This window comes from Larus michahellis, chromosome 4 (genome assembly GCF_964199755.1).
Source record: "Larus michahellis chromosome 4, bLarMic1.1, whole genome shotgun sequence".
NCBI lineage: Eukaryota > Metazoa > Chordata > Aves > Charadriiformes > Laridae > Larus > Larus michahellis.
Genome location: NC_133899.1, coordinates 80,299,930 through 80,372,018, shown reverse-complemented (window position 1 = coordinate 80,372,018; position 72,089 = coordinate 80,299,930). Strand labels below are relative to the sequence as shown.

Sequence of the window (72,089 nt, the reverse complement as noted above, 5' to 3'; positions counted from 1 at the left end):
AGCACTCAGAGTGTCACAGGGTCTCCTGAAGAACTTCAGTCCATGCTGAAGGATTTTCTGATGGCCCACTTGGCTGCTTTGAACACTTAAGGAGTGGGCACACAGTAAGTGCCCACCTGAAAGTGGTTTGGTTTCCTCTAGAAAGGATAAAGTCTGCATGCACCAAAACTGGTCTGTGGTCTAAACCAGTGGGCAGCAAGTGGGGACAACTGGGGGCATTCACTCTAGAGCCACATCAGCACTCCAAGCCAAACTGCACATATATCTGCAGCTGATGGCTGTCATTGCACAAAACACAAACGTAGCTGCTGCTGTAAGGAAGTTACAAACCAAGGACATGACAGAGATTACACAGAGCAACCAGACTCCTGACTACAGCTTGGCACCAGATCAGATCACAAGAAGGCCAAACCAAGTATTGCCAGGAGTATCAGCCATCCGCAAGGGGACTGGGAGACGATGAGACCGTGGCTTCAGCCGCAGCCCACAGCAGTGAGGATCGCTGGCTGGCCGTGGCCAAGGATCCTCCTCCATGGCAGCACTGTGCCCAAGGCAGGAGGAAGCAAGCCCAGCTTGCTCCTCAAGAGGGACATGAGAATCACATCACCAGAAGTCATTAGATGATGAAGCCAAAAGGTGTGGTTTGTTCGTTTTGTTTGCATTTACCTGATATTAGTGAAATAATAGAAAGTCACGTTAGTAATGGCATTGAGCTTTTTACACTTAGGCCCAAGGTGATAAAGAGACTTTGGCTTTCAAAGACTTTCATCAAGCTATGCCTTTGCAGTTGCTGAAAATGTTTCTCGGTTTGCTGAAAGCAAGATTTCACACTACGTGTTTGACCAAACTTCTTTATAATTCCTGCTGTCAGAAAAGTAAAGTCATTTCTTATTTCATTGTGGGAAATCATAAAAACAAACCTGTCATTCATCCATGCCCTACAGGCTTCTCAGACTCTTTTCTTTCGGCACTTGTCTTACTACTGGAGAACCTTTCTAGATAGTTGGGCAATGGAGTGTTAATGCTTTCTGGGGCAGAGATTGAGGAGCAGAATTGTTTCCAGAAAGAAACAGAACAATGTCTAATGCAGACAAAACTTCAGGTTTCTTCTTTGTTGACCTTTTAACGTGGTGTATATCTGAGCAGGGATTCACCCTCACCACTTCTTTCTTTCATGTCAGTCTGGATTTAATAACGAGAGGCACAGTGCAAAGACCATCATTTGGAAATGGATTGAACAAGGTTATAGTCATTACAACCACAAGCAGCATGATTGTATTATTTTTGTGTTTCAATATATAAAAAAAGCTGCCCTAGGGATAACAGGCAGATCTAAGTAACGTACACGTAACATATGGGCTCCTGCTGCGTATTTTTGACACTCCTTAACAGTGAGAATTAAGATCTATGGCTCTCATCTTTCAGCTGATAACATCAAGACAGGCTGCAGTGACTACACAGAGCCTTCCTGAAATCAAATTGGTCTCTGAACAAACACAGCAGTTCATGTGGGAACTACTAAATAAGAACAATTTAGAACTGCAGCTTAAACTGCAGCGTGTAGAGAAACAAGCACTATTTACTGCAGCAGGTGAAGCTGTAGCTGATAGTTGTCTCTGACTTGATTCTGTGATAAAGGGTCATGCTTTTATGAGGGGTATAGACAGGAACTACCAACAGCAGCTCATAGCTATGCAAAGAGGTAATCTCCGGTGGAAAAAAACCCAACCGTCACCAAATAATTAATCTTGCATTCCACTTGTGATCTCTCCCACACAAATGGGGGAAGGTGTGTCATGATTCAGATCACTGCCAAAATCGCACGACGTGGCATTTCTCAGTTTAATTGTTTCAACAGATCATTTATTTTTTTTTCCTGTAAGAATGAGTTTGATTTGAGCTCTCAGCCTTGAATACTAGGGTGAACTTCATTAAACGCAGTTGACCTTCACTGAATGAGTAACAAGACCCCCAGTGCTGCGGGAAGTACACCAGACTGCACGACTGCTCTCCGGGCAGCGAAGCCAACACCGCACGTTGCCAGTCACAGCCGTGCCCTCCCGTCTCCTTCAGCACGTGTCCAACACGGGACATCAATGGTCTGTGGCAAGTGGTAAGAAGAGAAGACTGTAAGCAAGACCCCCGAGAAAGCTGGATTTTGTGGGAGAAAGCCCAGGGGAAACAGGTTACCCACTATGGGGAATTTGAATCAGACAGACTTCTACCTTTTTAATCATGAACCATAAGAACAGCCATGAGGATGTTTTTATGTTCCGGGAGTCTCATGAGAACATCCACATGCAGCATCGAGAAGAAGCCCTTGCGTGCCTGCCACATACCTTACTCACATGTATAATTTACTCGTTTCTTCAGTCTTTTTCCCTTAGAAATGGCAGAAGTGGCTTCCTATGTCCCTAGTTTCAACTCAGCACTTACATATTAAGGATGCAGTAGGTATTTTAAAATAGGTCTGGCTTTCTCGACAGTGAAAATGAAGACAATGAATCCCTAGTTAGACAATTACCTGCTTAAAACACTGGATAGACATCCAAGGCACCGAAACGCTTTCTAGAGAAATAGACAAGTGTATGTGCGTGACTACTAACTATTGCGTTTTCTAACCTTGCAATTACCATATTAAAAGAAAAATACACGGCAATACAAAGTCAGTTATAGAAACAAATCAGTGTAATGGGCTACGGTTTCCCAGATTTTTCCCTACTGAGTGATAAACATGTATTTGTACCACTTACTGATACACTACATTGAGATTAAGGTGAATTTGATTCGGTTTCAGTACTGGGTTCCGGAGCTCAGAGTATCCATGGCAAGCACAACGAATGAGGAAGTTGGAAACTACAGCAAGGTAAGCAAAGTACTCAGCAATTCACCCCGAGAGTGCCATTTTATCTACCCCTTAGTTAAAGCATTAATGCAACACTGATTGAAATTGGTGAGGATTTTACTGCAGAGTTAATAAGAATTGCGAGCTATAATTTATGGCAGAAAAAAGGGCTCCCGCAATCACTGTGGAGGTCACGGGAAGAAATAGAAGATAAATTTACCTTTTAAGTGTCCTACTGTTTATCTGAAAGTAATCTGTAAGTTCACACAAAATGCATTAGTTCTCTGTAACTGATAAAAAGAGGCAATTCCCTTTCACCTTTACACTGAGATAGCCTTCCACTGCAGGGCAAGCCGCAGGTCACATGCAAAAGAAGATTTCTTCTAGGCAACACGGTGCCACTCACCTTATCTTAGTCGTCAAAAATGGAACCTGCACTGTCAGAGAGTCCCCAGGACTTTCCTTTGACATTGCCACAGAGGTTGGGTTCCAGCTTTTAGAAGCAACATCCACACTTCACCGTTGCAATGAAATGTTTGGATTTATTTCAATAAAAATAATAAAATAATAAAATCATACTGATAAATATAAGTACACAAGATAGGAAGTATTCTGTGGTCCAGAAACCATTATCTATATTTATTTAACATTTTAAAATGCCAAGCCTAGGAGAAGTGAAGCACAAGGACTGAGATTCAATCCATACTTCCTTACAGGACAAAACCTCCTGTTTTAATTCCAGACAGAACTTCCGCGAAGGTAGTTCGCACTAGTTACTAGTGAACTTGGACTTTGCCCTTCCTTAAATAATACATGTAAAAAACATGAACAACACAAATAAGAACCCTCCCTCACCCCCGACAGTAGCTGAAACAGAAATAAGCAGATTTCTGTAGAATGAGTAGAATGAGAAAAGCAAATAATAAACCCAGGGCACATATGACAACGCTGAACAAATGTGGAAGCAGAGCTGCAGTCTGGTTTACGGTAGCCTTTCACCTCCACTTGAAATCCTGGAAGAGACAGCCATGACTTAGCTAATAGACATGTTAGGGATAAAGAATGGATTCACTTACACAGTATTTGCAGTGACAGTAATTTATTCAATAAAAAGCAGCTCATGCCTACCCTGTCACAAATCTCTGGTAAACAGATTCTATTTATCTCTCCACCTACTTCTTATTCTTTGCCATTCATTATTCTCTCCACAGTCAAGAGTCACAGCATCTGATGCATCGCTTCACTAGCACTCGTTTCTTCAGTTAAAATCTCACCAGAGACATCCCTCCCTGCGAAAGCTCAATCACCACTCAATAGGATTACCGCTGACCTCCCTTCACGGCCTCCCAAACCCCTCACAGCTCTCCCTTACTTCGCCCTAGGCTGGTGACAGTAGAGGTCTAATAGCAAGTCATCTTCCCCTTCACACTGTCTTGGAGTCCACTTCTTTCAAGGAATTCCTTTGCTGGCCTCCTGCCTTTATGTTCGTGTGTCCCAGCTTCAGTGACTGGCACAATCTCAGTTCCATCATCGCTGTCATTTCTCCCTTTCTTTACTTAAAGCTTTCCTAAGCATCTCTTCTTGCTGAAACCCCTCACCTTTGCCATCGTCTCCTGTCTTCAGCTGCAACATGCTACAAATGAGATTTTGTTCAAGCGCTTTGGAGACAGAATTACAGTTCATGGAAGGTTTTTGAGATCATAAATGTTTAAGATCAGAGATCATGTATCAATCTAATACAGTGTCTATTAAAATATGTCCTCAAGATATGTTTGATGCATCTGTAAAACTGGAAATAGCAATAATACTAAGGAAAGGGGTAATTGCTGAGAATTTCCAAGAGCTGTAGCACATGCCAGGGATAAAAGATAGAGATGACAGTAATCAAGGTTAGACTCGTCTGTCTGCCCCTCATAGTGAGATTTTGCATTCAGCTCTCCTGACGCTCACCACCACCAAGAGGACAAAATGGGAACCCGTAAGTTAGGGTGAATAGCTAATAGGAGTGATGGGAACATCATTTGAGGCGTGTAGTAGCTCGTTTTCCTTAAGCAAAGAGAAGAAAAAGGTATTGTGTATTAGAAAACTATGGAAGTGTCCTGGGGCTTCTCCTTGTACACTGTTACTCAAACATAATCTGTACCCCAGGGTCTTTCCTTAGGCATTGTCAAACCTAGAGAGAGAGGACAAGATGTAAAAGTTTGGGATGTCACTAAAACCATGGTTAAGGGCCAAATGAAGGAGAAGAGCAATGGAGGAAAGGACTGGAAGGTGGGAAATAGTGTCATATGTTAAAATAATTTTAAATTAAAAAATACCCCAAACAACAGAGAGTGGGAAGCTAGTGAACATGAATAGAGTTGAAATGTAAAAAATGAACTCTGAACATCAAAATACTCCAACATATAATAATGATCACTCCAATGTGTACATAGGAGAAACAAAGCGAAGACATCAGAGCAAAAGAAATGGAAGAATGTAAAGGAGGCAAGAAAGTCTAAATGAAGTGTCCATTTCCATACTGAACTGTTTCACAATTTTCCCACTTTCACTAAAATAGATCATTACAAGCAAGTAATATTTTCCAGAGGGAAGCTGGTTAGTTTTTTAAAAAATAAAATATTATCAGCTCTTACTATAAACAATATCTGTCTCTGTGCCCAGATATTTTGCCTTTGGGAGCAAAGCAGGTTTTCTCCCCACATCTGCTGTTCTTGGAGAGATTTTACAGCATTCCCTCATGGTGCCTCCCCACAGTTCCAGTGAAGAACTTGGTGTAGTCTGGGACTATGGGTAGGTCATGATAAATTTTACAGAGAGGAAAAAAAAGATGACAAATCTGATTCTAGAAAGTTAACTTTCAAGTCATCTACTGACAGTTCCCACACGACTGACAGACTACTGTTTTAATTAAGTTGCTGCCTAGGTACATCAGACAGAAATTAGGATTCTATTTCTGAACACAAAAAGGAGACAAATAACACAATTTTCATCACTTCTAATAAGAGAAGTAAAAAATCCTAGCCAAATCCTGTGCCCAGCTCAGACAGTTTCAGTGCAGAAGCTTATGGTCCAGGTTCTGAGGCAGTGGAGACACCAAACAGAAAAGGACAACAGGGACAGGCAAGAAAACAGGCAACAAAAAAGTGAACTGAATATAACAAGAAACCAGGACTTTGAAGACACAGCTCCTTGTTTGCTCACCCTCTGTCTTCTAAAAGCTTTGATAATGGTCCCCGAGTGTTCAGTTTGACATCGGGCCTTTTCATTCTTTCTGTTTGGTTTTATTCAGTGGGAGTCACTTAAGAGTTAGATAACAGAAAGTGATACTAAAGGTTATGAAAAAAGCACGAAAGCGCTCAAATTTTAAACAGACTTGCAAGTGAGCCTTGCCCATATCTCTTCACTGGAGGAGAAAGGTGGAAACCTGTGTTGTATATCACTGATAAATTCTCACCTGATGTAAAAATACCCGCACTAAATAAACTCTCAAGTCAATCACACTTAAGAAGTTCACTGGAATTTTCTTCTTTTCTGTTGAAGGGTCTTCTAACTTCTGCAGTTCATTCAGTATGAGGTCCTATAGATCTACAGACATTATATAGTCTTCCCTAATTACTATCAACCATTACTTCTTCACTATTCATCATTTTTTTTCATACTCTGGTAGATTACTTGTCCTCATTTTAATCAGTCAACTCATCCCATGAGTCAGATTGTGTATAAATGTCAAGTCAATACTTAATTCTGTTAAGGTTGAAATTGAAAACCTTATCTCATAACCCAAACTACATTTTACAGTCTGGGCTCTGAGTCAAAGTCAGGTGACATGAGGGAAAGCTCAGAGAATCGGAAGAAATTCCTGGAACATTTTGTAAGCGAGTGACAATAAATTGCGTGTCCCACCAAATTCCACCTCAGGTAGATCCCTGCCACCCTACACTAGGGAGTGCTGTCAAAGGCTTACCATTTCCAGTAAAGATTATTGTGTTTTAGTAGGGACTTAAGGGATATTCCGCATCCATTAGTGGCCTGCTCAGTGCTGAAAGGCTTAATGAATTGCTTGAGATATCTAGAATAGTATATTATCACTCACTTATTGGAAAAGTACCAGGCAGATTGTCAAATGATTCTTTTTTTATTATTTTTTTTTAATTAACAACTAAGGAGACACTGCTTTTAACTGCAGGAAAATTCAGAAACTTCAGTAATCATTAAATACATAGAGATCACAAGCCATAGAGAAATTAAAAGGAAACATATGAAGGTGCCTTCAGTAGGTCCTGAATCTATAAAGATTTTCTCATTTCAAAGCTTCAAGAGAACACCATTTTCATGGTTTGACAGGAAGAGAAGAGTGGAGACTTGTGCTCCTGCTTAGATGTTTGCTGGGAACTCAGTCTCCAGCGTGGTGACTCTTTTCTTGATGGTTTTGATAGATGTAAGATTGAATTTACAGCTAAATTAACTTCATAATATTAGTAAATGAGACTGCACTGTTCTATATTTATAGTCTTCTCGGAAATGTGAGATTCATCTGCCCTTTCTGAGACAGACATCAATGAACAAACTAAGAACTCCAAGCCAAACATTTTCCAGAAAAAATAATTTTCTTTTTTTAGGTCCATATTATTTTACTTATTTTAGACATAATCAAGTGGAGGTACTAAAAACATGGGCTTTTGAGCTGCTGAGTACCCTGCGTTTTCTGTGAAAGATATGCTGAAATAAGCCATGTAGGATGCATCCCTGGATGGGACCTGTTTAGCCTCGGAGAAGTAAGAACCATTTGATGACTCCTCACAATCCCCTAGGACTGCTTTACAGGCATGAGTAAGGAAAATGCAAATAAAACAAAACAAAACAAAACAAGCTGATCTGGAAACATAATAATTTCTCATTTGAACAGACCCTACAGCAGAACAAGTGCAACCTTTAGAAGCATCACCACCACACTTGGGCATCCACCTCTCTGGAAAGTGTCCCTTTTCTGGTGACCGTTGCGCCCCATAACTACTAACTCAGGTCATAATTATCTGGGGAAAGACTGCAGTTTTTAAAAAATTGCTGGTTTTAAACCAAAAGCTAAAACATTAAGAGAGATTCATAGACTTTTAAAAACCATAAAAAACATTTCTCAGATACAGGTCTTCAGGTTTTAGCATGGACTTCAATAACTGAATTCCTAAGAAGGCTTGAGGCATGACTGGAATGACTTTGGCAAGATTTCCCATCCTGAGCAATTGGATGTGAATTTTTACTCCTCAAACACACAAAAAACTCCGCTATTGACTAAAATTAAAACCAACCCCTCCCTCATTTTTTACCCATCACTAACTAAGAGAAACAGGGTGAGGTTGAAGTGTTCTTGCAGCATGGCAAGAGGGATACAGAGCAACAGAAAGGGGACAAAAGTCATCATTTTGTTATCCTCCACACTGGCAACCACACCCCTGGTGCCCAATATCCTGCCTTCAAACCCACATCCCACTAGGGGGGAGCACCTCCAGCTCAGACCAACCTGTGCTAGGGGGACTACAAGAACTCCTCTGCATCAGAGCATCATTAGGCGAGTTTGGGATTTGGGAGAGGGCAGAGACTGTTGGAAATCACAGTTGCCTCTCCTGAGCAGTGAGATTCAGAAGGCATTTTTTTCTCCTAAGTAGAATGCTTTAAGAGGATTTTTAAGACCTGTTTACGAAAAAGAGGAATGGTTCTCAACGTTCTCCTTTTCGTCTTGCTGTCCACCAAATGAAATACAAATTAACTCTAATCTGTAGCTTCCAATTTACACCTGCTTCTTTGATGTGCTTAGCACTGAGGAAGAGAAAGTCCAGGCTGCCACCACCCTATGGCCTGTGAGAAGGTCAGACGTGGAGCTCTGCCAAACTTGTGCCACCGTTCTGCCTGCTGAAACCAGCCGGCAAACTTGGAGTCACCAAGGGTTAAAGCACCCGCCGGGACACAGGCTTGACTAACTGCTGTTATCCAAACAAATTGGCAGCAACTCCCTTTTCCACTGAAAAGAAAGGCTCCTGTGTTAATTTTGATAACTTCACCTTTCATTTGACAAGTCTACTCAGTATGAAATGAACTGAAATGAGAATCCTGCATTATGGACTTAAAGCCGCCGGCTTTTTCATCAATTTTTTGTTTTTTAAATGATACAACTGGGCAGTACAGGGGTGCAGTACATTAGGCCTTAGGCAGCACCTAAGAAAGATGGGTTTCTAAGTCAGGCTCTCAGTTTGATCTGCTTCCTGCTTCCCAGCTGCTATATTCACTGTCTGTTTTGTTTAGCTTTCGTTGTAGTGTCTCCTCAAAGGGTGAATTCCTCCGCCCAGAGGTTGTCTCCCACTGTGTATGTGTGGAGCCCAGCAAGATAAACTTCCATCCAGGTCCTGCTGAAATACAAGGAATCTGCTAGTTTGATTGTAGCTGGGGATATACATCACGGAAACAATGGGATATAAACACTGACTTTCATTTAAAAGGGCTTGGAGAAATCAGTAAATTCCTCTTTGAGAACTGGTACTTGAAGTAAGAATTTCCAAAACATAGCACACAAACCCAAGGAGAAATGCAAGCCTAGCTAGAAACCTGAGCGTGGCAGGAGGTACTTGTCCGAGTCCTGCCTTGGGTAGGGTGGCGTGTCCCTGGGCCCTCCTGCACACGTAGGTGATGCCAGAGGGCCATGGAGCAAAGAGAGAAGGAAGCTCACCCTGAGCAAGCGTGGCAGCGTAATCATGAGAAACAACACCCCAGTGAGCAAAGGAGGGTGTTGGCTGTAGGAGCACGGGCTGACGGTTTCTGCTCCAGTGGTTCTCCTGTGCTCAAGGAAGGACAACCAGCTTCTCAAATAAACAAGATCTGTTCCTAGCAGTACCTCTCTCGTTCAGCAGTTTCTCTTAAGTGAGAAAATCAACAAGATCCTGATTATTTGGCTAGATACGCACATCAAAGAAGTATCAATATTAACATGTTAATATTAATATCAATATTAATAATTTTTTTAGTGTAGCAGAAAAAGAAATGTCAGGACAAATAAGCCAAGAAAGATAGACATGTGCTGTTTTTGTCCCTGAGTGACAGCAAAAAACAGGTGGCACAAATCCCAAACCCCCACTATTTAGAAAGCTTCTCTCCCTTGATTATCTGCTGCACTGTGACTTTTATTCTGCCTCTGCTGCATCAGCTCACACGTGATCAGTCAAAAAGAAACAACACTGATTTTCTGAATCTGTAAACACCAAAAGCTCTCCACGAGCACAAAGGAATGAAGAGCCACGGGTTCATGCGGCAATCCAGACCTGCAGAGACACCACGTAATTCTGCTTCTTTTTTCTCCCCTAGCAGGACGAAAACTAGACTTCCATCCTGAAAGAAGAGTCACCAAAGGGCGTGCTGGGAGACCCAACGGACCGTTGGCACCCAATGTCTGATTCAGTGCAAAGAATGCAGACCTGTGAATCACGACACCCAGCTGAACAAGCAGCGACACGGCAGGAGCCAGAAGATCTCCAAACATTTCCACTCTATCCGATGCCTTATCATTAGCATATAATGAACAGAAAAAGATGATGTGTTTGAGACAGAAACACAAACCAGAAGGTGTTGTGCCAGCCTGATGCCTCCAGCGCTATGTTTCCCCACCGAGGTAGCAGTCTTCAGGCTAAAGACTGCGTGGGCAGGGGACGGAAAAGAATCCCAACTGCGGTACCTTACAGGTAGGCGGAGGATCTGATTCACATTGCAATCATTTGTAATAGCCTGCAGCCACGAGGCCAAATACTTTCATCTCCTCGGATCTCATAAGCTAAGCAGTGTTAGCCAGATCACTGTTTGCAGTGGAAGGTCTCCAAGTGGCACCGGCGCAGGCAGGAAGCGATGCTGATGGGAGCTGGGCTCGACCCAGCGCTGGGCCAGAACCGCAGGACGAGGCTTGGAAGGAGTTACTCTGGCAGCGTCGCCACTTCTTACGCTGGGCTGTAAAGGGCAGCCCTGGTGATGTGCGGTCTATAAAGGCACCAGCCCACTTTCCCTCTGAATGGGGCTTCCTGATACCTTGGACAAAGTCCAGCCTATGCAATTGTGTCCTAACCCCCTGCCGCAGCTGCAGCTGGAGACAACACGGCTTCTCCCCGCTAGCAAACCCCATGCAGGTCCCTGGGCTTGCTTTATTTGATCTAATGCAGTCCAGAACCACAACGACCTGCCGTTCTAATTAACTTTACAGATTTAACAAGCTAAAGCTGCTAAACTTGGTCTGAAGTCTCAGACTGATTTCAAGAAAACACAAAGGATATGCTTAAGGAATGCGTTGGTTTTCTTGAGCTGTTGTTTCCAGTTGAAAATAATGTGTCAATAGATAATGCTAAGTTTGAAATAAGAATCTTTGCATATGCTTCAGCCTATTTTGTCTATTTCGGGAATAGCTAAAGAATTCAAGACTGAAAAAATAAATACAAGTAAAATACAGTTGTCTCCTTGTTACTGAAACAAACACCAAGTCATATATTATCATTGTCATAAAAAAGACTTCATCAGGACAAAGAGACTCAATGCTACAGCCTGCAGCAAAGATACCATTAATAAAATAAATCACATCATTCACAACTACAAGTGCTTCACTTTAAAGGCAAAAAATAGGGAGAATGGGACTGTGTGTACTTGGATGAAACAGTACAATCTGTATCAGTGTACTGCACACGTCAACACTGCTCATACAATGAATAAAGAGGAAATGCAACACAGCCAAATAACTTTATTAATCTTCTGCACAATGACCTTCTACTAAACTCATATAACCAAAAATCTACATACTATATAACCTATCAAATTGCTCCTCCGTGAATAAATAAAATTCCACATGAAAAAAAAAAAAGAGAATAAAAGCTCAATTACTGGTATTTTTTAAGGCTACTGGGCAAATAGTTCAATAAAATACAAGATGACTTGTGGCCAAATAGGAGCACACTGAAGTTTTTCAGCATAAGAAGCAAACTGATACCCCTCCTGTTAATACCAATTTCAGCCAAATTTGACATGCTGCTTCAGATCATTTTTTTCCCTTCATGCAAATCACCTGGGTGGAGGACAGAAACCCAAGCAAATAGTCACAGAGAGAGGAAAAAATGGATACAATGAAGGAGTAGCCAGCTGACTAACAAGCGCATCAATACTGACCTGCCACTCAGCCCATCCATAACTGTGAATCAGCCAAAACGCTGCTGCTTGCCCAGAGGCATACAGAAAGGGAACGAGAAAGTCTTATTAAAGCAGAAGGAAAAGCAGTGTGGATATGAGCAGGTGATGGAGATACAGAACACCAATACGTAGGAAAACTACACTAGCTCTGCTGTTAACAGAAAACTTGCTTTTCTCAAGGATTTTATGGTTATGCTTTTCAACTTGGAAACGAACAGGCCAAACCCCTCATCCTGCTAAGGAGATTTGGTGGCAATATAAAGTGCACTTTTAGATGAGACAGAGGTTTCCGCATAGAGCATCCAGTATCCAAGGAGACTTGGTGCCAGCCATCCTACAGCCCCCTCAAAGGAGGAAGATACGATGTGACAGGAGCAGGGGTGATGTGAAACATGGCCAGTCTTCCTTTAACACCAACAATTTGAAGTAGGTTAATTTTGGAGGCTGATTTTTTTGGACAGGAGAGGTTCTGAATTGCAGAAATACAATAATCTCCTTCCATTAGTTCTGAGGTATAGACTGGGACTTAGCAACATCGATTTTGTTACTTACATGCTGTCAACATGAAATGTGTAAACAAATACTTTTAAAATACTAACCAAACTCCCAGACTGTTCACAGGCACATTCGGAAACAGTGAGAAAATTTTAAAAAAAGTCCAGAGGAGTTGCTGAGAAAGCGGGATAAAATTGTCAAAAGATGACTTTACTTGAAAAGAAAGCTCTGCATGAAGTTTGAAGGCATAAGTAAAAGCTGAGGGCACAGCAAGCTCAGGAAAAGATGCCATCAATTAATTCTTTAAACGAGGAAGGCTTCTAAACTTTTCTAGATGAGCCCCATCAGGAGACGGAACAGGGCAAACACAACCCATCTTTACTGCCTTGCAGGGATGTAGGGAAAGAGACGGTCATTCAAGTGTCTTGGGTCTGGGACATTACAAGCACACGGGCACACGCAATTTCTGTGCCCAGCAGCAGAGGTAAGGGCACCCACCGGGCACCTACGCACACACGCGTGCAACTCACCCCCAGAACGGCTCTGCTCTTCACCCGACCTCTTTGTACTAGCAACAGCCCTTCCCAGGAGTGAGAAGAGCCCCCAGTCCAGAGTAAGGGAGCAGCCAGGGGCGTCTTCATGGAGGAGAAACAACCCTCCAAACCTCCCACCTGCCCCAATATAGGATAAATGTGTTTTAGCTGCATTGGCTTCAGATGAATTAGAAAAATAAGGAATAATTAAAACTGACTTTAAATCAGTAAAGCAAAGAGCTATGATTACATGAATATATATGGACAATAGATCTGCTACAAAAGGGCCTGTTTCAAAGTCCATAAGGAAAGCTATTTCAAATAGGATTCTTCACAGCAGCATTCCCTTTTATAGCACAAGAAGAGATGTGCGGCTGTATTTAGGATATCCAAGCAGAAAGCCCAGAAGCAGAGTAAGAACCAAAGAGTTTTTATGTCAACAGAAAGGTATACTTTTTTCTCCTCTCCTTTCTTCTTCTTTACACAAACACATTATGCAGTGCCGAAAAAAAAGAGAAGGAAATGAAAAGAAAATGGATCAGTTGAAGCCTCCAGGAAAGATAACCTTCAAAGGAAATTTAGCGGAAAATTGAAGAAAATAGAAGCTGAGATTTCTCTTATACCTCATGGCTACAGAAATAGATAAGTAGGAGAAAAGGCTGCAAGCAGTATTGCTCCTTTTTGTGACAAGAGAGAAAGCCCCAGATATATTCAATCAATTCCAAAGGGAGAAAGATAATGAGAAATTAGAAATACCCATGAATAGGTTTGAAGTCTACTGCTTCTGGACACACATCATTGACAAGAACATGCAATTTCGACACAGATGAGAGAGAGCGGGAATCAAATGATCCATATGTGACACACTTAAAAACTCATAGAAACACCCAAGCAAACTTTTAGAAGTTACCAATGTTATCAAACCTCCATTAGGCTTTCAGAAACTTTTCCCTTTTATTAGAGATCTATCTGTGAATAAGTAAAAAAAACCTATTACTTCATCTAAAACCCAACACTCCTGAGATCGTGGCATCTGAGTATAGCTACACAAACGACCAAAAATCAACACTTCCTTCCATCAATTTGTTGCTGCCTGCACGGGAGAGGGAGAATCTGGAAAAGGAAAAAATCATGGGAAAAATCTGAGGCAGAAACATTTAACATTAATATTTCAGTTTGAAATTAAGAGCGATTCCAAGAGACAGAGGTTGTTTTGTCTTGGGTGGGTTGGGGTTGTTTTTTTTTGTTTGGTGGGGTTTTTTAGCAGAATACAGGCTGATCACTGGGTGAGCAGAGAGATTTGGTCAAGAACTCCGGTGTTCCCTTGGCTATACCATCTTGATTTAGCATCAGGGAGAGACATCAGCATTTTCTTTATGGTTTCTGGGCTTAATTAATTTGCTTGTTACAGTGGTGTGTCCCTGAAGTGGGGGAAGCCTGCTGGAGGGTGAAGAAGGCAGAGAAAAAAACGTTGAGATTGCCTTCTTTAAAATGAGGGGGGAGGAGGAGGGATTAGCAGAGCCCAGAAAACAGGCGCTGCTGGTTTGTGCAAATATCCTGCCCCCACCCCCTGCCTGAGACCAAACTGTCCCACCGCTGGGCAGCCTCTGGTACTTGCAGAATTAAAGTTCATCCCAACAGCAGGAATCTTAACAAACCGTAGCCATGGAAACAAGGCACTCCTACCAAAAAAAAATAAAAAAAAGCTTTTCTGCAACATCAAGGGACTTGTTGGTTACACCTCATTTTCTTTCATGCATTTCCACTGTAAATAAGAAAAATGAAGCACCTGCAGTTTTAAGATGACATTTGCAAATGACCTGAATCCTTCAAAACAGTCAGGTAAGGCACCCAGTTGGAGAAATAGTGGGCACTCCTCCCGTTGTCCAGCTTCCTTCCACGGATCCCGGCCTGTGATCAATGTTGTCAGCAGTCTCGCAAAACAAATAAATCTTTAAACAATAAGCTACAGATTAAAAGCCTGAGAGCCTCCCCTGTGGCCCATGCAGAAATAAGAGCATTACAGAGAGGGCTGGAGACCGGTGGTGCAGAAAGTTAAGCCACCGAAGACATGAGTTCATATTTGATGCATGGGTAGAGGTGAAACGGGCTTACGGCCCTCAAACACTTCAGGGATTTGTTGTTGCTGCAGCGCTCGCGCCGTAGCTGTTTCCTGATGATCAGTCTAAGGACTGGAATAATGGATGTGCCGTGGGCAGAAATAACTGAGGCTCAACAGCCGCGTTGTCTGGAAATCTGCGCTCAGTACCTGCTTTGTCTGTTGTCAAAAGTACCATAAAGGACCTGTCATCTTGGTCTTTAAACGCCAGCTACCCTGGTGAGATTAGTGTAATACTAAACCTAGAGTGGATCATTTCTACCGCTGACCAGTGAAAGATGTGTATTGCCCTTTCTCCTTATTTCTTGCAGAATCAGATAAAGTGTCTGCATCGGCTGGTAACCATCCCTCTCAAGAGCGCAACTATATATTCCCCAGGACATCCAGAGGTATATAAGCAGCACAAGGACACGTGCTGTAGGGGACGGTGTGTATGTAAAGTAAGGTGTGCTGTCCCTGACTTTGCAAAATTAGAAAGGGAAAACGCAGGCAGTCCACGCATAGCTGCCATTGATGGGAAACAGATTCCACGCCAGCGTGATTAGAAAAGAATTTCCAAAAAACAGGGGAGTCAGTTGTCTTCTTCAAGAAGCTGCTGTTTCTACTGACAGCACACACAGCAAAAGGGAGAACCACAAGTCATTTTGGCAGCGGCCAGCCCTACACCATGACCTCGCCCAGCTCCAAGCACAGGAGAGGAGAAACCCAACCAGAGCCAGCGGCCGGGAGCAGCAGCGCTCTCCGTTTCTTTCATACGCACAGACGGCACCATCACGCACAGCCCAGTCCTCAGGGGAACCCACTGTCACATCCACTGACTCCAGAGCTGCTGCTGCTCAGGACCTCAGGTGCATTTGCCTGGTGACATAAGAATAATTTCATTTAAAATGTACTAACATCTCAAATCCAACTGGCTATGAAAAAGGAACACTGTCACAGGACTCCTACCTTGTATGAGGCATCGGATCAGTAATACCAGGTTCCTTTCTATTAAAAACAAGGCAAAAAAAATAGAGCCAACAATGTGGGTGCATAAATGGATTTTCCCCTACAGCTGACACTGAATCTAAATTAAACTAAATTGTTTTCATAATTTGCAACCTCTGGTTTCTCCATAATTACAATGTTGTGAAATGAGCAGGAACAGCTAGTATATACCCACAGGGAAGAATTACATTTAGTGACCCTATAATGATCCAGGATGAAGAAGATGCAATAAAGGAACCCACGGTATTCATTAATGAATAAGGTCAGTAAGAAAGTAGGAAGCTAGAGTTAATGAATGTATATAGGATTTTGATGTAGAAGCTGCAGGCAGAAGTAGCCAACAGTTTTATTCTAGCCATGGTCTTAGTCATAAAACACTTCGTTAGAGACAATCATCTTCTAAAAAATCCCCAAATTCTCCCCATCTGCAGAATGCTGGACAAAAAACTATTTAAAAATATTTTGCCTTTAAAATGCAATGTAAAGAGATGTTATTAGCTATTACAGATGAAATATTACAGATTCTGCTAAAAGCTAATCTTAACCTCATCTGATTGCAGAATTGCTGCTTCCATCGGTTTTTCCCTTGCACTGCTGAAGTGTCTTTCTGTTGACCATCAAAATTTAAACAATTTCTCAGTGATACTGTGTTCTGCTTTTTTCACCTGCTGTTATTCTGGAGCTATTCAGTGTTTATTAAAAAAAAAGTATAAACAATCCACTAACACAGGTGACTGGAAAATTACAGAATTACAGAAAGTTATAAGGAATTTCCCTTCCTACACACAGTCTTCCCTTGTTTCTTTCTCACAATCCTTTGCTCCGTGGAGAACGAGAATATACATAACACTGGATAAAGACAAGGTCAAAATCATCTGAAACTTATATTATGGTATCACTCAGATAACCCAGTCGTAACTGATGGCACAGCATATTGTGGTCCAAACATGTCTAGCACATGTTATGTACATACCACCCCTGTCTCCATAAGCTCATCTGACAATCTAGATAAGACTCAAACCACAATTTTACGGTGGGAAGAGCGCATCTAGTTAACACAGTATTCTGGCTCAAGCACAATTTGAGGGGTACCTCGTGGGAAAGGCAAGTTCCCCTTTGCCACCATAGTTTGCACTAATTAAATTGCGGTTGCACGTTTGCACCTGTGACTGATCTGTACCAACAATAATTTTGATTTGTGTTCACGCTTTGACATGCAGGTACAAAAGCAGAGAATAAGCTTTAGCCTGTGCCAGCATCATTAAAGAATGCAATATTTCATACCCGCGAACTCTATCCTGCCTACTTAACACTCCTACCTTACAGGATTAAATATACACTTGCTTCTAGTGAATAATTGCATCTGGTATCAAAAACTTGACGGTGTACTCTAACTGCCTGATAAAACCTAAGAGAAGGATGAGCATCATAGCCGCTGTTTTCTTACAAGTCCATCGCTGAGCAACTACATGGGAAAAACTTCTCCTTACCCTCAGGGACTAGGCATCCACCCGTGTTCTGAGCTGCTAGAAAAGACTAATTAAGAAAATAGTATTTTAAAGGCTTTTCAAAAAAATCTTATTTTTAGAAAATTATTCTTAGAAAATTTTCCTTCATTATTAAAAGTAATGTTCTGTTGATACAAAACAGTATTAAAAGCAGCAAACAACTGGATTAACACACATTTTCATTGTGTGCTAAATCTCCTCACTGATAACTAAAGAGAGTAAGACTTCTTTTAGAAAAGTTGAAAGCACAGGCCTTTCTTAGAGTCAGAGCTACCAACAGAAGTTAATAAGTATCTCCGAGACTCATTTAATCTCTCAGCAATCTGCTAGATGAAGGATTGCGAGGCCATTTATTTTGCAAAATCCCATTAGTTATTGATAAACTCTTTTAGACGAATGGTAATTTTGAATGATTCACCTGAACAAAATAACGCGCCCACACTTTCAAAATGCCATTGGGGTGAGGTCAGGCAGAGAATGAATCTGCCAGTGCAAATGAGTGCATTTGTCTCCTGCCAGGGTCCTTCACTTTGGGCACAAAAAGTATTTCCATTAATGGCTTGACAGAGATCGAGAAAATGGATTGATTTTTCATTTTCAGGAAGATTTCAAGGAATTTAGAATAATAGATCCTTTTAAAAAGCTTCAGATGCTCTGAGAGTACGTGAGCCTGTGCACGCAGGGGGAATTGCACCGCCCTGTGGGTTTTACTGATGTAGGAGAATAAAGGACCCCCCTTCTCTCAGCTATATATTGGTACATTATGTACAGTTGTGAACGTTTGTGGAAGTAAACATACTGTACCTGGGTTTCAAAATACAACACAGTCCTTGGCAGAGACCTCTAATCCCCTTTGGATGAGGGCTGCAATGCTTTTATCTAGAAACAGGCTTCGCAGAACAAATCAACCATTATACCCTCCCGAAACACACTCCTAAACCAAATCAATCTTATTAATTTAAAATTCAACCCTGCATTAAACCCTCTTTAGCAAATTTGCAAGTGGTACCAAAGGTTGGTTCTAAGGATATCCACTAAGGCCCTGGGACTAACTGCTATTACAGCCATGGGTAGTACCAGCAGATATTACAATAAACGCATCAGAGGGAAAACCATTTATGACCTGCCCATTGCCCTCAGATCCATTCCTCCTTGTCCTTCTCTTGTGGGGAGCAACAGCCCAGCCCCAGCCGACCCCGAGCCTCTCGGGCTCCACGTTTCAAGAATCCATCTTGCTTATATTGCTAAGAAGCTCTAAGCTAAGAAGCTCCAACTGGGACACCAGCAAGCCTCCTTGCCACTTCAGGACCAGCCTCTAGCAAATGGCAACCTTCCCTGTCTGCCTTATTGATGATCTGAGGTGCTAGTTCCAAATCTAGCACTGAAGAAACTTGAATTAACACTCAGTTACAGCATTGCTGACGTTGCAGTGTAGCTATGCATGAGCTTATATTTCCTTGGATGCAAACTGCAGGGCAGAGATGATCATCAGTCAGCAGTTACAGATCCTGTTTTCATCCCACACCTCAAATTCTGCATGGAGAGAACTAACACAAGACCCATTTCTCTAAGCAGCTGCTTAACTTATGAAGGCTGAGGTTTAGTGGAACTTCAAAGAGACAGGTATCTTTTGCGCAGTCATAAGCACCAGAATTTATTTCAGGCACAGGAACATAACATCTATACAGCAGTCAAACAAAAATGCACTGGATTGCCATTGTGCAATCTACGCAGTTTGGCTGGATTTTTAAGTGGTTACATGGAGCTCATCTACGTGAATGGCACCATTTCAACATACTTTTCAGATGACTGAACTTCACTTGATAATCTATAATGTTAGAGCTACAACACATTTAAGACTGTCACCAAAAAACACAGAGACAAGTGACTGTAATACCTGCAATTGCTTGCATCACCCAGGAAAACTTTCATCACGATACAGACCCGCTCCACAACAGGACCCTGTTGTCACTGTCATTCACGCTCTTGGTGTAGCAGTGGTTTAGAGCAGAAGCCTTCATGAATGAGCACTGCCAGGAGTTTAGTATCAGCATCATTTCTTTAGATGTCATTGTATTTCCAAGATCCCAATTCATCAAATGCAATTTCAGGTTATTTTAAAATCTATTGCGTACTGCAAAACATGAAGTTAAAAAGCCACACCTGGAATCCAAATAACTGCAGTGATCAGGCACAACATATTCTAGGCTCACAAAGTATATATTCCCTTGCTTTGGAAAGATTTGGGCACTTAATTAGCGGAGGACAGTGCCACTAAAGGATTCCTGAACAATTCCGCGATACTAATCTTTTTTACGAAGATAGTTATAGGATAATATCATACAAAGCTGAATAAATTAACTTCCCCAAAAGCTTATCATAATCTAATCAAGCAGAATCAGATAGACCTTTCAGGGGCCATTTAAGAGTTCTTTGGAGAAAGACTTGACTCCACTGCTCTTCCCCTTTTCAATGACTACAAAGTCCTTCTGTCTTTCCTTGATCAAAGTATGTCAATTTGCAGATTCTCTTTACAATAGCAAGATCTGATCCTCTAAACTTCTCTAAATCAGCTTGTTTTTTTGCAATCTGAAGCAATCGAAGCTTGATGCAATATACTGAAGCACACAATCATAGAATAGTTTGGGTTAGAAGGGACCTTTAAAGGTCATCTAGTCCAACCCCCCTGCAGTGAGCAGGGACATCAGCTAGAAAAGGTTGCTCAGAGCCACGTCCAACCTGACCTTGACTGTTTCCAGGGGTGAAGCACCTACCACCTCTCTGGGCAACCTGTTCTAGTGTTTCACCACCCTCATCGTAAAACATTTCTTCCTTATATCTACCCTAAATCTACTCTCTTTCAGTTTAAAACCAGTATCCCATGTCTTAACTCTACAAGTCCTATTAAAAAATTTGTCCTTGTCTTTCTTAGAAGCCCCCTTTAAGTACTGAAAGGCCACTATAAGGTCTCCCTGGAGCCTTCTCTTCTTCAGACTGAACAATCCAACTCTCTCAGCTTGTCCTCATAGCAGAGGTGTTCTGTCCCTCTGATAATTTTTGTGGCCCTCGCTCAAGACCTGCTCCAATAAGTCCATGTCTTTCCTGTGCTGATGACTCCAGAGCTGGACGCAGTTCTCCAGGTAGGGTCTCACCGGAGTGGAGTGTAGGGACAGAATCGCCTCCCTTGACCTGCTAACCATGCTTCTTTAGATGCAGCCCAGCATATGGCTGGCTTTCTGAGCTGAAAGCACATATTGCCAGCTCATGTCCAGCTTTTGCCAATCTCCTCAGCTCCCAGCCTGTCTTGATATCAGGGTACCCCCAACCCATGCTCAGGACCTTGCACTTGGCTTTTTTGAACCTCATGGGGTTCACATGGGCCCAATTCTAGAGTCTGGCCAGGTCTCTCTAAATGGCATCCCATTCCTCAGACGTGTCAACCACCCCACTCAGCTTGGAGTCATCTGCAAATTTGCTGAGGGTGCACTCGATCCCACTGTCGATGTCATTGATGAAGATATCAAACAGTACTGGTCCCAGTACGGACCCCTGAGGTACATCACTCATCACTGATCTCCATCTGGACACTAAGTTGTTGACCACTACTCTCTGGACGCGACAATCCAGCCCATCCATGAACAGTCCACCCATCAAATCCCTCTCTCTCCAATTTAGAGAGAGGGATGTCGGGGCGGGGGGTGGGAGGGGGCAGTGTCAAAGGCCTTACAGAAGTCCTTATAGATGACATCTGTAGCTCTTCGCTTATCCACTGATATAGTGACTCCAAGATAGAAGGCTGCTTGGTTAGTCAGGCAGGACTAGCCCTTGGTGAAGCCATGCTGGCTGTCTCGAATCACCTCCCTGTCCTCCAAGTACCATAGCTTCTAGGAGGATCTGTTTCATGATCTTCGCAGGCACAGAGGTGAGGTTGACAGGTATCTTTCACTAGATCAGGTTGCTCAAAGCCCCAGCCAGCCTGACCTTGAACACTTCCAACCATACAACTTCTCTGGGCAAACAGCTCCAGTGTCTCGCCACCCTCACAAGCAGAGGCAATTCCCTCAGCCTGCACCTGTGTGACACATGCCCCAGCCCCCCGATCTCGAAGGCCCTGGGCTGGGCCCACACCCCATGTCAGTGTCTTTCTGGACCACAGAGACCAGGAAAGGACAGAGGAGTCGAGATGCAGTCACCAAAGCACCAAACAAGAAAAGAGGAAAGCATTTTTACAGTTATTTGCTTGGGTGAGTGGTGGTGGGTTTGGTTTTTTTTAAATAGGGGGAAGAAATAGGGGATAGGAAAGAAGGGCTCACACCAGCCATGGCAATCAACATAGTAATTGTTGATGCCAGGAGATGGAATGAATGAGCCTGGAGGATGGCCAAGTGCGGAGGCTGGACCTCCCAGCTAATGGCACACACTGGGCCAGGTGCTCCTGCGACATCTCTGCCATGGCATCGTAGAGGGGAGCCCTGGCACGGCATAGTGGTGCCAGGGGAGCCATGCGGGAGGTGGATCCACTTCCATTAGTTGTTCTTGATCTTCAGATGGATCCACCTCCATGGGCTCCACACCACCAGACAGTTAGTACAGCTACTTGCCCATTTATTGACTAGGAAGAAAGTGGGGACTGTTGACCAGGTTTTCAGAAGCAGAACAGCAACTGAGCTTTTGTACAGAACTTTTCACCAACAGATCTCAGAACACTTCACAAAGGTGGCTGCACATCTCCACTTCGCAGTTATGAGAATAAGGCCCCAAGGTGATTTCCTGGACATGTGAGAAAAACTGTGGAAGTCTGTGTGATTTTCAAGACCTAGGCCCATGTACCATCCATTAAATACTGCTATAAAGATCAGTTACAAGCTTTAGAAAACATGGTTGCCCCAATTACAAGCCCCAATTATAAACCCCAATAATTTCCAAGAAAACTGGTAATTCAAAAATACATTGGTAACAAAAAAGCAAAGGTTAAACAAGATTTGCAGCTTCATTATCTATGTGCTTTAATATATATAACTTGGGAAGTTAGGGATTACTTTATGCTTCCAGAAATATAAGAATATATTTGTTAGGGCTTGCCTCTTCATGCTCTACAGTAACACATGAGGAATTAGCTGGAACACACACAATTCCTGAATTTTCACTTAATTAACAAATGCATTCCATAGTCTCACATGATCTGTATTTTCCATAAATAATAAGCTTAGCTGATTAACTGATAAATGTCTTCATATGCTTTTAGCATCTGCATGCTGCAAGAACAGGTTTCTTTGGCATTCCATACCTCTCTCAAAGTGACAGTGTTTCTACGGCAACGTTCACATTTATTAAGGCTGGATATAGTATCACTGCTGAACTTGTGCGCCTGAAGTGTAAGTGAGAACAGGCGTAGGAAAAAACACCTGTTCTTACTTATGGAGCAGGCATACAAACCCTGGAATAATTATATCTCTTGTTAAAGATGCATTAACATAGCGTTACATGCTTTAAAATACAAGCACTGAAGTATTGACAGGTCAAACACCTTAAGGTTTTAATAGCTCATTTTCTTGCACCTTTATAAAAGAAAGTTTAATATGGCATTATGGCATTAAAAAAAAATAATCTCATATAGGAATCCAAGGCAATTCCTCCTAATTTGAGAAAAGGTTTCCATGATGGAAACATTTATATTATATAAGTAAACTACAAGAAACAAACAGGGTTTTTTAATCACCTTGTTGGTCTCTACACATTAGAAAGTTAGGAGAGATATAGCCACATGCATCATGGGACAATGCAGTATGGCACAGGGAGCCCGCTACCACACGTAGGGTGAAATCACTCTTCTGAGACAACTGCTACCAAGCCTATGTCAGATGAACCAGAAAAGCAGAATGCTCCTGCAACAGGGTTTTTACTGGCAGGTAGGTGCTCTCTGAGCAGGTGAACACCTGTCTGAATGCAACCTAGTAAACCAGGGAAGACTGGATTTACAGAAACAGGGGTTTTAAGAGCGGGTGCAGCCAGCGAATAAGTAGAGATGAAGGGTGAGCTACAGGATCCCTGAGGATGACCACATTTCAAAGAACCACATCTACTGTAGAATAAGAATTCACTCTTTCTCCTTAGGAAAATAATACGTGTCAATATGGATCCAATTGTAAGGAGCCAGTGAACGCCATCACTTTCTACATGGTGACAACATCAGCTATACTAACCAAATAAACTGGGACACTTGCCTTCCAGGCTGGTATCAAATCTGTGCGTAACACACAGTAAATTAAGTGGAGCATTTCAAATTGCAGTTTTCAGATATTAGAATATCGTAAACAAGCAGAGATGCTGCTTAAGACCTAATAGATCGAAGCCTGGAGCATAGCTGCCATCTGGCACATAGAACTGTACACTTCGTCTTTGTGACAAGATGTCTCATCATGTAGAGTGGCCTCCTACTGACAGGCACAGGAACAGCCTGAAAGATGTCAGAGCATGGGATAAGCTCTAGCACAGACACGTACTTCTCTGCCAGCAGCCACTGAATGAGGTAGGAATGACATAGATAAGTTAACTGTTGAATCACAGAATCTTCAGAGTTGGAAGGGACCTCTAGAGATCATCTAGTCCAACTCCCCTGCTAAAGCAGGATTGCCTAGAGCACATTACTCAGGACTGCATCCAGGCGGGTCTTGAAAGTCTCCAGAGAAGGGGACTCCACAACCTCCCCGGGCAGCCTGTTCCAGTGCTCTGTCACCCTCACTGTAAAGAAGTTTTTCCGTGTATTTGAATGGAACTTCCTATGTTCCAGCTTGCGCCCGTTACCCCTCGTCCTGTCACTGGGAACCATTGAAAAGAGCCTGGCACCATCCTCCTTCAACCCGCCCTTTAGATACTTGTAAACATTAATAAGGTCTCCCCTCAGCCTTCTCTTCTCCAGGCTAAAGAGTCCCAGCTCTTTCAGCCTTTCCTCATAAGGGAGATGCTCCAGTCCCATAATCATCTTAGTTGCCCTTCGCTGGACTCTCTCCAGTAGTTCCCTGTCCCTCCTGAACTGGGGAGCCCAAAACTGGACGCAGTATTCCAGTTGTGGCCTCACCAGTGCAGAGTAGAGGGGCAGAATGACCTCCCTTGACCTGCTGGCCACACTCTTCCCTATGCAGCCCAGGATTCCATTGGCCTTTTTGGCAACAAGGGCACATTGTTGGCTCATGGATAATTTACTGTCTACCAGGACCCCAAGTGAAGTGAAGCTTGGACACCAACTTGGAGATCAGCTTTGATTTGGTGTGACCTGTTGCCATTCTGGTACCCCGTGTCCAGGCTCAGTCCTAACTAGGTCCCAGTCCCAGGTGCACATCACACAGACCTAAGAGCTGGAGGTCCTCACAGCCACGTTGCAAGTGAGGCACCGAGACAGTGCTCTGGTTCCCAACTTCAGCGTGTGTCCCACCAGGAGTTCAAGTGCATACCGCAAGACTACAGCTATAGACGCAAAGCAGATTCACACCTAAACCCATGCACTACATTATTAAAACAGATGAATCCAGTGGGTTTTCATTGTGCCCACAGGTCCCACATTCTTCTGTTTTACAGGTAAAAAAGAGAATACTTTGCAACAAGCTGGGAAACCTCTGAAGTGACAATGCTACCCTCCAGAGTCTGAAGGGGTTTATGCATGCCTGCACCCTTCATTCACTCTTCCTGGCCTCAAAAAAGAATCTACTGCTACATGCTATATGCTTCTGCATATGAACAACCCTTTCGCGTGTTTCAGCAGGCACAGCTCAAAGAGGAAATTGGCCCCCTAGCACCACTGAATTCAATGGATATTGGAAAGAATGACAGAATCGCATCTGAAAACCAATTAAAAGCAGGGATGCCTATGCAACACGTCATGTTAGTTTTGGACAGTACATGAGATCTAGAGTTGTCAGCCACATAAGTATTTAAAATCAAGGAAGGAAAAAAGTAAAGGTCATAGGCAATCTCATCTAGAGTGAAGTTTCTACACATTAATAAAATATTTGCGATTTCTTATATAAAGTATAACCTAAGGACAACTAAGTAGAAATAATTATTTATTCTTGCGTCTGAATATGAGTAACAGCAAAGTTATTCTAAAAGATCAGACTAAAAACTCATTGCTGAATTTTGAAATTCAAATTATCATTTCTGTAAACGAAAATGGTTTCCTAACATTTCTAAATACAGGAGTTACATGACATTTCCAAAATTCGGAAGCAATTAAAATTCGAAGCATGATAAAATTTTTACAACTCTTTATGGTACTGTAAGGTCTTAGAAAGAAGAGACCACATTTTTAATGAAAAGATGCTAGTGTGACCACCTGTTGTAAAAGTCTAGACCTTTGATCAGATATTACAGGGCAAACATGAAACATCAAACCTGAAAAACGTGAATAACATGTAGGAACAGTGAGAAGCACTATTCTGCTCTTGTGTTGGATAGGCTTAGTTTGTTCTGCTTCCTCCAAATGAAATTCCAGTGAAAGAAAGAGCAAAATAGGGGCTTGCAAGCCACATAAACTGCAGATTTTATACCTATGTAAAGTAACTGTTTCTGACAACATCCAAATTCATACAGCTCAATTATAAAATGTCTACAACCTATAGCTATAATAATTATGCTGATCTTCCAAAACAAAAGAACTCGCATTTTTGCTAGCAGCTCCATTCTATTCTTGGCAACTGTGGATCATTCTGGTGAAATATATTGCACTGATGCAATCAAAAAATGATACTCAGCGTTTCGAAAAGGTTAAAATTACAAGCTACAGAATACACAAAAAATCAGGCGAAATATCTAGTGAAATAAAATGGATATTTATGGCTTTGCTCAAACAAAAAAATGTACAGGCAAAGTCACAGTTACAATTTCCTGTATTTCACCTATATCCCTCTCTTAATGAACTCATTATCATGTCTTTCAAACAGGAGATCCTCCCTAGGCCAGCTGTACACAGCCAGATCTATCTCATCATGCTTTAGAAAAGTAAAATCTCTAGAGAAAAGGCAGTGTTGAAACAGATGTACTGTATTAGTAATCTGAGCTGTCAGCATCACCGCGCACTGGTTATACATAGCTAGGCAACCTGAAAACATACAAAAAACAACTGAAAGTAACCCCAAGAGTGGACCAAAATTACTCTGTATCGCTTTTATGACGAAACCTGCAGCACATCCTTTACATTCTTCCTCTCAATACTTTTTAAAAAAACCTCTATCAACATTTATTATCGGTTGTGAGACAGCACCCCCTGCTGCAGCAACACATGAAAACTTAAAAAACTACCTTAATTTGTGACAGGGTGCAGCTAACTGATAGGTATTACTATGCGGATTACCCAAGATGTGGCTTAACTGGCTGGGTCTCTCCTCAACACTTTCCTCCAGCTGCAGCACTGTGCCAAAAAGCGCATGATGCAGAGCAAACGCCCCTCATGTGAGGCTTCACATTTCTGAGCGCTGTATAAAGGTACCTCTACAGAAACCACTTACAAATCTTTTTAAAGCTCAATATACAAACGAGGTTCCCCTATGGCCTGATTTGTTTTATATTACCTACCTTTGTGTTTTCTTGGGATGACCCCTTCCTCTCCTAGATAACCGAGAGTTGCCTATATCATGCCTGCCACCAGATAATTGTTCCTGTTTCTCATGTATCATCTAAATAAGACAAATATAAATCCTCATTGGGCCCTGAATAAAGAAATCTGGCCCTGACTGGAAGCAGTTCTACATTAGGAGCAGGGGCACAGGAGAAACCAGCTCCCTGCTATGCCAGCACTGCATCACGCAAGGATTTTCAAGAACTTTTAATGGAAAAGCAGCAAGTTTTCTTGCTCCATTTATACCTACTGGGAATTTATTCCCATTCTCATACAAGATTCTGAAATCTCAGGTGTGGAATAACACTACCTTACCCAAGCATAGTGTATGCAATGCATACTTATTGCTGCTCAGAAAATAGATTAGTAACCTCCTTGTACAAAGCTTTGAACTATACAGCATAGCCACAGCTTTTACTGAGTCTTGCTGTAATGAAAAAACTGTAAGTGGATCCTAAAGTAGGACAGTCTGTTTAAGATACTCCTTTGTATATGCAGAACAGTTCTCTAGTATCTAGGAAATGTTTTGCACCCCACTGATGTTGATCAGACACTTCAAAAACAATTACTTAAGAGCTCCCGTTCTCCTTAGAATGGCAGATTTTAAAGTGATCAGTGGTGTATCTGTGGTTCTCAGCTCTCCTATTTGCTCACAAATGCTAATCCTCAGGGAACAACAATAATCATACATCAACTTTCCTCCTATTCCCTTTCCCTGTAAGTAGTTGTGGCAGTTGTCACAAGTCGGTTTTTTTAAGCTGTGACAAGGGAACTGACCACATGGCCCTGCCCAGGAGTGGCTAAAGACGAGTGGACCACCACTCTCAAATGACACCACCTGAGAATCCCGTCTGTGGGCACAGGCAAACACAGAAAATCTCTCTCAGTCATTCTTTAGAAAGAGGTGCTGTGAACTAGAACCAGGCTATTATCTGAGCTACTGAGCAAAAGCTTAGCCAAAACACAATAGGATATACACAAAAGGATAAAATTTCATCTCTGCATTATAGACATGAAATACGCATCTAACTTTTTTAGTGTTCAGGCTACTGAAAAAAATGCACACCACCAATGAAAACTTCTGTACAAGACCAATTCTGCAGGAGAACTACTGAAAAGCACGGCAGATGGAAAACGAATCCTAAAGTCATGGTAGCTTCTGCTGAACAGGTGTTTTCGTGTCCTTGCATAAAGTTCAGACAGCAAAAGATATCATAAATGAAGTTAAATTATGTGCCCCTCCCAGCTAACTACAAGTCACAAGAAATATGGACATCTGCACGTGCCAGGATGTTTTTCTATTCTCCAAGAAGGACGGCACATTGTGACTGAAACAGGGCTTGGATAACAGATACTGCAAGTCATCTTCCTCCTCCAAAAACATCCTTTCCTTAGCCGTGGTACGCAAGTCCATCTCATTCACACCAGTCAGTATACTGGTATATGCAGTTATAACTCAATCTCTTTGGTGTCCTACTAATCACAATGTCTCTGTGAAGAGATGAAACCATTCGCTGGAGTCCTAGGATTTTCTTCTCTCTTGATTTGGCTTAAAGTGATTGGAGAATAAAATGCCCCCCACGCACCCCCAAGCAGCATAGCAATATCCGTGGAATTTCACAGGAGAGCACATACCACATACTCCTATGCTTTTTTCTCCCATCACCCCTCCCAAATTATGAAGCACTAAGCAATTAAGATCACAATCTGATTATCTCTGCGATATCCTTGTGAATCTGGCATAACTTCACAGATGGCAACACAAAACTGCTGTCAGATCATGTAGAGACATAACTTCATTATCAAGGCAGACCGGCATATCCAGAGCTTCAGCTCCTCCTGGTATCATGTGATGCAGGGGTTGCAGCTCTCATTAAAAAGTAAAACAATGGCAGAACCAAAAAGGGATTTCAAAGCATGCAAAACAAACAGCTCACTCAGCAAAACCGTGTGCACCACCTCACTGATTTACTGTATCTAACATTTGCTGGAGTAAAAAAAACTGGACACCCCCCACTATAGCAGGTAAAGGTTTTAAAAATCCCATCATCGCAATAGTGTCAACAATATCTACTATTTATCCTCGAATCATACATTACTGTCACCTGTACATTTCACGACCATATTTGATGCTCACAGAAACGCCCAAGGTAATTGGAGCCTTCAGAAGCTACTTCAAGTTTTTTTTCTCTACTCAGACAAATTCATGGCAACAGCCATGCTTATCCTAAGACTTTCCTTTTTCTTATTGTATGTAATAAGTGTGAGGTGCGTGCCTGTAAGAAAATGGTAAAATAAACACACCATAGCTTTGGAAGTCGCATATTTCAAATCTAGAATATTTAACAAAATACATAGCCTTAGTGGGTGTACGGACTTGTCTGTACTAGAGGTGTGCACGCTGGAGTACAGTAACACAGACTTTGGTACTGTTAGATACAGCATGGCTTTGATGAATATGGGCTTAAAAAGTAACTACCACCAGCAGACTTCTATTGATTTTATTATTTTTCTGCACTAAAAATTCAGAATTGTGCAGCTGCATCAGTGCAAAGTTTTAGCCGTTAACAGATCTGCCCCATCTTTTACTATGGGCAAGCTACTTTCTTCTAGTACCTAAGCTTAAGGACAGGATTGGAAAGAAAAGTGAACCTAACACTTATCAGAACAGACCAAAGCTGGCAAAAAAGTAGTATTGGGAGGAATAGGTTTATTTATGTGAATGTCATATTTATGAGTGTCACTTATTAGCTCAGTTTTTGCATTGTACTTCTAGGGCTATTGTTTAGCCAGATAAAATACAGAAGCCTAGACTCTTTCATTTTAGAATTTACATGTGTGCTCCTTCCTGTACTTATTCAGAGTAGAAAATAAGTACTTTCATCACTGAGGCCTTACATGTTTTGGGAATCAGCTGTTCGGGATACTAATTCAGTTCTCTGCTGTCCTATTGGAGCAGGGCACAGCTGTTCAACTTCAGCAGCAGGACTTGCTGCCAACTGGAAGAGTACTGTCGGCTCTGGGGACTCTTCTGTAGAATTAATTGCTTACAACAATTTAACAAATTCAGAATTAATACTTAACAGATTCAGCAAGAAGTATTTTCAATCTAATGGATTTATGTTTTAAACTACTGCTAGTTTGCATAACATTTAGTAGCCAAATGGCGTTAACTCACTTCCATATCCTGACCTGACCGTCACTCACAGCTCCTCCTTTTCCGTAATTCCTCAACTTGGTTCAATTCACTGCAAGATCATAATCAGTCTGAATCCTTCCTTCCTGAGTTTACACACGTGGCTAATGGCTGCATTCACTGAAACCACTGCTTACATTGCTACGGCTTTAATATTGCACTTGCCTGTCTTTTCTGTACTAACTAAAAAATAAGAACACCACCAGCAATGTTATGTTACTGATGATAATGCTGTTAGGAAAGCATTTCCAAAATGAAGTTTAAGGTTCTACTACTTGCTGGAAAGAGCTGAATTTTGACAATCTCTTTTCTGATATTACAAGTTTGTCTGTGCCAAGTGATTACATTACTAAACCAACCACCTAGAACACCTAGAGCCTTTGATTTAGTTGTCAAATATCTACATTCTCCTAGGTATACCAGAGTATTTCAAGTATTTTAAGAGTCATGATCACACATTCACACAATTCAGGCCTAGTCATTATTGTAAACGCTTAAGCTATTACACACTCCCACTTTCTTAGAGTATCAAAATACCCCTGCCAGATATTCAATACTCATCAAACAATACAGAGTTTATAATTTACAGACAAAACAGTACTGGCATAATTTGTTTATTGTACTATGAGCATCAGTATATATTAGAGACAAAGGAAACATGACTTCCAGGACAAAGAAAAAAAACCTGGAGATTTAAAATTTTGCTCAGTATCAATCATGGAGAACCTATAAATTATCTGCTGGAATGCTTTCAGCTCAAAAGCTTGGCTTCTACAATTACAGAACACTGAAGAATATAAGATGTTCTGGATCCCAAAAGCCACATACCTAAGGTTAAATTGTAAAAGACCTGAAAAGACATTAGGTAAAATTTATAAACTTGTTTTCTTCTGAGACAAATTGATCTTATCTCCAAGACTCAGGGCCATTCCCTGTAGGGAAGAGAAAGAAGACATTCATGATACACAGATACTTCAAAATAACTTTATCTATATTAAAATGGAAGTTCTATATAGAGAAATCTATGAAGTTAGTGGCACAGAAATTAAAGTATTCCTAACTGTTCATGTATTTATATACATTACAGAGCACACCTTCTTAACACTAGGTAAAGGCTAGATCTACATGTGTTATTGAAATAATGAAATTTGAATGTGATCTAGCAACTGCTAAATCGTTTATCAATACAAAATGCAGAAAACAGAAAAAATGTAAGCCTTTTGACCTCCCACCAGCCGAAAGCATGCTGCCACTGAAGAAATAACAGCTGTCAGTCCCGTTACTGAAATTCAGCTGTTGGAAGTCTCAGTGCTGATGCTAGCACTCAGTGCACTAAAACTATAGACAATAATTTAATCACAGAACCATATTAATATTGCATAGAAACTGAAGAAATCTCAAAAGAAACTGCACAAATAAATCCACCTAATCAACAACAGAATGATCAAGATGAAACTAAGCTGGCATATATAACTGAATGCAGTATTACGTAAAAATGCCACTGTAAACAAATCAGAAAAATTAAACCACTACGAAATCTTTAAAATGACATCCCAAACTAAATGGTTTTACAAGATGAATGTGAAAGTTCTCAGGCAGTCCTTTATTTAAAGGTCCCACTGTTTGAAATACTTTTATTGGTAGACTAACTTTTTTGCTATTAAACAGTTTCAAATTTTACACTCTTTTAGTCAGAACGTAGAAGTTCTAAAATCCAAAGCAGACTCATAGATGTACCTTTAGAAAATAACGCTGCTGAAAGAGACTTTGGAGTTTGCTTTGTTGTTTTTTTTTTTAAAAGAAGCAGTGAACAGCAATTACATGCTGTAATCATAAAACTTCCTTGTTATATGAAATTGAAATATACAATTCAGTAGTAAACAGATCATGAAACCTTGGGGAGCATTTGCTCTTTATTTAAAAGCAAATCAAGTACATTATCTTATTAGCAGCGCTATGCATAAAATAAGTAAATCTTGGCCCAAAGGCCTATTTTGATAACGCACTAGGAGAGAAAGTGTACAATATGGTTTTAGGGTATGGTTACACCTAACTAAAAAGACTTTTTTGCCCCCTCACAAAATGTGTCTAAGATAGTTTTAAAAACTAAGGCTGAAGTTTCTATATTCTTCTTCCCTAAAAACTTCCCCATTTAACAAATACTAGAAGCTATCGTCCAAAAGTTTGCAAGTTTTCTTAGGGTGCTCAGTACATTTTCTTAAAAATGATAAGGAGAAACAGTGCATTACCTGACTCTTGGCGCGGATTCGTATGTGACCAGTGACAGGTGCCTCTGGTCCAAGATGAATTGGCTTTTCAATGCTGACATTTGCAAGTGCATCTTCTCCAAATATGGAACGCGCATAAAGATTGGCTGCCATAAAGCCACAATAACCAGAAAGTGCCTACAAAAAGCCCATTTGAACTCTTTAGAAAGGCCAAAATACTTAAAATACATTTAATTCATCCTACATATAGCTAGGCAAATATCAGTATTTAACATTTAAACTTCTTTCTTTGCACACAACATTTTTTAAAGTGTGAGAATCGTGCGAGGGGAAGCAGTGGTGGCCTATTTCTAAAATTAATATTGAAAGATATCTAATCTACAATATTCACCAAAACAAGGTAGGATGGGATTTTTTGATCTGATTTAATGAACAGCAAAATGGTAAAGAAGCTAATTAGTAGCAATAGCCACTATACCTATTTTGGCTACTACACATATATCAGCTAATAACTATTATATATTTTATCTTAAAAGCAAATAGCTATTCTCTCTATATATTTTGCGTTAAAACAAAAAAGGCTAAATTGGCAAAAGAAAGGTAAATTTTGACAGAAAAGGACGGAACTTGGAGCTAATAAAAACCCCCACGCCTGTATAAAAACAGATGGTTCCACCAAATCTATACTACAGCTTAGCTACTACAAATTAAAACAGATATTCTGATTTTCTAGCTGCGCAAGAAATAGCTAAAGTGATTAAGCAACACAGAATTTTGATAACATTAACTTGCTTTTACTCATTTCAGAGGACTCATTTAAAAACTTTTAAGTATATGTACTATTTCATATTGTAAAGAAATGTCTTTAATAATATTTATAACAAACGCATAACAAATTAAACAAAGCACACAAACTAAAAAGGGCTCACAGTCTTCAAGCAAATAACTCACCTTCTCTGGAGTCAGGCATTTCATATTGGTTGACTTCAGTATGTGCTGTAAGTATTCATTTAGATCAATGATGTTGGTATTCACCGTAACCTTCAAGAAGGGAAAAAAAAACAAAACGGTAATTACTTTACTTGCCATCTCAGGCATTTCTAAGACCATCTCTTCTTCAGGACTCTATAAAGAAGATTACCACTACATTTCTCCTTGAGGAACACCACATTCAGTAAGCTAGCTCCAAATCACAGTATGTGGTGGCATAATATAAAGTCTTCACCTCCTGCCATCCACTTGTTAAAGCAGGGGGAATTCCATGCTATTTCTAAAACGTACTAGGGGAATATGATACTTTGCTGAACACATAGACTTCCTATAGCAACTAGTATACTTTTTGCCTGAATATAGCTTACACACTGCCAGCACAAGAAAAAATGGTATCTAGTCCAAAAGCTTGCTTTTAACCAATGATAAAAGTTGCTTTTACATTTCCCCCTTCTAGCAACAAAGCTCTCTGAGTTGCCTTGGATTCCTCATAATAAGTATTGTAGGTCTTGTTTAAGTTGCTATTTAATACATCTTTTAGGAGTAGTTTACAAATTGCTAAGGCTTCACATATTAAGGATCAAACTTTATTGTTTACAAGTTCCCTTTGAGGGAACTTAAATCCACTGTCAAGTGAATACACATAAATACACGTAGCAAACAAGGCTACAGTTTGTGTAAAAGATCTCCCATTCTGTTTTAATGTTTCTGCTCTGTTCTTAAATTACATTGCTCTGTTGCATTAGATTATCTCCTTTAAACCCTTTTTTAACAGGTACGTAACCAACAGTTTGGGCACCCTCTAATATTAAGTGTAGCTATCACTGTGTTGGTCTTACGTAGCATGCAGAACCACTCTGTGTGCTACAGCTGTACTGCAAGGTAACAGAGTGAAAGATGTCCCTGCCCATGAGACGGGGGCTGGACTAAATGATCTGTAAAACATCCCTTACAAACCAAAACATTCTACCATTTGGGGGGGGGGAGGGGGAGAGGGGGGGAACCAACCCCCCAAGACCCCCGACAACATAATTCAGAACCAGAGAGGCTAAGCAGTATGACCAATGCTGCAGTCTCAGCATAAATTTATACTTGTTGCTATCTCGCCTTTAAGGAAAAATACACAGCAATCACCAAGCAATTTGGACACTTTCTGTACAGGGGGTAAGGCTCAATGCACGTACCTCTTTTGTAAGAAAAAAGAATAGTTATTTCATCACTAAGCTTGTGAAACAGGTAAGATAACAATAACAGAATGAGTTACTTGACGCCAACATCCAACACGGATGTTGAATGAGGTTTATATTACAATGTTGATGTAATGAGCTGATGTCAAAACAAGACACAGAATTATACCTCATCAACAAAAACTCCAAATAACATACAAGAAATAAAACTAACTTTGTTTTCCCACTCAAATTCTGCCCACATCTGTCTAAACTCCGCATCCGTACAAGAAGCAGGCTGGATGTAATCCATGATGTCAATGTGAATATCACTGAGAACCACACAGTTTCTGTCGCTGGCTGCTCCAGAGACATCATACACTGCAATAAAACACACAAACCACCTTAATGGTTAAAAAAAAAAAAAGTGAATTTGCACTAAATAAGGGTTACCACCTGCCAATTAACAACAGTCAACACTTGCTCAGCCTCATTGCTGACCTGGCCTCTTCAAGCGCTTCACCCAGTTGCCACAGAACTTTACGTATATTGGTGTTTCAGGCCAGGCTGCCCAGCTCATTGCAAATACAGAGACTCAGGCTCAAGTATCACGCTGACAATTATTCTAAAGGTACCATGTTCTACTATAATTCTAAGTAAAAGCAATATAATTTTTTTTAAAAATTATTACAAAAATATTCATACATTGTAGACCATTTCATTTCCTCTTCCAGTATGAAGTGTTTTAATTATTTTGAGCCCATTAAGCAGTTAAGAAATGGTACACATTAATGTTAATTTTGCACAATGAATTGTTTACTTACCAATATTACCAAAAATGATTCCGTTTTCTGTTGAAGCGACTTTGACATTGGCTTTAATGTTTGCAAAGTCATGTGGAGCGAGTGTCAGAGGAGATGGTTTTTCCACAAGTTTCAAGTCACCTGTGTAAAGCAATTGGGAGATGGGGATCAGGGAACATTAACAATATACAATGAGTTTAGCTTTTGGAACAATTTTTTTTATTTTCTTGTTATTCAATTCTAATGTCTACAGAGTTGCACTAAAAACCACCATAAAGGGATTTGTTGATTCGGATTTTTTTTATTTTTTTTTTTTCCACAGTTTTCTACCTCCAAGACAAAATAATTTAAATGGGCTTTGGATGAAGTCTTGTATTAAATTTTTAACAATCAGGAAATGGTTAATTCTACCTTGTGTTTTAATCACTGAAAACATCATAATACCTAATCCTACAGTCAAGTGTCTCAGAATCAAAGTTCAACGTCCAGTATTACATGCACTAAGCTATTTATAAACAGGTCAATGTATCACCTTGATTTTGAATATAATTGCTCCCAGGAAACAGTAAGAAATGTATTTTTCCTAATCCTTTAGCAAGCGATTGTAAAAGACTCCTTAGTTCTATCAAACTGTGCAGTTTGAGAACAAAGCATGAACAGCTTCAGCTCTACACTCATGAGTGATGCATCAAGTCAGTTTTTGCAATGTACCTGAAGACACCAACTGGGAAATACAGATTTCCACTTTACTGAGCTGATAAATAGAAAATTACAACTCATTAAGTAAGACAGTCATTTTATTTATCCCCATCATTAGTCTAATCAAATGATTAACAAAAGATTAGGAGGAAGGTTATGCCCCTCCAGTCATATTTACGTCAATTAAAAGTACGTAACATGTTCTCCTAGTACGTTGTAAACATGTTTCAATGCCTGACTGCCAAAACCGAAGATAACTAATAGGAAACTGGTTACTGTTCTTGGACTATCTGTTCCGGTCCCTCCCCTCAAAAGTAGCTAATGAAGTCCCAGTATTGTTCAAGCCAGTCTCTGGTACAGCTGTTGGTACAGGGATGGTTTCAGGTGAGTAAATGCAGTATTTCAGTACTTCAGGCTGAGTGCAAGAACCACCTAGGGCAGATGGCTCTCCGTTGCCTGACATTTGCTCCATACCAATTTGGATTTTACCCTCTTACTCTATGGTAACAGAACAATGGGGAATAAGTGTATCAAAAAAACTGTCCATAATTCAGGAAAAGGGGAGAAGGGGAAATGGAATGCTATCTGTCCGGTGAAAAAAGCATGAAAAAGTTCAAAATCTGACTACGGTTTATATCATCAGACAGTATTATCAGTGCCAGCAGATGTAAGTCTTCCACCTTTTGAAGGAAAAAAATATTTTTTAAGGCATTCAAAAACATCCTTTCAAAATGACAGCTAGGTGGCATAAATTTGTAAGTATTTAGAAGTGTTTCAGAACCTCCTTACGAGCGGGTGCCAATGCCCAGCACCTCACTGCTGCTCAACAGTCGCTTTGTTTCCGCCAGCACTCCTTACCTAGCGTGGCTAGTTCCAGCGTGCAGTTCTGCAGAGTGTCACTGGTCTGGTTCACCACAAGCACATCCAGCACAATGTCGTACTGATTGACATGGACATACGCTTCTGCATAGACAGGGTCTGAGAAACCTGTCAGTTGAGTAACCTGTGGAAGAAAAAAAAAAAGTCATCAATTTATAGCTAAACACACAGTAACTATCCATATCATTCATACAAATAAATTTTACTGCATCCTTCCTTCACATGTCTTTTTGCGTACACACTGCAATTATAAAACCTTTCTAGATGAAATATATTCTGAACGGAATTTACCTAAGTTCCTGAAATATGGACTGTAGTGACATTTATTCTTAAAATGATCAGTAGGACAAAGAAATGCTGACTTAAAATGAAAAGGTAACTTTAAACAGTAAAAAGAATTCATCCAGACTTTTAAAGAATAAAAAGCCTGTTTTTTTAACCGTAACTAATGATTGAATCAAGAGACTTCTTCTCTTTGGACCTTCTCTGCAGGTCCTAGTAACCAGCAGCAAAAAAAGGTATAAAGAGTGAAACAAGGATGCACTGCATTTGGCAACAGGATATGGCAGCCAAAGAAAGAAAGGGTTCTTAATCACTTGCGACATCCCTGCTCTCTTCCCTGTGAAGTTTACTGGGCCCTTCAGACCAGCGAGCAATCTTAATTTCTTCTCCACATCCCACCAGCTCAGCACTCTCCAAGTCTCCTTCTTATTCTTCCCCTCTCACGTGAAGAACGTAACAACTTCAAGCACAAGGGCCTTTCTCTTTCTCCCGATCCGAACCAGGAAATATGTGAGTCTTTCCAATCAACCAGCATAGTCTGGTTCATCAGTTCCAGCCTGCGATTCCCAAAGCTGATCCCGTGCGTGAGCAGCACAAAGCATATGTAATTAAACCACTGACTTTCACATTACCTTATTAAGTTTGGATGCAAGAGGATCAGCAGCCTCTTTCCTCTGTGTGTTTCCCATTGCCGCAAGAAGGCTAAGCTGAAACTGGTCTTCTTTTGAGCTCATTTCATTTTTAGCAGTAAGCTGCATGAAGGAAATGGGATCGTCTGGCTGAACCGTCACATTCCTCTTCTCAGATTCTTTCTGCAGGAAGAGAAACACTCCAGAATTCATGATGAATTTGATTCCTTAGTGCAGAAACACCATCAAAAACTGGCCGACTTACAGTCCAGTGGCAACATTTCTGGGACCTGCTTGGATGTGAACATCCATAAAGAATTCCAAGTGTTTACAGTTACCCACTTAAAATAGCTCACCTTCTGGGAAAGTTTCTCCTCTTCTAGCTTGGCTGACAGCATATGAGAGAGGGACTGCCTGCATTCTTTGTTGAAAATGTCATTCATGAGAGGAGAACATTCTGATAAAACTTTCAGACACAGGGAAATACGATCCACATCGTCATCTGTAATCGGCTTCTTGGGAAGAGAGGACTTTCCCAAATGGAGAATAGTGGCCATCAGCAGCATAGCTTCAGCAATAAAGGACTGAGAAGGAGGACAAAGGAAAGAGAATGGAAGGAGGTTATTGCATTTTACCCAGCTTTACAGAAATATTTATTTCTGACCGTCCTGGTTTCAGCTGAGAGAGCGCTAATTTTCTTTCCAGTGGTTCCTGTGTTTTCAGAATTGGTATTAAGGCCAGGTTGGATGGGGCTTTGAGCAACCAGTCCAGTGGGAGGTGTCCCTGCCCATGGCAGGGAGTTGGAACTAGATGATCTTTAAGGTCCCTTCCAATCTAAACCATTCTATGAAAGGAACGTCAATAATGCATATTGGTTTAGTTGTTGCCAAGTGACGTTTATACTAGTCAAGGACTTTTTCCAGCTTCCCACAGAAGCTGAGAAGGAGCATAGACAGAACAATAGCATGGCCAATGGAATATTCCATACCATAGATGTCATGCTCAGTATGTAAATAGAGGCTGGCCCAGGGGCGTGGAATCTGCAATCTCTGCTTGAGTCGGGCTGGGCAACCAATTCACTAGGCAGTGAGAATGACTTGTGTCTTGTATATTCTTTTTACCATTATTATTACTGTTCTTTTCCTTTTCCATTATTGTTCCATTAAACTGTCTTTATCTCAACCCATGAGGTTTTTTTTCCCTTTCGCCTCTTCTCCCCACCCTTCTTGGGGGGAAAAAGGGGGATGACTGAGAGGCTCCATGGTCCCAGTTGCTGGCTAGGGTTAAACCACAACACCGACTTATTTACAAAAAGGTGTGCATTAACCTGCTCAGAGATTTTATCATTTGATTACTTATTTTTTTAGCACTTACTATCTAGAAACTAAGCAGCATGATTTAGAGACTTTCTAGAGTGACTGGAAAGCAGTAGGCCCTGTTTGTGACCCAAATTATCATTATTATCCAATCATGTAATTGACACTTCGGACTTAATCCATTTTGCATCTGTTTAAAAGTAGAGGCAACAACCAGCTCTTCTTTGCAACTACAGTGGAAATGCAACAGATGACTTACATTCTGTTTCTTCTTTTCCTGAACTAGTGACACATATCGTAAAGCAATCTTAGTTAAAGTTGTAGCAAGAGAAGCTGCCACAAAGAAATCGCCATCAAGCAGGAATCCTCGTAACGGAGGTCTGCAAAGACAGATGATAATCAGAAAACTATTTTTGGGTGACACTCTTTAACCTGCTTATCTTCATACCTTAACATCAATACTGTACAAATAAAACAAGCTTGAAAGGTCTCAGAAGTTTGGTTTTTTTACTCTAGAAGTAATTTTCCAGATATAGAGATATTCACAAGTCACATAGCCATTTCCACACAGAACAGGGAGTGAAAAGTGTAATGGATAACGATTTCATTGTGGTTCTGAAATGATAACGACTAGTCAGGATGATGTAGCCCACCTGCAGTAATTAAGGAAATATAGCAATTGTTCTAGCTACCGATGAAATAAACTATAGCAAGTATTGAATAATGCAAGGTGATATAAGAAAAAAAAAAATGTTTTCATCTAAAGGCAACAGCTCTGTATGCAATTAAAATTGTGAGGGGACTTTACATATAAAATAATGTCACTTTTGATACGCAGTAAGCTTTGATTACAAATCCTAAGCATTTAGGCAACTTCCTATCAAATACCATCTACTTGGGATAATACCTTACAACAGGAAACTACCTCAACCACTAAACTCTGCACAAGAGAGAATAACACTTTAAAAAATAAATTAACCAAGTCACTCCTGGCCTAGTACGAAATCTTAAATACCTGTCTTCTTCCTTTTTGGCAGGTCGGGAACTACTGAGAGCACTCTGTGTTGCATAAGTGCCCATCTCTGTCACCAATTTTTGGGCTGGACCCACAGACACCTCTTCTTCAGGTTTTAGCTCACCAGTTTCTTTCTTGATTTCAGATTCTACTATCGGGATCTAGAAACAAACAGGAAACAATTCTTACAATTAATATAAAAAAAGATGGGTTTGTTCTGCAGAAGGTTTTAATAAAAATTATCTGCGCGGTTAAGGTTTTTATAAGTAAAAGGTGAGTTACAGCATAACAGTTTTGAGAAAACTTAAGGTGATAGCCAGATGTTGAAATATATACAGAAGCCCCCTAGCCATGCAATAAAGCTCACATCGCCGATTGTCTTAGATCCCTCTCAGAACAACCCAGACTTAAAGCACACTTCTTTCGTTAGTGGATATAATTAAATTGTACCTTAAAACTGCCATAATTTTCAGAAATAAAGAATTTCTTATCTCCCCTCTTAACAGATATCACTCATTCTCAGTATATGCTAGCTTCAGCTATGCTACTTAAAAAAAATATAAATTAATAACAAATGCAAAACTCTAAACTAGTTTTTACTTTAGATTTATTGTGCTCACACCGTTACACATCACAAGTGCCCAAAATCCTGCTGCATCTTACTTGATGTTTTTAAAATATCTTTTCCTTAGAAAATACACTGCATAACAGTAAGTAAAACCACAAAGAGCTAGCCCAACGAAGTAAACACACCTCTCCAAGTGATCTGCGAACTTCTGTCATTACACTTTGTATATCCTCCTTTGTGCTGCAATACTCTCCAAGGATCCATAAAGCTCCTCGATAAATCCTAAGACAAGAACAGTAACTTAAGTCATGCTTTCATGATACTACTCAAAGTAGCATCAAGGGAAGTGATTTACGGTCAGGTGGTAAAGGCCAGCCTTGACAAATTCAAGAGGATGCAACTGACAGAAAGCAAGTTTGATCAAGAATCATCCTTTCAAGCCTTAGTAAACTAATGAACAAGTATATCAAACGACATGTATTCTCTGCTAAAAATTTATTCCCATCTGTGTTAATCTTGATATTCACAAAATTAAATTGCATTATCATCATAATGAAGTAACTTTACTGTATGTTAATAAAGTCATCTGCAATTTCTCCAGTTAACCGAGACAAACTAACTTTTCCTTCATACAAGAGAAAATGAAAAAGAGCGTGAATGAAGGTTGCGGGAAAAAAAATATCACAAAACTTCAGAGGTTTTTTTCCCACTTAAGGAGATGACGATGGAGATGGGACTCAGAGCTTCCGGTGTACTGGAGGAATGGCAGAGTGGTGTCTTGATACATATGACTTAACCTTTGCAGATCCATCAGAAAACCAAGCCCTGAAAGGTACTAAAGAAGCTTTGGAGATTGCAAAGCCCACTCTACGTTAGACTGGGTTTTCTAATAAACGTACAGTATTTCCAGTTGCCTACAAGCGCAAATTCCTGCTGCAATAATCCCTTAGTAACTCTGTTTTAACAAATACATCACTTTAAAGCTGGCCTTCATCAACAATGATATCCCCTAGCAAGTGGAAATACAGTTATCAATTGCATCATAAAAAAGAAATTTGAATTTATTTTCTTCATTCAATGCAACAAGCACCCAGTATATCTTTTGTACAAGCAGACAAGAATGAAGCTGTACCCAGAAATCATCTACCCTCAAAATATGTCAGCTTCAGTTGTTCTTTGTGCATGGGTTGCAAGGATTTTGGTACATGTTTAATGGCAATATACATTCAACGCAAGTGAGCCACAGGGTGCTCCGATGTCTGTTTGATATCGTATTTTGGACTCACTTGACAGATTTAATAGCGTGAAAGACTTCAAGCATCTTCTCAACAATAAGAGGTCTGAGGTTGTCAAATCGCTGGATCGCTTCCCGCACAAACTCCAAAACATCAGCAGCTGCCGCTTCATTATTATCACTGAGGAACTCCATCAGCTACCACAAAAGAGTAAACGTGAGCACAAATAGCAGCAAGGGTAAGTTTGTACAATAGCATTTTCCTTTTACATTCAGAAAAATAAAACTGCATATATATCTCCCGTTAAACAAAGCTGAAGTCAAAAAACCTTAGGTACATTCCAATCAGTTACCAATTATCTCAACCCCCAAATAATTTTTCTAATGATAAAAAATTATTGCACTTTTAAGTAAAGGTACTCTTCAGCTCATGTTCTGCAAAAATATTTTAAAATAAAATCTTAGAAGATAAATAACTACAGCATCAAAAATCCCATATTTCTTTAGGGATTAAAAATAGTGTTGTTCTGTAGGAGGCCACTACTAGAAACACCTCAGCTTCAGTTATTCTCCAGGTTTTGGGTATAACTAGAACATAGTTAATGACAATATAATTAAACATTTGCATACCACTGGAATAACATTTGCAGCCATATCTGGAAACCGAACGCTACAGGAATGCAATGTACGAACAAGCAGCTGTCTATACTTGTCCGTATCTTCATGCTCCGTCACATTATTGGTTTTAATCACTTCCTTCTTCAGAACAATCACAAGCTGCAGAAAAGATCAAATACAATTGAACAAAGTCACATATTTTTCCAAAGAATAAAAAAATAGTGTAATGAAACAAAAGTAATATATACTTTACCTCCTCCACATTTCTTGAAGAGACAAGATCCAGAGCCAGTTGAAGGGTTTTTTTGCGCACTTCTAGATCTGGGGTACTCAACACTCTGAGGATGTCCATAACTAGATCCTGGAATAATAACAAAATGGTAACTACTTTGCAGCTTTCAATGGCTTTCTTTTCATACAATTCTAATTTTCAGTACTCAATGATTTTCAAAGACTTTCTGGATACATTATATATAGTCTACTGACAAGTAAGCAAGATATTCTAGGCATTAGGAACTTCACAGTGTTCATTTAATACATTCTACATTTACACAAAAGTCTACCATGCAAGCTACATCATTAAGTCTTACAATCAAGACAGCATTTTACCATTGTTAATTCTTATGCAGACAATAAAAGCAGCAAGTCATAACATAAAAGTCTATCCAATACATTTATACCAAAAATATGTTTTCCCCAAAAACATATCAACAGAAATTTACACTGCAGAAGTACACTTTGCCATAGATCACAACACCCTTAAGTTTCGTTTAGGAAAGTAAAGCCTTCAATAAGCTTGCAGGAAAAGAGACAGTTCACATACCTGTAATACTCGTTCGTGGGAGGGATGCTCCTTTAATTCAATCAGCCGATCCAAAACAATCAGTTTCACATTATTATCACTTTCTTTAATAATCAAATCTATGTAGCATTGGGCAGCTGCCTAAAATTAAAAGGATCAAAAATATTTTTTAAGTAAAGGAGAAACTGGCAAGTTTCTGAGAGAAATTCAGAAAAACACACCTTCTACATTACTACCAAAGAACTACTCAAAGAGTTGGCACAGAAATGAACCCGAGAACAGTCTTTAAAACTTTCTGGTCCACAATAAACACCGATTCCACCACCGTGTTACAAAAGTCACACAGGATGGCTCACAATGCCATTAGCTTATAATACACAGACTCAATTTCAAATTCAAAGAAAGTTATAGAGAGTTATAAAAGTTATGATTTCCTGGCACGCTTTGGGTCAGCTCTTAAGTACGCAACAGGGCATGAGAACCAATTTAAGAGTTGCCAGGTTTGCCTATCTAGATACAGTTTTAATGACAGCTTCTATGTACAATATCCCTACTCAACAAAAAAGACTATGCTCAAGCAAGAATGTTGGAATTAATACTCCTCCTGATCTTTTGAAACTACTATTTACAATGCTTTTACTCTAAATCTAGATTTGCATATTCTACTTTTCAAATTCCATACAAATTCAAAATGTCTGTGTGATCTCAAATAATCAGCTGTACAAATGTAATTCAGTAATCGGTGTAAATCTTCACTGCTTTACGTTCCCACCCTAGTCTGAAGAGAGTAATATTTACGAGTAAAGAAAGTAACTCAGGCTCTGCAAATCTTCAGCTTTACCCTGCTTTGCTAAGTATGCCAAGAAGCTCGCAGGTTGGTACCAACTGTGGTACAACAGTTTGCACAGTCTTCAAGCTTCTGCCCTACCAAAGTGACATGACGTCTACCAGCTGCAGGTTTGCAAAATACAGCCACAATCTTTTTTTGTGACCAATTTTAAGAGATAGATTCTAAGTCAGCGTTTCACATGTGAGGTGAAACACTCACCTCATAAAGCACCCCATATATTACTAAAGCCTTCAGAGTGCCAACGTACAGCATACATTATTCATTCTAGCGCATTAAAAGCTACTGAAACATCTGGAAACATCACTTTTATACCTTGATTGCTGTTGGTGCACTGGAAAGCGTAACTAGAGTACCTGCAGCTTCATACTTCACCGCAGGACTTGACGACTGCAGTAAGTTGTAGATGCAGCGAATAAACCGAGCTCTCTCTGATGGATTTGCGTGACACACCTAGATAAGAAGAACAATGCATAGTTGGTACATAAAGAAAAAAACGAGCGATCATACAGCTTAACTGCTCCATTATCTTACAACAAGGAGAAAATTACGCAAAAGGTGACAACCTTTTCTGGGGATATGAAGCGTCATTCACAGTTGTAAAAATCTAACTACAAAAGCTATTAAAAAGCTATTACTGACAATTCTATGCAATTCTATGCAATCTTAAAATCTCAGATCAAAAGGAAGGGCACAGCCTCTACTAGTCTCTGTAACAGATGTCCTGCTCATGTCCATGAAGAAGAGTCTGATCATACACAGTCCACATCACAGCAAATCAGGTGAGACATATTGCTCCATACTGTGCACACCACAGCAGTTTATTGTTTCAAGAGACAAATCTTATTCAGCCCTTAGAAACAATCACATATTGCTGACATGGACTAAATACCAGCTATAATGCCTTTTCCAGCAATGTTCTACCCCTTTTAAAAAGCAATCTAATGTAATTTAACATGTATATTTCTTTTAAATGTGCAACAATATTTCCCTTTTACCTTATAAATCAGTTCAACAATAACCAACTGCAGTATGTCACCAAATGTCTGGACTTGGTCAATACAGGTACTCAAATAATCCAAAGCTCGATCCTATACAAATAAAAGATACATTATTCTAAATTATTCTGAGTTTGCTCACTCAGCTATACTTTAAATCAAAACACAAACCAGCATATATTCGACCCTTCAACTTGAAATTTTAGAAAAAAATTACAAAAACATTGTAAACCTAAAGAGCAATTTATCCATTCTATCTGTCAAAAGGGGAGACAAAACTAATGGTAATCAGGCACAAAAGGCAATTGCCTGCAGAGCAAATAATCCAAAACGCTAAAAAGAAATTGTAATTTCTTCATCATGTGACTACAAAAGCTATAAGCCAGTAGGTAATAGAGCCCTTCTCAAACTGGTTAAGCTCACCTGGAAAAACTAATTACAGTTTTTGGCACCAACATATGCCTTCACCAAATACAGTAATTCTCCTTTAAAACAAAGACAGCACTAAAGACCTACTTTAATTTTTTCAGTTACCAAATATTCCACAAGTGGGTTAACACTACCATATATGGTTTTTTATGATATAAATAGTTCATACTACCCACAAACTACTGGCTAGTTACCTAGCACATTTTCAAGTATTTAAACCAAACAAGTTTGAGGACAAGTATCCTCACCTGATCTGCATGAATTAGCATCATAAATGCATTTCTTTTGCAGCTTGCATCTTTCTCATTCACCAAGAAATCATGGATCAGTTCAGGAGCATCAGGTATAAGATGTTCAAAATTTCTTTAAAAAGAAAAATCATAGTTAAAAGAACTACCAGGAAGGAGTAGAACCAAAGGCTTAAGTGCATATCCTAAAGACAAGTGTTTACAAAAATTTAAAAAGCTGAAACGGCAATGCATAGCTTTTGTGTAGCTCCTTGAAATGGTGAGCAGACCAAGGTGTTTTAAAAAAATTGTTTGTTATCATGACAGCTACGACATCATCCCATCAATGACTTCTGTTTAATTGTAACATTCAGCCACATTGTGCAGGTAACAACTGCCATAATGTTTAGTCTATAACTGCACTCCATGAAGAATGTCTCGCTTCAAATAAATTTATATATGCACATTCCTGCAAGGATTCTTCTAAATTTATGGTTGTGGACAATGTTGTTAATAGCATTTAGATCATTAAGAAAGGCATTTGCCCATACAAATTAACCTGCAATATAAGGACCTCAGTCACACTTGAGAAAGCAGCAGTGGTATCTTTTGCTTTCACAAAGAAGTCCACTAGATAGAGGAGAAAAATCACACAGATGCAAAAAAACCCAAACACCACACCAGTGATTGATAAATGCTTATGAGGTCTCGAAAACTATCCGGATCACTAAAGCTAGTCTTGGTCTTCTGCACCCACAACTTTAAACAGTTTCTGGTATTTACCTATAAATCGTGTAAATTGCAAGAACTGCATTTCTGCGCACGTAGCTGTGACGATGTTCTAGACATGCACGAATGGCCGGCATCAAAGGCTCCAACAGTTCTGCTTCTTTCAGCTTACAAAGAAAACGGAGAGTAGAGCCTCGGATAAATTCATTTGGGTGCTGAAGATCCTAAAATCAACAAGAAACATTTGAAATGTCAGACTTCAGCCTAACTGTTAAGCTCAGGTGAATAAACTTGCTAGATGTGTCCCACACTCAGCCTTCCCACGGTACAGGTTCCCAACATCCGTGATGACACTTCGCTGTCTCATCATGAACTATCTTCTTAAAACACTGCTGCCCCAGAAATATTTAAAAATCCATACTTCTGTGTAGTAAAACTTACAAAGCCTGTGGGATTTTTTTTTTCTGCATTGTATGTGTTTTCTCTGATTACTAAGGCTGTGAAAGCTCACCCTGCAGGCATTCCTGCACACTGGATGCTACGCTCTAGTGTATGTTACTTAATCAGCTTCTGACCCATTCCCAAAGAAGTTGAAGGACCTTATTATCTTTGTTTAGGAGTGTCCCAAATACACCACAATGAAGTTATTCCAAAACCAGTGTCCTTTCATGACCCATGGCTTGCTCCAAGACACTATGAAGAAGGTAATTAAGTTACCCCTCACCTTTGAGGTTCACCAACTTAGAAAAGAGCAGCACTAAATTTCTGTTAAGTTGTAATAGTAAAAGACGACACAAAAATTCCTCCTTAGTAGGTCTGCTGGTTATCTACAGTTATCCACCTCTGAAGCACTGAGACATAATGGTCAGGAAGGAAATACTGAGCATAAACCATTTTTATATTTATTAAAGAACACAAAATTATATACTTTTTATAAAGATCCTGTATAGGAACGCGAGCAATGAAATAAACAGTGGGCTACCTTTCTGTATGCATCGCACACAAGGATCATTTCTTGCAAAAGCCTGCCATCTGGAGTGGTCTTTGGCACTATCTCCCAAAAGACAAGCAGCAGTTTTTTAATAGTATGATCTTGCAGAGGCAGTACAAAACGTATAATGGTCATCAGAAGCCCGGGTAGTTTTTCACCATTCAGAATCATAATGATTACTTTCTTCAAGGCCTCCGTCTTCAATTTGACATCTCCTTTTTCTAGAGAGGACAGAAAAATCAAGAAAACAAATCACAGTAATTATGAGATCAGGAAGGCTAACACGTCACAGTTAGTTTAACAGGAATACTGATCTTCAGCGTCAGAAGACACAAATACCCTCTGACGGGGTGCAATATAGCCTATCAACAAAATTCACACCCTTACTTCTACTAAAAGAATAAAGAAGCAGCAAGAGATATTTAAAGAAAAAGTACAGGGTTCAGACTTAATTCTAAGATCAACATATTGGAATTAACATAGTTCAACAAATGTCATGGCTGTTGCAATGGTTACTTTTAAATAGCCTCTTACACCAGGATACTACAAGGCACTCTGATGTCATATGTATATTAAATACTAACACTGCCATTTCTGCCAGCACCGAACAAGGGATAAAACAACTTGTTGCTTATCACTGCATTGTTTGAATCTGCCTGAGCCCAAACAGGTATTACTTCAAACAAAAAGACAGAAATGGATTTCAAATTTTTGCACAGTCTTGGGGGACGGGGGGGAACCAACACCAAAACACGTAAGATAAATATTACGAAGTTTCTCAAAACAGAAAACGAAGGAACATACACATTTCAAAAATCAAGAGAACAAAATAAACATCAAATTGACTTGTTTGAGTTGATAAAATGTATACGATATTCTAGGAAAGGCACAATGACAGAATGTGAGAATAATTCAGGTAAAATGGAATATCCTTCAAACCATTATCCATTACTTGCCTAGGTCATTTTTTAAGCTGATTTCAGAAGGTGGTTCTGAATCCATCGGAACATTGATTAACGTGTAACACACGTTCTCTGCAGCTGTCATGGTTCTTGATTACAAAAGTTTTCTCAATGGAAGAATTATTTTGACACAAATATCAGACAACCTAAAAAAACAAGCCAACAAAGCCATCCCAAAGTTAACAGATTTTATTAACAAACAACACAAAAATGTTTTACAACTGACTTAATGATTTGAAGGGATTGCTGGGTTTCCTGAGAAGCCACATTCGAAAGCCTTCTCAATTTTCTGTTACGCTAAAACATTCCTGTTAGTACCAAAAAAATGAAGAGCATGAAATTTCCCAAAGACAAAAACCCCCATAAGTTAAAGAAATCTTTTCAATGCTTAGGCACAGTCAGAGATAACAGACGCATATGGGTACTTGACTGCAGCTGAACACACGCAGCAGCTTTTCCTTCATCTGCTCACCCCCCCCAGTCCTGGCTATATATTCCCACTACCTTCCCTGCAGTCCTGTGCCCCTCCAGGTGAACTGACACAAGGTGCAAAATCAGCTGAAAAACATCACAGAAAATAAAGAAAAAAAAAAAAAAAAAAAAAAGAGTTTTTGACTTGTTTAACAAGTTGAATCAGCCTATGAAGGGAGCTTTGAAGATGAGCAGAAGATCCAACAGAGCAGAAGCCAAGGATGAGAGAAAAGACAACACAGTGGAGAGTGAACCAGCTCAACTCTTCTGTCTAACAACTACTTCACCAGACACTAATGAAGAAAGTAAGTATTTTTATAATGAAAAAGTATGAGAAGGTTACAGAGCTATTAAAGCTGCTGTGTGGCTGGCAGTTCAGACAATAAAATTGGCAATTAAGCTCAATCCTTATTCTCATGTTTGTTTCTTCCCTATATAATAGACATCTAGGATCAAATCGAACTTTTTATTCCATTTCTTAAGTAACGAAAAACGCTTAAGTTTGAGCTTGCTCAGTTAATGCTATGATACCGTACTGACAACTAAAGAAAATTATTTTATTCCATGACCAATTTTGTGTTTTCTACAGAAAACGTGCCAAAAAATATACAGAAAAATTACTTCTCTGTGCTTTTATTGCTATTAAATTTCTCGAAGTCTTAAACTGAGTTTAATAAATCTTTAAAACAAGGAAGATGCCTTTCTACTTTAAATTATGATACTACAGATCAGTCAAATATTGTGTAAAAGCACACACTTGTTTTATACAATTATTATTACTAACTAATAATAAAGCCAACATAACTGAACAAAATGATCCTCCCATCAAAGGTTGTGATTTACATAAAAGACTAAAATACTACACTTTCCAACTCAACACTATGCTTTCACTGAAGATCACTTTTCCCCTACGTTTGATGATCTTGAGTAGGGCCATACTTTCAAGACATAATGCTTTCAACGTTGTGCCATTTTTAAGAAGCTATTGTCCGGGGACTACACCCCATCACCATTTTTATCAGTGCAGACTACTTCTGAGACACAAACCCTGTAAACCCTCCATTCCTACTTTAGTTTTGAAGCAGTATGAAAACCAAACAAAATCCAACTGACGTACAAAACACCCACTCTCAGCCTGGTTAAAAAGCGCCACCCCACAAATAGCTCTGAAGAAAGATGAGGAAAAGTGGGACATGGAGTTGCAGCATTTGAACGAATGACTGGGACGCTACACAAGGTGGTACTGGGTTCAAAGTCCCTTTTCTCACCAAGCAGGCACCTTGAGAACCTTGGGCTGCACAGTGAGCAGGTAAACTGCGCTATCTTGGCCTGCAGCCTCTTTCTATACAAGAAAACAACACAATTAAAACAGTACCGCAACTATTACTACTACTAAAAAAAAACCCAACACACAAATCCCAACACAACTTTTTTTAAAAAGCACCTTTCTTATGAATTTTATATTTTTAAGGATTAGATCCTTCGACCTCGTTGTTTATAAATATCCACATAAATGGCTCCTGTTCATTTTTAGAAATATAACTGTTTTCTTGTCTCAACAGCAGCTTCTTGTATACTTTTTCCATATTACCCAGAACTGCCTCAAAGCCCTGCAGCTGGCACCTTCATCTCCAATAACTACTCAAACAGACCGTAAATTAGACCTGTGCAAACAGCAGACCAGGTATCTCTACTCATACAAAGATCTCAAGCGCAAAAACTTCCTCAAAAACACCAGCCAAACAGGTATGTGAAGCATAAGACTGTGCTGTGTCTTTTTAGTGAAAAACAATTCTCCTAAAAGGCAGAGCTGGGAGACTTGGCAAGGGAGATCCACGACCAAGTCTTCCTCCTCGTAAGGCACCCAGCCTTGAAATCACAGTTTAACGTTACTGAGAATCCCCCAGACACAGAAGTAGGCACCACTCTGCTTCTTCGGCAGTAAAATTTCAGAGCAGCCATATCTGTACAAGGAAATTGAAAGTTATAGAGTGTCTACAACACAGGAAGACAAAAAGCCACGCCTGCTCTCCAGATACATCCTTATGAACTGTAAGGGACGCCTTACAAACAAAACCCTGAGAAAGCATCGGTTTATCGATGCACGACCTAAAATATACAATGTAAAAACGGTCATTAAAAAAAAAAAAAAAGCAACGAGCAAATTCACAGCCATTTTGGGTAGATTTCTCTCTTCATTTTTCAGGTGACTACTTTTTGCTCAAAACGCCTGGCATTTTTAGCTAGGAGTTGAAAATTAAGACACCCAGACGCCACCCTTCGCCTGCCATTCCCCTGAGTGAATTCAGACCCGCCACACCGGGCCACCACCGCACCTCTCCGGCGGGCCGCGCCACAAAGGCCGTCCTAAGCCCCCGCAGGCCCGTGGCCCCCCGTTAGCGCCGCTGGGGGCTCGCCGGTAGGGCCCTGAGGCCTCGGGCCTGCGGGCCCCGTCGGAGCGGCGGCACCTCCGCGACCCCCCCCTCCCCTCACCGCCCTGCGCTTATCCCCACCCAGCCCCGGCGAGGCAGCTGCTCCCCAAGCGCCGGGCTCCGTACCCGGCGGCACGGGGCGGTGGAGTCGGGCCCGGTGCGGAGCTCTGCCCGCGGCGATCCCGCTCCAGCGATGGCTGACGTGGAGCCGCGCCCTCTCCGGGCCACATCGATAGTACGGCGGCCTTAGCGGGACACACCTCTCGCCCGCACGGTAACGCGAAAGGGGCGGGGCCGGCGGCCGGCGGCCCCGCCCCTTTCGCGTTACCGTGCGGGCGGGGGCCGGACCGCCACGAGGCGGGGGGAGGGGCTTCCGCCTCTGACGTCATGGCCTCGTGGGAGACAACGTCAGCGCTGGGGGGAGGTGGGTTTTCCTTGCGCAGGCCGAGTGGGGTTGGGAAGGGGGGGATCAGTAAATCCTCGGGATCCCCTCCCTAAAAATAATAATAGAAAAAACAAAACAAAACAAAAAAAACCCCAAACAAACCAAAATAATAATAATAATTCAAAAAAAAAACAAACAAAAAAGGAGGGAAAAATAAATGGGGGGGGCGGGGAATAAGTGAGGGGAGAATAAGCGGGGGGAAAAAAAAAATAAAGTAAGTGGTGGGGAGGAATAAATGGGGAGGTAAAACAATAAATGGGGTTAAAACCAGACAAAAATCAATAGGGGAAAAATAAAAACAATGGGAAAAATAATAAGAGAAAAATAATTTTTAAAAATAATAGAATAAAAAAAAAAAATGAAAAGCAGCTTCGTCTAGTGCTTAAAACCAAACACGCAGCCCTGACGTTATTACTGTGTTAATGTTTTCAGCCCTGACACTATTATTTTGTTAATATTTTCAGGACTGAAGTATTTAACTGGACTCAACACAGTATTTAAAGCCTGTTCAAAACCGCAGCGTGCTTTATATTAATTAATAATAACACGATGCAAGTTTGGGGTTTTTTTCGTTTTGTGGTTTTTGTTTTTTTTTTTTTTTAAAAAAAAAAGTACATTGCACAGCATATCAAGCCCCTATGTGAGTCCACCCCAAAAAAACTTGTTTCTTACCCTTTTCAATGTATGCATTAGTGAGAATAATTATAATAGGATGCTTCAACATGGAAGATGAAAAAAAAAAAAAATATAATGCCAAACTTTTTTTGCTGAAGATACAGCGTTATCCCCATTTTGCACCCACTCTCCAGGCTTCCTTGCCAGGCGTTCCTAAGGCAGGCGCCGTTTGTCCTAGATCCCGTGCCAATCTGAGGGGGCACAGAGCACCCCTCACTCCAACACGGGGACAAAACCCCAGCGACCCTGTTTGTCCAGCGGCAATGCAGAGACTCCGGAGCCCAGGGGACCTGTAACGGGAATTTTGTATGCTTCCCTCGTCGCTTCACTTTAGGCCATCAGTGAGCTAAAAGCCCTTCGCTACCCCACGGCCGGCTGATGGCTCTAAGGAAACCAAAGTGATTCATTCTGGTTCCAATGAGCTGGGGGTTTACTAAAGCGGAGAACTCAAAAAAATAAAAAAATCCAAAACCAAAACAGAAGGTGGTTGGCAGCTTCACAATCCTTCAGCCTCCAATGTTTTTGGTAAATGCTCATAATCAGAAATGTCCTTCCAAATTGAACTGGAGAGAAGGACAAGGCAACGCGGGGAAACACGCTGCATCCTATTTGTTCCACAACTGTTTCGTAGTTTTGTAGGCATTTTGAAGTCCCCTCAGTCCAACAGCTTCCAAGAGCAGCACATTTATATCCAGTAAGTAAATGCTGACTCGGACAAATGGTCAAACACGTGATGGCACCTTGGTATGACAGACGTGTTTGAATTGTTGTTTGTTCAGATTAAAAAAGCCAAACCTGCAACGGATTCCAAGAAAGTGATTTATTTCCACTTGTCCTTACAAGTTAAAGACCGTATGCTTTTCATTAAAAAACAGTATCATGTACTATTTAGAAAATGATTACACCTTTCTTGTCAAAGAAAATACACCCAGTTATGACCTCCTGTCTACCTTTTAAGGATAGGTGGGTTGGTTTCTTTCTTTTTTTATTTCTTTTTTTTTTTTTTTTTTTTTTTTTAGAGTAATCCTCAGAATGTATCGACAGAAAACACATATAAGGTGAGGATAAAGTTACCAACAAACGGATAAACGTTCCTGTATAATTAGACATACGTTAACACAGAGGAACTCATCCACCAACTAGTGTTCCATGGGCTCCTCTGCCTTTTCCGCAGGTTCATCAGCAGGTGGAGCAGGCTTAAAGAGAGAAAAAATATGTATTATAAAAGGGCAGAAAACAACACTTGACAAATCAGCTTTGTCTCATGAGTGCATCAATGCAGCTCACGTCAGCAAAGAACTTAGAAAGAAGTCTTATCCAAATTAAGCACGGAGCAGGACAGAGCCGGTGATTAGGAGACTAAGGATGCATCTTGGGGCAGGCATGAGAAACATACGTAGCCACTTCTGTTGCAAAAAAATGAAATCCAGGACTTGACCATAGATGAGGAAATAAGACGATTTTGGAAAGGCCCGTCACCAATTCAGAACAAATTGATTTAATAAGCATCTTAGTCTCCAGATAAGATTATATGGCTTTCATGCAGTAACTTCAGATTTTACAATCACATTCCTACAACTCTACAGTAACAGTAGAGTGTGTTAGGAGTTGTAAACATAAATGCGATAGGTCATATATCACGAAATGTTGTCTTTCAACAAAGCCTATTTATTTCTATCTAAACCACTTACCTTTCTCTGTGGTCTTTCCTCAAGACCTTCTAGGAATGGTGCTACGTCATCATCATCATAGATGGTAAACTCCATGTCTTTGCCAACAATTCCAATGGAAACATTCTGTTAAGCAAAGTTTTGAAAGAAGTGAGAAGCATTTTTTTGTGAATAAGTCAGTGGCTTTACAGCTTTTGCCTGTGGAACAGATCAAAGTTTCCTCTCATGATAAAGAGACTCATTGTGCTGTTTGTGTCTACTTAAGGAAAAAAGGAAATTTTGAGAAACGCCCTCTTTGGTAGATTATACTAGAAAAGGAAAGGGAGGCAGATTTACTCCCTACAAAAGCGATTATGTTTCCAAATCTTGTAAGTAAAAGCACTTTTCAAGGATTTCAATTTCTTTCAATTTTTTTTTTTTGCTTTCTTTTTAAAAACACACATGATTTTTCAAAACCACATATTCTAATCTTATTTTGCATTTTCATTATTTTAAGAGTTCTAAAAACCAAGGTAGGCTAAGAATAAAAAAAAACCCAAAAACTATATATGGAAAAGGGCAGATTAGCCCCAAGCAGAGCATCAACTAATGCTTAGCATTTTCTTATTCAGCAGTTCCTCGATTCATTGTCAGAAGTTCCTGCAACTTTTTGATGCTAGATACTCAATCAACTGTTTGTGCGTTACCTTCCCTCACCTCCCAGGTGAATTACTGACGGTGCTTACGATACGAAGTTGTGATTCTAGTTGTATGTAACATATCTTAACACACTGATCAAAGTTTAAAATAGACTGAAGCAACCAGGGAAATAATGTCTTATTTAGAGAAAGTATAATTTTTGTTAAGAAAATTAAATCTGAGGTAATTAAAGAAACTGTAGATAAACTAGTGACATGAAATGAAGATGAACCCGTATTCAGCTTCCAAATTCCCGTGCCAGCCATACTTCTCATGTATTCTGTCACAGTAATTTCTAGCGACGGTAGCAGTAAAATTTCTTGTTAAGAAAACCTAGCATTTACCTTGGTGGTCAGATCCTGTTCAGCAGGAAGAGTCTCTCTCAGGGCACGCAGTCCATGTTTAACTAGCTCATTTAGATTACCTTAAAATGAAATCAGAAAGACATTTACAAAATGTATGGTATTATCTCTAGACACTCATTTCCTCTTCTCCCCATTCCCAGCTGACAACTAGAAAATCAGCTTCCCAGAACTCCTCTCCTTAGGCATGTCTGGTACTGATCACAGAGTTGGTTATAAATGTGTACCTCGGGAAACCATCCCTTCCCTACATTTGTGCCTAAATGCGTCTGTTTTTGGTGTCTGCCTTGCCTGCAGTGCAGTGATAATCACACTGGTTTTTTCCCCAAGCAGCCATTCAGTAGCCTCCTCATCACCATTTCATAGAAAAATAAATCCACCATTTTAAATGCACCACCTACTCGCCCTGACGTACTACCTCTGCTCTGATACGGAAAGAACTGCTCTTTCCCTGGGTTAAACAGGGCAGAGGCCTTTCACTTTTTCCCCTCTGCTTTTCTGAGCACAACTTCTCTTTTCATTATTATATGCAATAAACATCCAGATGTTAGGCACGGGATTTGTAACCTTTTTTCTACAATTTTGTCTTCATGGAGATTGACACTTATGCCAAATTTGGCTCACAAAATTTATCTTCCTATCTTACTAAATGCAAAGGAACAGTACAGTAGCAGAAAACAAACTGCACAATTGAATAACTGATGAACACCATTAGGCAGACAGGGTTTCATTACTCACAGTCAGTAAATTCAGCCATGTGCCTCTCCAAATAAGTTCGCGCTGACTGTGAACGAGCACCAATGGACATTGCTTTGCAGTCAAAATAGTTTGCAGAGGGACAGGTCTGGAAGATGTGAGGACCCATATCCTACAAAGAGAGGAAAAAAACCCACAGAACATAAAACAAATGTATAAATTCATACCAAGTCTGCTGCTGGAACATGTGATTTTTTTCTAAAACAGTTCTGCTTCATGGTACATCCCATAGCTTATATGTATGCACTACATATATATATTTTATATTGGTTATCATATTACTGTTCTTAAGACAATTCCTTAAAAGCTACTGTAAAAAAAAAAAAGGCAATCACCTACAAAAAAACCCTGAAGAAACTTTCTCTACACTTTGTTCATTAAAATGCAGCTTTTATGTGGGCAGGAGAGCTGACACCAAAAATGTTTCTGTCTCTCTTCCATAAACTGCACTGTGCTTACATACGCTTCCTACTTCACAGCTTGCGGTAGATATTTTACAAGCATTCTGTCTTATCTGCAGAAAAGTAAAAACTTGCTGTAGACTTGACCATGCCATGCAAGATTTCAGGCAAGACAATAGTTTCTTTCAGCTTTCCTCATGTCAAAAATCTTGAGGGCAGAGACTCTGTGTGTGCTGCATTAAGCAAACTGCTGTTGCTAAACAAGTAAGAGAGAGGCCAGTGATGATTTCCACATCCATTTTTTATAAAAAGTATTTAAAATAATAGTTTGTAAAGCTCCATAATCAATAGTAAAATAATTGCTGTCATCGTGGGATCAACATTTTGATCTCTTAAAACACAAACACATCTAAATTTTTTCAGTATCTCATTTTGCACCTTAAAATAAGTAGTTTTACATTTTTGCAAATGTACACCTTAATAGTGTAGGTAGGATTAGCTATTAATTACCATTCTTAAAAGTTATGTTTTAGGGTAAGATACAGAACATTACCTCCTTATTCAGAGAATTTTGATGAGTCTGCCTCTTCCATCTTCCCCTCTTAACATCTATTTGTTATATAAAATTGCATAAAGCACATTTTCTTTTAGATCAACATTAACTAGTACAGCTTACTTACATCATAACCTGCAATGAGCAGTCCTACACCATATGGTCTTCTGCCATAACGCTGCGTTGGTATCTGGGTTTCTTAAGTAAACTAAGGAAACAATCTCAAAATAACATGTTAATTACCCAAAATATTTTCCTAAGCCAAGCAGAGATGCACCAAAATCATTACATAGGCTTTGCAAACCCTTTTGCAGGAGCAAAGATTATGTTCAAAAGAAACGGATCTCGCAACTTATTTGGAATACCAACTTCTTTTTCACCAAAAGAAAATTCAACAATTAGCTCTCCCGAAATAACTGGGTGGTGCATTCAACCAAGTAATATAAACAGTTCACCTAATGCTGCAAAGCCTCATTTCATTTCTTATTTCTTTGAATTTTTTCTAGGCACCTGACAGAATACAAGGCCTCTGCTGTGTTCCATGCAGAGACAAAACAAATATCTGAGTGAGCAGCTGCAATGCAGTAAACGATCATATTTTGAACAGTGCAATGATCTTTCCTCCCCCACCTCCAAAGGCATGGGGCTGCGTAAGAGAAAAACAGTGCTATCTTAAATGTTACATAGCCCTTCATTTCTTCTCTACCAGTTCCGTGCATATCATGGGATATTCTCTGAAAGAATGCACAAGTCATGTGAAAAAAGCAAGAGTAACTTCGAATTAACTTTTTCAATTTAATACAACTTTTAAGCTGTGATATACTTTATGAACAAGTAAAAAGCTATAGAAGTGTTCCAAGTGTAAAAACAAAAGGATACTGCTTCCAATTAGTGACACTAGGCGAGAAACTGGAAGAGGTCTATCAAACACAAATCTAGAATCCAGACACTCCTGACGCATGAAATTGCTAGGAGGGGAAGAAAAAAAAAAAAAGAGAGAAAAGAAAAAAAAATAATCAAAACAATGCACAGATGAAAGTCACAATGAGTTTTTGCCTCAATACTTGTCTGTTGTGGTAAGTATATTTTTGTTTCAGCTCTGCTTGTTGAGAAAAAGGGTCAAAGGCATTACATAATGTCGTTTTATCATGACCTATAATTGTTATTTAGAAAGTTGACCACAGGTTTGAAAAAGTATTATAGTATTTCAACCATACAAATGCAAAGAAGGTAGAAGTTCATGGAGGCAACAGACAGATCATCTGGAAAAAAGCCACGGTTAAATGGTAACATTTCTTTGTAACATTACAGCAATTAAAATTTCCTATCAAACTGAGGAACACCCTTCCTTTCCTGTACATTTACCTCATGTGATGAAACCACGTGGCCAGCAGGTAAAAAGCAAGCCCCTCTGAAGCCCAGACATATAGCAGTGTTATGTTTTAATAACTTTCTTCAATGTGCGTCCACAGAAGCAGCTGCTAGAGGGAAATAAGTGATGCACTTTCTCAGACTGCTTGGAAACCCCATCACGCTGAGGAAGCCAGACAGGACTGTCTTAGTAGTAACAAAACCAAAGAGCAAAACTCTAGGCCAAACAAATGAGATTTCTGCCAACTAGTGAAAAATCTGCCAGAATTTCACGCTGAGGTCTTTGGCATAGTACAACAGAGCAGTAACTCAAGACTGATCCTTAGCTGACCATAAAATTTAATTTGCAATAGCCTACAACTGAACTTTCCCTCATTATTGCAGAACTGTGTATGTATGTCAACAACCGAGATACTCACCACAAGAGTCTTGCATCAGCGGTAAGTCCAGCAATTGAGATTCCAATATGGTTGTCAACGTACAGGATTTTTTTCTGATGAGCTGCCAGCTCGGACTGTGCTCTCTATGCATAAAAGGAGAAAGTTATGTGGCAGACTGAACAGTTGGCCAAGGACTGTGGAGAAATCTGCTAACATTTATAGCAAGAACTGAATATGATCATGAAACAATAAAAACAATTTAAAAATTTATAAGCTTGCAACAGAAGACAAGAAAAACCTAATTCCACTTCAGTAGGAGACTGTCAGAAAGAAAGACGAGACACTCACTCAAGCTTTGGGAAAATAAATAGTTTAACTACTTAATAACTAATTTAAAAAAAAAAAAGAGGAACACATCTTTTAAGGGGAAAAAAATCTTTCATTCATTTCCCTCACCATTTTGTGAAAATCTGCTTTGCATAGGTACTGAAAATATTTAAAGTTCTACACTGGTATTCAAGCAACAGGAAACTGTGATTGCATTTACATCATACATAGAAGGTCAGACTGCACAAAACTAATCTGCCAAACCAAAACTTTTTTACTAACATTACTGTCCCAAGAGCACCGTTTTGAAGTTACCTTTAGAGCAACCAGAACAGCATGTGTTTTCGATTTCAGCCCCACAGTAGCTGAGCCTTGTTTCACAGCTTCCATGGCATATTCTATTTGATGAATTCGTCCCTACAGAATAAAATCAAAGGTAATAATTCTAAAATTAATCCTCTGTATCAATTTTCAGTGGTTCTTGATTTTCAGGCATTTGACTCCCTCACTGCAACGGGTACACTGACTACATAACACAGTTTAAACATACAACCAATAGACTTCCTCAATTATCTTTTGCAAACACCTCACCAATAACCCACATAAATCTGGCCATCTTGGAGCCACTCACTACCGCATACAAAGAAACAGGAAAGCTAAAAAGAAAAGGCGAATAATCCTAACATTATGAGAATTGCAAGACTTTTGTCATTGTCTTCAGAGGAATCACTATTTGACCCAATGTGATTCAAAGATGGAACTTCCAACTGAAGTTGGACGCTTAACTTTTAATCGAGTTTCCCGAAGAAATGAGTCTTACACAATTGTTGTGTCTCACCATCCATTCCCCAATAACTTCTGAACAAGTTATTAGTCAACAGCAGTGAAGTCTGAAAGAGGAGTAGAGGTCTCAAAGACAATTCAGTCCCAAGTTCTGCAAAGGCAGCCAGGAGCTTTGCAGGAAAGTGAGACAACATCCTTTTACTGCAATCACTGAGGGCAAAGTAGCTAATTTTCTGCAGTCTAGTTGGCCAGGCTACGGCAAGTGGTCAGCATATTTGTTGCTACTGTGCAAGTGCTAGAATTAATAACTGCAGCACACAGTTGCCTCCTACCAGTTGTCACAGGAGGCATCTAGTAGCTGTTAGAGTGGAATGTATTGGAGATAATTTACAGGAAATCACCTTCTATTCGTTCCAATGTTCGTAAAACTTCATTACTTTTTTTGGTAAAGGGTTTTTGATTTTATTTGTCTAGATGTCCACTAGATGCTTAAAATACCCTAATGCTCCATTTCACCCGCTAAGTTATAAATGGAATTTCAGTAACATAGGATATCTGCTGCCCAAGAGCAGTATGGAATCACTGCGACCTGTCCAACATGTATTTATGAACATTCACGAATGACTTGAAAGGCTGTAAAAGTGTGAAACCCCTTCTAGCCTTTAATCTCGTATTTCCTTTTCTTTACAACGATATTTGAAAACATCCCCTGATATAATATGATTATTCTTTGCCCCTGTACTAACAATGCCAAGAATTATTACGGTATCATATCACTGCCTCACCTACAGGAACGTATGGAGCAGTAACTGAGGCACAGTAGCAATTTTAAATGTCTTTTTTATAAGAGAAATCAACACTATTAAAATAAAAGCAAAAATAGAAATTAGTGTCATTGATGACTTTACAATAGCTACTAAAAGTCTCAAGAGAACGTCAGAGTTTTAAAAGTAATTTTTAAAGTAACAGATAGATTAAAAAATTGAAAATTAAAGTTCCTGATACAGAATCTGCTGCAGAAGGAGGATGAAAACAATTCAAAGCCATCTACAGCTATCCTGGTATTTAGTAAAGAACATTCAAATATTCAAGGTTGTCTTGATATAGGGTGGAAATTATGAAACTTGCTCTGTTACAATGTACACTGAAAATGTATCTTTTAAACAATACTACTACACGATGAAGATTTTCAGTAGTAATACAAACCTACAAACTAATGATATATTAACTTTAAACTAATACAATTTCCTATTTGCATTTAAAATAAATCTTTAGTTTTGCTAGTTCTAGAAACAAGTCAGTTTTCAAGACTCTGATCTTCCATAAGTGTCCTATCTTAAAAAGTCCATACCGAGAGAAGAGGCAATATTAAACACCTGAACTGACACTTGCTTTTTAAATTCTAGAATATTTGTTTTGAAGTCAACACAATCCGTGTACATTTTAGATCACACAATGTATGTTTTTATTAAAAATACACAAGGTGAAACTGGTTCCGAGGTAGCAAAATTTCAAATTCAAGTGCAAATCTCAGCATAATCTTAAGTACAGAGATAGCGTGAAGCTTCCCTAACATTCCACAACACAAGGAACTAGGAACACACAGCTCTACGGACTTAATAACTGAAGCACAATGTAAACTGTCTTACAAATTGATATGACATTTAACCACTTACATATTCTAGCTCTCAATGTTATAAACTTTATACATGGAATTTATTCAACATGGATGTTTGCGACCATTTCAGTTTAGAAAATTAAGATCTGTGAATTCATACTTCAAAAATCAGTATCTCGGATTACCATATGGGTACAGTCATTCAAATAGGTGCTAACAAGGTAGTAAAAACTGTGTGCGCAAAAAGAGAAATAGTTGCTGTTATGCCATAGTTGAAGAAGCCAGCATATTCTCACTTAAGCGCTAAATACTAACTTTGAATAATTTGATTTTGTTCTGAACAATTTGAATACAGTAAAGCTCTTAATAAAAACCCAAAGTTGTTCTCAACTGTAAACTAAATAGTTTCTTTCCAATATTAGCTAGTGAGCAAGATGGAGAATGACCAAGCAGCAGCATAATATTGGGGAGATTTAAGCTCAGTTTCATGCTTTTTCATACCTTCCTTACCAACTTTTTATTATAGGTCTGTCAACAATTCATAGAATCACAGGATGTTTTGGGTTGGAAGGGACCTTTAAAGATCATCTAGTCCAACCCCCAGTGTTGATAGCATCTATTTTGTACCTCAAAGGTACATTCAGAAAACAACTGCCTGAAGGACTGCAAGGTACCAGGGCCCACCTCAGCAGCACTGGGGTTCAAACACCAGAGGATGATGTGCTAATGGCTTTCCAGAAACCCACCACCTGCAGAGGAAGGCATCAGACTGCAGCAAACTTTAGGCGCCTGGACACAACCTAGGCCATCGTGACACTGCTGCTGCAGGAGCAAAGGAAGAACAAAAAGCAAGTAAAAAGCCAGTTAGCAAGCTTTTAAGATCTTTACCTGCGGGCTCCAAACTGTGACATCGTTGTCATACTGGTTGCGAAACTAGGAAGAACAAAGTAAAATCCATCAGTATAACTAACGAGTCATACTAACTAACATACATACTCAACTAACGAGGCAGAAAGAGCACTCCTAAATGAAGTTCTGGCCGCGTTCACTACGGGGGCAGCCGTGACCCCCCCTCTCTGCCGGGCCGCCCTCCCACCTCGGGCCCCGCCGAGGGGAGCGCGGCCTCCCCTCCGCCGGGCAGCCCCGGGCCCCGGCAGCGAGGCCCAGGCCCGAGCCCGGCCCCGCATGGCCCGGGAACTGCTTACTCACGGCCCCGCTCCCTCCTTCTCACTCTCCCCGTCCCCCCCGCGCTGGCTCAGCGGCCCGAGCAGGGGCCGCGAGGGTGCCCAGCCCCGGCCCGGCCCGGCCCAGCCGCCCCTCACCATCCTCCTTCCCCCGACAGCGACGCGAGCTCCGGGGCAGCGAGGGGGGAAGCGCTCCGGCAGTCGATGGCTCTGGACTGGCAGCGGCCAAGCAGCGCTAGTCGCACTTCCGAGTCATCGATCGAGCGCACGGCGGCTCGACTCGCCCCGCCCCCGGAGCCGGCGCCGCGGCGCGGGTCCCGCCCCGCCGGCGCATGCGCCGTTCCTCGGCGACCGCTGGGGTGACGGTCCGCCGCCGGCAGCCCTGAGGCGCTGCGGGTCGTCCCCAGCACCCGGCCCGTTTGCCGGAGCCGTCGCCCCTCGGTTTACAAAACCCGGGCGGTTTCTCGGTGGGGAAGGTCCCGAATGGCCTCCTGCAGCCTGTGATTAAATTACTGCCCGGTATTTCTCTTACCCAAGACCACGTAGCTCGGGGCCCTTAAGATTCCGGTGTGCGGTACAAAAATTTCATTACTTGAGGAAAATTTGCATTGGGTAATTTGAAATTCTTTTTTTTTTGTTACTAAAAATCAACGTTAGACATTTTACTGGGTGTGAAAAAGCTGTAGCAATTTTAAAGCCGCTGAGGACAAAGACACTGACGTAGAACAGGGTGAATGTGGTACTAATTGTCTTTTCTTTGTACTTTGAGAAAGTCCCCTCTTTGTTCTTTATATTCACAGGATATGAAGAGCGTGGAAACAAACAATTGTTACAGCCACTGTTAGGAATATGTTTTAGGTTACAGAAAACTTTGGCTACACATAGGAGTATGTATGAATAAATTAAATGGCAGTTAACTCTTTAAGAGTTGATTTAAAAAAACCCCACCACTAACTGCACAAAAGCTACCTCTCAAACAGCTGTGAGAATTTGTTCACTGCCTCGTGATTTTGTGCGCAGCTGCCCACAGGCACCAAGGAAGATAACGTCGAACCATTTGTGCTGTTTTCCCCCTGGCTTATTTCTTCCACTCGGAGGCAAGCTCCATTGCTGCGGAGAACGGGCTCTCCAGCGCGTGCGTGCCCCGCGCCAACCTTGGGCAGGCAGCGACCGTAGAAATGGGGCCGCTCGCTTCAGGAGGCTACAGAGCCCAATCCTACCTGTTCTGAACCCACTAGAAGAAGGTTTCTAAAGCTGAATTTCAGTCGTTGCCCTTTTATCACAAGCACGCGGTTTACGAAGTGGTGTGCTTCCCAAAACTGCAGTTTTCATGCAGCATCCAGGCTAACAAAGGCTATAAGTTTAAGCAGTTTAGGGTAAAAAATGAATACGGTTTGGTAGGAATAAAACAACAGTCGCTGGTAATCATGATGTAGCAGACCGGAAAGTCTCTTATATTTCTGTTTTGTAAAAAAAGGGTACAGGAAGTCTCTGAAATTATATAAAGCTAAATGAGAAGCACTATTATGAATTATATTAGAAAAATATTAATATGTCTTAATTACAGCTGTGATTAAATTTCGGAATGGGTCTTTTTGCTCTCAAAAAACTACATGTGCTCAACAAAAATGAAGCTCTTATTTTGGACAATGTAAAATAATTTTATATAGTTGTAACTGAAAAGTGAGTTAAAAATTACTATGAGAACTCTAAAGGATTGCATGACTCGGGCGTTAAGACAAAAGAGAATCAGTTAATACTGTATTGATATGCTTTAATTTTTCAAACAAGTATGCAGCTGCTGAAGTCACAGTCATTAAAAGTCAAACTAGTATTCTAACACCTTTGGATTATTGCAGGACCAATGATATGTTTCTCTCACCACTGGAGAATTTTCTCGTTTTCCCTGGAGAGGGCTACAGTGTTGTCTAAGAAAAAAAAAATCTAAAAATCTAAACAGACTGACTTAAATTATCTGACTTGTTTTGTTATTTTTAAGCTCTCTGATTAATAAAAATTCATTTGATCTGAAATAACTTCCTCTCTTCAACATTGTTTGGTGTGCACTGCAACAGGATATATGAACATTTTATTAAGTGAGCTGAACAGCTTTCAAGTTTCACTGAACTTTCAGTAAATATTCCCGTAGCCTCTGCTGTAATGCCATTCTGTAATAACTTCCCACAGCAATAAGGGACTCCCTAAAGATCCGTTTACTCCACCTACAGGAACAGAACAATAGACGGTTATTTCCTCTCTTTTGTCAAAAGAGTGTTAGTTTTGATAGAACGCTAAACTATGCCAAGACTCTCTATTGTTCTGTATACATACAGCGAGTAATGTTAGGAACCACAATTTTAGTGATAAAAAGGATTTGTAAAATTTCACATAGAAAAATGGTAAAAGCTGTACAAATGAAGAACTTTTGGAAGCTATATGAACTATTGTATAGGTTTATTAAATAACAACTTAAGTGTTTTCAGCAATCTTTTTTCCTTTATTACATGGGTAGAAAAATATATTCAAAACCAAACTAACCAGATGTCCAGCTATTAAAAATTTATTCTAAAGCAAACTGATTCAGGTCATGTGACAGGAGCAGGGGTGGCATGGAATGGAGTTCCAGCTGCTCTCCAGTGCTCCAGGCAGTGCAACTGTTACTGTATTCCCGAGGCAGCAGCACAAGAGGATGTCAGAGGCAAGAATAATCTTTAGAAAGGGGAAGTGCTCACAGTGGAAGTCATTCACGCTCCTGCTTGCCCTGCAGGCTCAGTATCAGCCCTCTGTAGGCAGGGCTAAAGCCAATGGGTTTGTCGTGTACTTCCGATGACATCTCAGTGTGTTGGTGTGAAGAAGCACCCGACCTATTCCCCACTGATGTATTTGAACCAATAGTATAATATTTAAATAAAAAATGAGAGAAAGGAATGAATAAGGCAAAAATCAAATAGCTCTTTTTCAGATAACAAAGGCATCAAATCAGAAAGGAGGCATTTTACATGTATTTTGCCCAAATATGGCAGTTACTGAAATCAGTGTAGTGGTTTGTCAGTCATCCAAAGATGTTAGAAAATTTGAATGAAAGCCTTAAATGAGAGTTTCAGTAAATTTTAAGTGATGCATAAGCATTATGTTGACCTCTGCACCTGAGAAAATGTCACCCGTGCTATACTTAATGGTGGCACAGTGGCTTGCACAAAATGATCTGACAGTTTTAGACCACTTCATAGAAGATAAAAATCCACATGACAAAAGGCTCCGGCAACACAGACGCAGTTGATTGATAGACACAGCAGAAAAAACAGTGGTGAGTGACCACAATGATCAAAAAACTGCTGTTTGCTCCAAGCAGTGGGATGAGACTCATTGATGAGACAACATGGGACACAACTTTACACTGATTTTGCCACTGCTGTATCTGATCCATTATTAAATATCTACAATACTATCCCAATTTTCCGTATCACAGGCATTAATTTTATAATACTAAAAGCTGTAAGAAAGTGCATCAAATATTTTCTTTGGTGACAGTCCTAACACCAGTATTACGATACGCTTGCATAGGCACGTAGGAGGTTTGAATTAATAGAAAAAGAGGATTAAAGAAATACAAATTTAATTGTAGAGAAAAAAGTGAATGACAAACAGCAATCAACATACTACATCACAAAATCACAATATAAAAGACTACAGGACTGAAAAGTAAAACTAAAGCTATCCCCACATTTAAATAATCTACTTATAAAACATCTGTGGATGTGGAGCAAATATTATTTTCTCACTTTTAATTTCATGTTGGCAACCTGATAATCAGGTTCACTTCAGAGAAATGAATACCCAATAGATAGCTCTAGGAAAATATGTTCAATGCTCAATGACAGCCAAATGAAATGTTAGGAATTACTAGGACAGAGAACAAAACATAAAGCATTACTATGCCACTGTATAAATCCATACTGCATCCGACACCATTCAGCCTCAAATACTGGCTGTGATTCCTGTTTCCCACCTTAGAACAATGTGGCAGTACTGAAGGCACTGGGAAACGTGGAAAGAAGGATTCAAATTATGGAATAGCTTTATATGAAAGAATGACAGTAAAGAGTAGAAGTCTTCAGTCTAAATAACAGATAGACAAGGAAAGGTGATGAACACTCGTCAAATCACAACGGGCAGATACGCTGAACAGGGACGATGCTTCTCTCCATGCCCTAGCACTGGCACTGGGTGTCATTAAAAGCAGCAGATTCAAGCAAAGGCGGTACTTCCTGAGATGTGTTGTACCTGTGCTGTGAAAACCTTTGTACCTGAACACATGGTCTTTTGGTCATGTATTGGGAGAACAACTGAACAAATTCATGGACAAAACAACTTTTCAAGCCATCTTACAATACTGCTGATACAATGTTTGTACTAAGCGCAGCAGTGAAAAAATAGCTAACCTAAACCATGCATATACAGTCTCAAGAGAAATTAATGATACTATTTTGTTCTATGTAACGTTTCCAGCACAGTTATAAACAGCATCTGACATCTGAGCAATGTCAGGCATTGCTCTGCGGAGATTAATATACAGGAACTAAAAGGCAAGGCCATTATGCCTCCTCTTCTGCTGATTCACTAGAGGAAAAAACATTCCACCCAGTCGCCCTTTGGGATACCACTCACCGTCAATCTACATTAACCACTGTGTTGCTGTGTACTATACTCCTCTAAAGTTGTATGGCGTTTTTTTGGTAAAAGATTGGCTCCACTGGAGTCGGTGATAACACTCCTAGGGACTGCACATTTCATGCTACCTAGGCACAGCAGATTGCAAAAGAAAAAAGGCTGTTGTGCCAGAGTAAGAGACGGACTGAACGAAGGCAGTGTCTCCATCCCCACAGAGAAGGGGAAGGACAGGTCCCAGGGAGATCATGGAGCCACTCCTGCCAGATGGGCAAGTGGTTACTGGCAAATAGCAGCGCTGTTACTGCTGAGCAAGTAGGAACGGGCATATTACTGTAACATTCAAAAACCCTACTTTAATTTCTTTTGCCAGTATTTCATGGCCCATGCAGTATAGCTTCCTGCACCAAGTAGCTGTTTATGTATAAGAATAAAAGTGTTATCAATTAATCTCAATCTTCCTCAAATTAAAAAAAATAAATAACAGTCCATTACTTAATATCTAGCAGTTGTTGGGAGTTTGACTGTTACTCTTGGCGGAAAGAAGTGGTCAATATTAGGAGACTTGAAGGTACCATTTGTGCTGAAGAGGAAGGATGCAGTTCAGCAGCCAAGCAAAAGTCCGACAGCTCCTAGAGTAGGTGGCATAGGCGAGAACAGGTGGTAACAAAAAGTGAGCTGCATTAGGCAAGTAACTCCCAAAGGTTTTATAACAATGCTATCCCTATTTAAAAGAAATGTGGGGCACTGTAAGAAACTAAGGACAGCAAAATCCTGAGACTGAATACAATTTGTACAGTTAGCTCCCTTTTTTGTATTGTATGGTGAATGTCCATTTGATGATCAGTCACGTAGGCCAACCTGAGAGGAGGTGGATACCTTCTTCTGGAACAGAGTACAAGACTCTTAAAAATTATAACTGGGAGACTGAACTACAGAAAAGAGACCTTAAAACAGTGGTGTTCTTCCTTCCCCTATTAAAAGGAAAAAAAAACAAAACACAAAAAAAATGTCATCCACTGTAGTCTACAAATACTGTAGGGCAGAAATGGCAATCACATTTGTTTCAGAAGACACTTCAATTTGACATGCTGTATTTAGTCGGACCGCATTGACACCTATTTTAGTGGCAAGTCACCATGGTTCATAATCACTTCACATTAAGTGGCTCTTAAACTTCTCAAGTCATTGATTTGTGTCTCTTGATTTTAATGCCACAAACCTGGATCTTAATCTCCAAAATAAAACTGGGTTTAAATAATGGCCCAAACACCCTTATTCCAGACTAACATACACATACACACAAGCTTCATGTACAGGGGTTGGTTTCATCAAAGTAAGATTACTTAAGATTAGATTAAATTGGATATTGTCATAAAACATTCAGGACTGAACATTTTGACTAGGTTTTTTTGAGAACTGTCTTACTCTCTTGACAATGTGAACAGCCCATATTTGGATTTAATGCAGGTAATAAATATACTTCATTAATAGATATTTTATAAGGCAAAAAGCCTACTTAATTGTAAGCATTTGTTTACAACACTGGTCATATTTGATGACATTGTCATCAACTGTGTTAAGACCAAGGGCAGAAATTTGACAGCTGCTATAAACGTACATACTTGTCTTTAGAATCATTTAAAGATAATCTCAGAAGCTCACAAAGAAAAAAAAACTGTCATTTTGTATTTAGTACTGTAAATAGGAAAAAATAACTTGTCTTTATAAATGATGCCAAATTCCTTTCCTGTTTTTTTGCAAGTTCTCAGTAGAGGTGCAGACATTTCTTTCTCTACAACAGCCTTGCATTCATGTTGCCAAAGGCATTTTTTAAACTACTGACCAATTTAAAACACTGGAATATTTTGTCATGAAAAATTTTAACTATACAAATTTTTAAAGTCTATTCGTAATTTTTTAAAATCCGTAACTTTTGTGAACTGACATTGTTTGCCCTTTTCAGGACAGGCCTTCAGAGCAACTAACCGTGTTTGATCATCAAAACTGGCTGGGAAAGACCAGGCAATGCTGAAAGCAGGCTAAAATAATCCCTGTGGAAAGAGAACTGCGGAGAAGAGTCTGGTTCTTTTTTGTCCAACCCTGGAACAAACAAGGGGCACAGGTTTCAACACAGTAGAGTGGTTGTAGCATATCCTGGTCATGGAAATAGTTTTTATTTGTAAGTTCTTGTTTGAATAAAACAAAAATATATTTAGAGAGAAATTCACATGGATCTTGCTGTCAGTTATTTCTTGGACGTGAAATGTATTTCTTCATTCTGAGTGAGGGAAGGCTTCTGTATTAGACTAATTCTACAAGAAAAAATCTATTTTGAGCTGTACATTGTTTGCTAACTTAGAAGTTCTGATTTAAACAGTGTAGATAGTACTGTCCAAGTCATCAAATGATAACTGAAGGACTATTATCAGAATTTATGGGAGTATTATGAAATACTGGAGTTTTATGAAAATCTGTTAAGATTTTTAATTCAATAAAAAATAATGGCAGTTATTATTTTAAGGTTCTGAGGGTGAAAGATGAATTTCAGTGTGCATATATCTGCATAAACTGTTTCAAATATATTAATTGCTACTGTTGATTCCTATTGTCAGAATTATTTTTGACTATAACTGAATCGAAACCAAAGTGTCATCAAACACTCATCAGTGGATATATAACATTTGAGACAGACATCTATGAATGATACATGAGTTCATGAATGAATACTGTATCAATTATATTAGTGACGAAAATTTTCAAAATTTCTACCTATGAAAGAATTAAGTATAATTGTCAGCAAAGGTTGGAAATCACCGATGGAGTGATACAGGTATAAAGCCTTTGTAATCCATGAGACCACTAATGGATTCCATTTCCTTACGACAGACATTATTGTCATATTAAATAAATGGCTAGACAAAGTATTACCTTCTTAGTTATGCATTTATATTCCATAAATATTTTACAATGAGTACTTATATGTAGATCACACAATAAAACGTTCACAATGTGTTTTGCCCCATCTATTATTGCCAAAAGTTTCTTCTTGAAAAATGGAAATACATTCACACACAGAAATAAATTTGCCAGAGGCTATTAAACTAAGTACTTTAAAAAAAAAAAAAAAGAAAAGAAAAGAAAAGAGAGAGAGAAGACCCTAGGAATGACTCACTATTCCTGGCAAGACATTAAGGATTTCTGTGACGCTTCTCTTTACAGGCATTTTCAAGTTCTATGGCAGTGTTAAGCTTATTGTAATAGTTATTATTTAAGCAACAATTCTGTTATTTGTGGACGACACTTTTCAAAAAGTGACTCAGGCCATTTTTAGCATGGATTCAGTTTTTGATTAGGAAAAACTACAATACAGAATTAATACGAGTCAGCTTTAGTCTTAAAAAGTCCTGCTGTCATCAGCCTTTTTTTTTTTTTTACTGTTTGCCAAGCTCCTAATTTTGCTACATGGATTTTAACAGCTTTGCTGTCATGCATATCCCTGTTTTCGTAGTACAAATTTTATTTGGCACTGCCATCTTTATTGCATATATTCCTAAACTAACAACAATGCAAGCAGAAATCTAAGCCTGTCGACAAATATGAGAGCGCTTCTGGCAGTGTCATGTCCATTGTCTGCAATCGTTCTGACAGATCACTGAGCTCAGACAGTACATCATACATGCTTAAATCATGAACAAATTCCATTGATGTAAGGATAATTCTAAATCCAGAGTATTTGGCGCAACCCTTGGCTTCTAAGCCTGGTCCATGGAAGGATTCAGTGATGGGCCTGAAGGGCTCTAAATTAGTAACAGACACCCTCGATAGAATAGGACCCTGCCTTGAAACTAGCTAGTCAGTATCTAAAAATCTCTGCAGTAGTTATTAGCGTATCACTGTATAGTCAACACAACTGCACATCTGGTTTTAAGAAGTATATATATCAAATAAATTTGTGACTACAGATGTCTCATTCACAACAGATTCTGTGGCACCACAATATTTTTAAGCTGTGTTTATCACATCATTAAATGAACAGCAATAACAATTCTTCAGACCAAAAGTATTACCAAATGGAAGATTTCATACTTGGAATAGAGAAATTGAAAAAAAAAAAAAAGAGAGCATGAAATAGAAAAATAGAAGACTACCTTTGCATTTGTATAGACCCTTTCAACTGTATTACAAACAATTAATAAAAACAGGACAATATTTTCCAGGTTGGAAAATGAATACATACCTTAAGATTTTAAAAAATGACCAGGGATAGAGGCTATCAATTTTTTGTTATGCAACTTGAAATCCATTATGCCAATAAAATTACCAGAAAGCCCTGGGTACCTCCTTGTTTCATAGAAAGCAGCAAATATGAATGGATTTGTATTTCTTTTGAATATTGTGCA

The 72,089-nt window shown here is 39.9% G+C and overlaps 2 protein-coding genes across 5 annotated transcripts; both read right to left on the bottom strand.

Annotated features, from left to right (window-relative positions):
- Window positions 1–31,098: 31,098 nt before the first annotated feature.
- Window positions 31,099–52,949, bottom strand: COPB1 (COPI coat complex subunit beta 1). Of its 3 annotated transcripts, none has more exons than XM_074585882.1 (22): window positions 52,933–52,949; window positions 48,907–49,058; window positions 47,942–48,171; window positions 47,014–47,183; window positions 46,252–46,366; window positions 45,575–45,667; window positions 44,892–45,029; window positions 43,751–43,870; window positions 43,181–43,288; window positions 42,940–43,086; window positions 42,362–42,507; window positions 41,261–41,357; window positions 40,508–40,668; window positions 39,752–39,872; window positions 38,533–38,760; window positions 38,180–38,359; window positions 37,245–37,389; window positions 35,709–35,828; window positions 35,120–35,265; window positions 33,680–33,769; window positions 32,750–32,905; window positions 31,099–31,432 (listed from the first exon to the last, which is right to left on the bottom strand). In XM_074585882.1, exons 2-22 carry the CDS (start codon window positions 48,995–48,997, stop codon window positions 31,373–31,375), a joined length of 2,862 nt encoding a protein of 953 aa, XP_074441983.1. In that variant the 5' UTR covers window positions 48,998–49,058; window positions 52,933–52,949; the 3' UTR covers window positions 31,099–31,372. The 3 variants fall into 3 exon arrangements, with proteins under 3 accessions (XP_074441983.1, XP_074441980.1, XP_074441982.1); XM_074585879.1 differs by lacking the exon at window positions 52,933–52,949 and adding an exon at window positions 51,942–52,078; XM_074585881.1 differs by lacking the exon at window positions 52,933–52,949 and adding an exon at window positions 51,897–52,025.
- On the bottom strand, window positions 52,941–63,374 carry PSMA1 (proteasome 20S subunit alpha 1). Of its 2 annotated transcripts, XM_074585884.1 has the most exons (11): window positions 63,157–63,374; window positions 62,723–62,767; window positions 59,749–59,850; window positions 59,146–59,249; window positions 58,235–58,323; window positions 57,483–57,553; window positions 56,384–56,513; window positions 55,628–55,707; window positions 54,627–54,731; window positions 54,048–54,131; window positions 52,941–53,730 (listed from the first exon to the last, which is right to left on the bottom strand). In XM_074585884.1, exons 1-10 carry the CDS (start codon window positions 63,157–63,159, stop codon window positions 54,075–54,077), a joined length of 786 nt encoding a protein of 261 aa, XP_074441985.1. In that variant the 5' UTR covers window positions 63,160–63,374; the 3' UTR covers window positions 52,941–53,730; window positions 54,048–54,074. The 2 variants fall into 2 exon arrangements, with proteins under 2 accessions (XP_074441985.1, XP_074441984.1); XM_074585883.1 differs by lacking the exon at window positions 52,941–53,730 and having other exon boundaries at window positions 53,741–54,131.
- Window positions 63,375–72,089: the final 8,715 nt, after the last annotated feature.

Excerpts from the sequence above, each read along its gene's own strand:
- PSMA1 (XM_074585884.1), bottom strand. Across the intron at positions 57,554-58,234 it reads AGTGTCACTAATTGGAAGCA|AAACCCAGATACCAACGCAG; the intron begins GTATCCTTTTGT and ends AGTTTACTTAAG. Across the intron at positions 56,514-57,482 it reads TGCTCATTGCAGGTTATGAT|GATATGGGTCCTCACATCTT; the intron begins GTAAGTAAGCTG and ends CTCTCTTTGTAG.
- COPB1 (XM_074585882.1), bottom strand. The coding sequence starts at position 48,997 with ATGACAGCTGCAGAGAACGTGTGTTACACGTTAATCAATGTTCCGATG. Across the intron at positions 40,669-41,260 it reads TTCGCAGATCACTTGGAGAG|ATCCCGATAGTAGAATCTGA; the intron begins GTGTGTTTACTT and ends GTTTGTTTCTAG. Across the intron at positions 31,433-32,749 it reads GAATCCGCGCCAAGAGTCAG|GGAATGGCCCTGAGTCTTGG; the intron begins GTAATGCACTGT and ends TCTTCCCTACAG.